This window comes from Globicephala melas, chromosome 2 (assembly GCF_963455315.2).
Source record: "Globicephala melas chromosome 2, mGloMel1.2, whole genome shotgun sequence".
Lineage (NCBI taxonomy): Eukaryota > Metazoa > Chordata > Mammalia > Artiodactyla > Delphinidae > Globicephala > Globicephala melas.
In genome coordinates this window covers 176,065,462-176,133,912 of record NC_083315.2, presented here as the reverse complement: position 1 = coordinate 176,133,912, position 68,451 = coordinate 176,065,462, and the positions used below count along the sequence as shown (strand labels likewise).

The 68,451-nt window shown below is 65.6% G+C and overlaps 1 protein-coding gene across 7 annotated transcripts; it reads right to left on the bottom strand.

The window, feature by feature from the left end:
• Positions 1-20,074: 20,074 nt before the first annotated feature.
• Positions 20,075-61,903, bottom strand: KIF26A (kinesin family member 26A). Of its 7 annotated transcripts, none has more exons than XM_060295347.1 (16): positions 61,747-61,903; positions 58,953-59,198; positions 46,386-46,820; positions 39,673-39,863; positions 33,659-33,848; positions 29,160-29,372; positions 28,518-28,611; positions 27,974-28,236; positions 27,677-27,860; positions 27,379-27,541; positions 26,891-27,053; positions 23,396-26,270; positions 22,153-22,358; positions 22,026-22,046; positions 21,508-21,658; positions 20,075-21,312 (listed from the first exon to the last, which is right to left on the bottom strand). In XM_060295347.1, the coding sequence occupies exons 1-16, from the start codon at positions 61,882-61,884 to the stop codon at positions 21,131-21,133; spliced, it is 5,715 nt and encodes a 1,904-aa protein (XP_060151330.1). In that variant the 5' UTR covers positions 61,885-61,903; the 3' UTR covers positions 20,075-21,130. The 7 variants fall into 7 exon arrangements, with proteins under 7 accessions (XP_060151330.1, XP_030739068.1, XP_060151331.1 ...); XM_030883208.2 differs by lacking the exon at positions 61,747-61,903 and adding an exon at positions 59,552-59,722; XM_060295348.1 differs by lacking the exon at positions 61,747-61,903 and adding an exon at positions 59,340-59,458.
• Between the last annotated feature and the right edge of the window lie 6,548 nt (positions 61,904-68,451).

Genomic DNA, 68,451 nt, shown 5'->3' with positions numbered 1-68,451 from the left:
CCACCCCTCGTCCTGACCCCCAGACCCTTGCTCCACAGGCCTGCTGCCTGGGGCCGTCCACCTCCACAAGGGATGGAGGTGGAGCTGGGAAGGAGGGGTTAGAGCATAAGGTGGGTGGGGTGGGGGTGTGCCACAGGCTCTCAGGGGCTGCTTCACCCAGTCTACCCCCAGCCCCCCACAATGGCTCGGGCTGAAACAATAAATACCTGCTGTTTAAGCCCCCCAGGCCGTGGTACGGTGCGCCGGGCAGCAGCTAAGCAAACTCCAAGGTCGGGGAAGGACGGGGAATGGTGGGAGAGCAGGCTGGGTGGCCGAAGTGGTAGGGAGCTACGGAAGGTGTGTGAGCAGCGCAGGCCACGATCAGAGCGGTGCCTCGGGGAGCTCATTCTGAAGGAGCAGAACAGACAGAGGGCTGGGGGATGGCCCCCCGCTCTGCCTGCCCCCCACATACCCACCGCGCAGGCCCGTGGGGTTCGGGTTCTGCTCAGATATGTAGCCCAAGGCCATCCCCTGGGAGCAAGTGGCCACTCCCCAGAAGGCCCTCCCCCTGCCCACAGCCAGAGGGGCAGGGCCAGCTGAGCCCCTCTGGGCGGCCTGGGAGGCAGGAAGCTTCCGAGCCCAGGTGGCCTTTGCACACCTAAAATGAACTCTTCCTCAAGTACCGGAATTTGTCCCCCACCCAACAGCAGACGGAGGCAGAGGGTGGGACCATTGGAGGGTTCCCCCCTCCCCAATCCCAGGCCATCGCTGGGCAGCCTGGGCCTTGTCCCCCTGCCACCTCCCTTCATGGGGGGAGACAGGACATTTTCGCCCTTAGGACAAGGCGGGCACATGCTGAACCCCAGCCCACGTGGGCTGCTGTTCGCTGAGTGATTCAATCAGTGGAGGAAAGCTGGAGTTGTGGAGCACACCCCTCCCTCCCCCTGGCAACAGATGCGCTCCAAATGCAAATGTTCCGGTTAGGTGCCAGGGCTTCGCTGCAGGGTTTCAAGTCTCTTGGTTGGAAATAAGGACTGTGTGTGCCCACCGTTCAGCTTAAACACAGCCAGGGACACACCTTTTGTGCAATGTCCTTGCAGTGACCTTCAGCATTCGGGGGCCTGGGATGCCCTGATGAGCGGATGTGCCAGGCTCCTGCCAGCTGCCCCCCCAACCCGGTCACCACACCTGCTCCTAGCAGCGCCCCTCCCCCACACCGTGTGCCCACCTGCTGCGTCAGGGGTTTGCCGGAACTGGGCTTAAACTGCGAGTCTGAGGGCTGAGCCTGTCCGGCTTCCTCTGCTCAGGCCCGGGATAAGTGAAAATGTTACTGGGTATGAGAAAGGAAACCTTATTCTTCAAGTCACATTTTTAGGTGCAATCCCTTCACTTTCTTACATTTTTTTCATCTGTTTCAAAACAGCTCAAGGTCATCGTAGAAAATCCGAACAACACAGAAAAGGCCAGATGCGCTGTCCCAGGATAAACCTGCAGGTCTAAACCAGCGTCATCCCCCCCAGCCGGCCCCCGCGGTCTTTGCTCCCCTGGGACTCAGAGTTTCGGGGCAGCCAGAGCCCCCCTCCTGGCACCTTGCTCCTGTCCCCTTCTGTCGCTGTTCTATGAACAACTCCTAAAGGGTACGTGCCAGGGCACCGTAAACACAGACAGGACACGAGTTCCCTACAGCCGCCGTGCAGGTGGAGGGCCGGGCCCGGCTCTGCCCCGGGCTGACTCCGCGGGGTGACCCTGCCCTGGGTCCGCACACCGCCAGCCCTGAAGCCAGAGGCCGCAGAGACCGCTCGCCCAGTGCTGAGGCTGGCGACACAGAGGGCAGCGGGGGACCCCTCCGTGTCCCCACCACGCCAGGCCACCAGACCAGGGCCTCACGCGGCGGTGGTGGTGGCAGAGGTGGAGGAAGGCCACGCCCATGCCCCGGCGCAGCACATCCCCAAAGCCCCCTGCACACCTCCCCTCGGGTCGGCGCCACTGGTGGCCAGCGTGTCCCCACCCGGAGCTGACTCTGCCCAGGAATGAAGCTGGTCCGAGCCACCGGCCTCTGCCGTGGGGCGCAGACAGCCAGGAGCCCACACTCCCCGCCTCGGGGCTCCACTCCAGCCCCCGCCCCGCGGTTGCTGATCTGGAAAAGCGTGGCTCTGTCGGGCCCAGTGTTTCTATACTTAGCGTTTCACACACTGTTCTCAGCCTGGGTGGCTTACGGTGTGCCGCTCACGGGACCCCCAGGACGCCCACCCGGCCCCCCGGCCCCACAGAGGACTGAGCTCCCCTCCCGCCCTCCAGGAGGAGTGGCCCCTTCCTCCAGCATCCAGCAGCTTCCACAGCCCGAGTGTCCCAGACCCCTGGCTTTCACCGTGAGTTCAGGGTCCAGCGTTCTCTGTGCCCCTGCGCTTGACGTGTCCCGGGCAAAGTTCAGAGACTGGAGAAGTGTGGGCGCTTCCTCTGCCCCAGGACCCCGTGGACCTTCCCCACAGTTCAGGCCGGCATCACTCACTCGCTCACCCATCCACTCACTCACCCCACAGCAGCAACAGGGACCCACCCCAAGGATGCCCCTCCCCATGAGGGTTCTGGGGGGCAGGGTGAGCCCTAGCCTCCCCTCGGCTCCGCCCACCGAGGGCCCACTCATCGGGCTCTCTCCAGCGAGGGCCCCCGCCTGTGGGGAGGGTGCAGAGGAGGGCTCCCCAGGAAAGCCCGCAGCCTAAGAGCCCTGCCAACTGCAGCTCATTATCGATTTGATGAGTGCTAACAGCTTTCCCGGGCAGCCTCTGCAGGGCCAGATCCAGCAGCAATTAACTGTAATTATCCCCGGTCCCCGCGCCCCCAGCCCGCCCCCAGGCCCATGAAGGAGAAGTCGAGGCTGGGCTGCGTGACGTCCCCCAGGCGGCAGCAGGGGCCTGGTCCGCAGCCTGGCTCCCTCGGCAGCCCAGCCGGTCTGTGGGGGGGACAGGGGAGAGGGAGCCGGCTTCCAGAAGGCTCAGGCTAGCTCCCCCTTCCGCCCTTCGCACACCCCCCTACCAGCTCCACCCAGACCCCACCCACGGACCACAGCGGTGCGGGCTCCTGACCCACGCCCACCAGCGCTTCCTGTGTCTCAGGGTCCTTCCACGCCCTCCCTGACCTCACACTACCTGGAGGGAGGGGACCTGTTCGCCTCTCAAGGAGAATCTGAGGTTGAGGGGCAGCTCCAGGGTGGGGTGGAGCTGGAAGCCGAGCCCTGGCCAAGGTGGCATCAGGCCCGGCCAGGGCTGACCTAGAGGTGGGTCTCTGACTCCCACCCTGCCCCGACCCAAAGCGAGAGCTTCTGCCGCCCTGGCTCCGCTCGGGGGCCATGGGGGTGGAGGGGGGTCAAGAAGAGAGGCGCCCGGTGACCCCGGCTTCCCGGCCTGGACCACGGGTAAACGGTGACCACTCCACTGGCAGCGGGATCCCAGGAAAGGGGGGGGCAGGCCGGGGGGAGCAATGGTCTTCTTTGGGGTGTGTCGAAACAGAGGGGTGTCCAGGGGACACAGGCAAAGGGCAGCTGGACACCTGACCTGGAGTTTAAACAGCAGGATCAGCTGGAGGTGGAGGTGTGGACGGAGGGCACGGCTGAGGCTGTCCTGGCCACGGCGGGCCACGGCGCTGTGTGGGGCCGTACAGGTGGGTGAGGGCAGCAGCAAGGACAGCCGAGGGGACAGTCCGGAGCTGGCCGTACGGGACTGCGGAAGCTGCTTCTCAGGAAGCCCAGGGCCCGCCCGCCTGTGCTGTCCGCAGAGTGCCCAGGGGTGTGCGGAGATGCCCCCACGTGTCCTGCTTCCCCTCAGACTGCGGGCCGAGGGCAGGGACGCAGGAGACACTGGGGTGGGGCACAGGCTGAGTGAGTGGTGGGGTGGGCAGCCAGGCCCCTGGGGACGGGGTGGGACCGTCCCCTCGGTCTCCTGTGCAGAAGCAGCTGACGAGGCTGGAGGCTGGGAGAAGCCAGCTGGACCCAGACACCAAGGCTGGTCAGAGGACCAAGCTGGCCACAAGGATACTGGCATGAGCTGAACTGTGTCCCCCAAGCTCCCATGCAAAGCCGACCCCCGGCACCTCAGAATGTGACGGCGTTTGGAGACAGGGCCTTGAAAGGGGGATTGGGTGAAAACGAGGCCCTTAGGGCAGGGCCTAAACCAGTCTGACTGGTTATAAGAGGAGATTTGGATGCACAGGGAAACGTCAGGGATTCGCAGGCGCACGGGACGTGAGGACAAAGCAGGAAGACAGCCATCTGCAAGCCACAGAGAGAGGCCTCGGGAGAAGCCAGCCCTGCCGACACCTTGATCTCACACTTCCAGCCTCCAGGACTGCGAGAGGATGAATGTCTGTTACCCAAGTCGCCCGGGCTGGGTACTTGGTTCCAGCGGCCCTGAGAAGGCGAACACAGATGTTTTATACTGAGACACAAAGCTGAGGCCGAGGCGGGGCAGAGGGCAGACAGGTGACCGCTCTCAGCCCCTCTCCAGGGCCACCAGGACCCCAGCCCCAGGCCCTGAGCCTGAATCGCCCCCTCCCTTCCCTCACCTCCTGAAAGCCACCCAGGTCCAGCCCTCCTCCTCAGAGTCTCCCCAAGGACCTCACTGTCACTGCTCTGTGTCCCGCCCACCCCACAGCCTCAGAGCCCCTCGGGGAGGAGAAGGTAACCCCTGGAGCCCCCAGCCCAGACCGGCCTCCACAAGCTGGGGACCAAATCCCCTCCGTTCCCTGACCCACCCCGAAGCAGACTTTTACCAAACACAGTCAATAAATTATTCAGTTTGCAAAACGCCATTATGTGCGAGTTTACTTAATTGAATAGAATAATTTATGGCAAAACCTGGGGAAAGAAAGATCAATGAGGAATGGCACGAAGAACGATTGAGTTTCAGGGAAGGCAATTTGATTTTTATCCCTCATTATAATAATGTTAAGGGTCAGAATCAATATTTGCCCGTGGCCGGACCATGAATTTTCACTGGAGGTGGCGAGGAGGTGGGCTGGTGCATCAGTAATTAACGCCTCCTCGTCTGCGCCACAAATAACGGCGGGCTTTGGGTCCAGACGCCCGCTGCCCGCAGACTCGCGGGTGCTCATAAAAGACAATTTAGGAGCCAGTCTGTTCGCGATACGTGTGTAACACCCCCCGACATGATTCAGGACGCAGCTCCTCGCCGGCTTCACAGCAAATCACCCAGAGATGGATGGCGTGAAGTTTCAGCGCTTTTCCTCGGTGCCCCGCCTCGGTCATCATGATGCCCTCAGCCAGGGCCAGGACGGGCTCAGCCTGCGTCTGGGCCACGACCGCCCGAGCGCCCTGCACCCCTGCACTAGGCCAACCCGTCCTGGAGGGCAGCTCAGGGGGACCCTCGTGCCGGCCACGAGAGGCACAGGCCAGAGGCTCCGCCACCTGCCCCCTGCGGGAACCCGAAGGGCGTCACCTCCGCTGGGAACCTAAGTGCCCTCTCCTGGAAAGCAGAAACGGGCATCCCTGGGTCTGCACAAATGATTGTTCCTGATGCTGCTTCCCCCCGCACTGAAAAGGGGTTCCTGATCTGACGTATTCAACCCAGACACCTGCCCCAGGCCTGTCCACAGGCGCGTGTGTCGACGCACACACGGCCCACGCCCTCTGCAGGAAACCTCTGGCTTCAGTCCTGAAGGTCCGGGGAGCAGCAGCGAGTTCCGAGGCCTGCAGGAGTGGTTCCCTCAGCCACAGACCCCAGGGCTTCCTGCCTCTTGGCTCTGGAGGCCCCCGAGCCCCCAGTGGCCCTTCTGTGGCACCCCCACCACACACACCCATGCGGTCAGCTCCAGGGAGCCCGGGCCGGTGCGCGCAGAGGTCCTGGATTGCTGTCCCCAGTTTATAGAGGAGAAAACTGAAGCTCAGGGGGGTCGAGGGACTTGCCAGGGGCTTGCCACACCCGGGTGGCAGAGCCCTCCCTCCTCAGACCATCTGACCACTTCTAGGGACTGGCCTCGCGCAGGGCTCTGCAGCGGGGACAGGGTGAGACAGACCCGGCACCACGGCCCAGCATGACGACATACATGCTTCACAAATGGCTCATGAAAGTCCTAAAAACTTAGCAGCTCTCGCTGGCCAAGAGGAGCCAGCTCCCAGCATGGTCCCTGCCTACATACCTGCCTGACATAAATGAATGAATTAATGAATGAACGGACGAATTCTGTGTCTCAGCCCAAAGCTTCCTTCTGGAGCTGCCTGTGGGTTCCCTGGACTGTCTAAAGCATTTCAGACTAAACAGGTTCCCAAAGCAATGTTGGCAACCCTGTAGTCCCGGGGCTCCCACCTCACCAGCCTCCTAAACCAGAAGGACCGCGGGTGAGGCCGTGGCCAGAGGCCCAGCACGCCAAACACCAGCAGCGTGCTGGGTCCAGCTCCCCATCCGCTGGTGGAGGGTCTACGGAGAGACCTGGAGCTGCAGGGCAGGGATGCTGCGAGGGCTGAACGAGGTCTCGGGTGCTCAGTGGACTGCAAGGGAGGTGGACAGCACTTTGCTTTCCTCCCGAGGCCCCATCTCAGCCTGGCCACCCCGGATGGGCCTCCCCTCCCCCGGCAGCCAAGACAGCAATGGACTGAACTGCCCGCCTCGCCATGCACATCCTCTGCAGTTACACCTAGCATCCTTTCTGCCAGGAGGACACTCACCCCTGCCTGTCTAGTCCTCTCTGCCTTCCAGGATCTAAGTGTCTCCTCTTCCAGGAAGCCTTCCCTGACTACCCCTGCCCCAGGACCTCCCTTCGTCTGAGCCCCCCCACATACGTTCTCTGACTTCTCTCCTGGCCTAGATCGCCTCCCAGACTGCAGGTCACTTGCTGGACCGTATGTCCTGCTTCTAGGACCTACGGGAGCTCAGCCTGAGCGCGGTGGGACAGGCACCTCTCCCCAAAGGCACAGCATCACTCCCATGTTGATTGGGTTTGTGGGGCGGAAGCTGGGTCTCTGTGGAAGGTGCCCCCACCACCCTAGCCTTAGCCCGACCTTGACCGCTCACCGTACAGGGTATGGCGTCCCCCTCGGCCGCAGAGCTCCCTGGGGCTGAGCTGAGCAACAGAGGACTCCATGCAAATATTTGTTTCGAGAAAGAGCAGGAGACCCTCAGGTGCGTCCATGAGGAGCACATCAGACGGATGGCGAAATCCACTGCGGGACTGTTCGGCTCGACCACGCCGGGAAGCAACTCGGCAAACAAAGCAATGAGCAAAAGCAGACTAGAAAGAGCGGCCCCGATTTCACGGGAGATACGTTGTCCTTGTGAGTGAGATGCTGAGTTGCGAGTACAGAGTACCCTCTGGCCTGTCACCGGGAGACCCCCCGCCCTTCCTCCCTCCCCAGGATGGAGACACCTGGGTCTCTCCCCGTCATGCCTGAGAGCCGAGGGTCAGGACTGGTGTGGCCATGGGGTTGGGTTGGAGGCCTCAGGGGGCAGTGGGGAGCCCAGGTCACCCCAGGTTCTGGGAGGAGGATGGAGTTCCCACAGTGGGGTGGAGGGCAGGGTGAGGGGTGGGTTTGAGGGAAGAGAAAGCACTGGTTTGGATCCCGCAGGTCTGGGGAGTCCAAGGGGCACAGGGCAGAGGCCAGGGGTGGGGGTAGCGGCGACAGAGTCACAGATCTGGGGACATGAAGCCACAGGGCGGAGCAAGGTTGTCCTGGGGGAGAGGGGAGAGGGAGGAGGGCCACCAAAAGGACAGAGCAAGGACACCCACAGGGTGGGGCAGCTGAGGAACATCCCGGGAGGAGGCAAAGCACGGAGGGGAGGGGCCCAGATGCCAGGAGTGACACCATGGGGCACCTTCCTCTGCAGCCTGTCTGGGACCTCGGTGTGGGGAAGGGGAGGCTGGCCGGCCCTGAGCAAGGGGCCCCAACCCCTCCTGCCTTGCCCTGGGGTGACACCCGCTAGCAGGGCTGGGTCTCACCCTAGGCCCCCGCTCCTGGGCTGTGGGTCCATTTGCAAGTCTAATTGCCCCGCTCCGCTCTGCCTTTCACACCCCATATATTGGCACCGGAGGCAGAGCCGAGATGCCTGCCTGGGTGAGCTGTGTCTCTAAGCTCACAAGTATGGCGGCCCCTCCTCACCCGGCTTACAGCACAGGAGCCAGGAGGGAGAGCCCCCAAGGGGCAGGCAGGAAGTTGTGGGGAGAGCGCCTAGGCCAGGCTGGGGCCCAGGGGCCTTCCTGGAGGAGGGGGCTGGGAACACGCAAGGACAGGGCTCTCTCCCCACTCTGCTTCCCCACCTCCTGCAGCTCACGTTGGGGCCAACCTCCACCCTGCCTCCCCCCTTCCCCGTCACGGCGCCCCCGCAGAGCGGGGAGCAGGTGGGGCCTCACTCCCCCAGGGCTAGGAATTGAGAACTTCAAGGTGGCCACAGCTGGACATGAGCACAGTGGGGACCCCGAGAGTGGCTCTGGGACTGCATAGGTCTCAGCCCTGCCCCCTCCCCTCCATCCTCCCCGCTCCATCCTGACTCCAGCCCTAGAAGCTTCCCGGCCCCTCCCTCACTGCCCCCTTCCGAGCCCCACACCTGCTGCCTCCATGGGGACCCCTGGCCCACCGCCTTTGGGGATGCCCTTGGGGTCTGGGCCAGTCTGCCCAGGACCCTAGACTGGGAGGCCAGGGGCCTCTGGAGGCCCACCTGCCCCTTGCATGGCCAGCTGGGGCCAACAGAAGCTTCAAACAGAAAATCCTTGTACCAAACTCCAGCTTCCTTCAAGGGAAACTCCAAAGCAGCCCAAAGACCTGAGCTAGACCCTCAGATCCCCAGACCCTCAGATTCCTAAATCGTCCCACCCTCAGATCACAGACCCTGAGACACCTAGAGCCTCATTGCCCCAGAGCCCCAGACCCTGAGGCCCCTAGGCCCCCAGGCCCCATACCTGCGGGCCCTGAGACCCTCAGACCCTCAGACCCTCAGGCCCCCAGACCCTCAGACCCTCAGGCCCCCAAGCCCCATACCTGCGGGCCCTGAGACCCTCAGACCCTCAGACCCTCAGACCCCAGACCCCCAGACCCTCAGGCCCCCAGGCCCCCAGGCCCCCATACCTGCGGGCCCTGAGACACTCATACCCTCAGACCCCAGACCCAAGACCCCCAGAACCCCAGGCCCCCAGGCCCCATACCTGCGGGCCCTGAGACCCTCAGACACTCAGACCCCCAGACCCCCAGACCCCCAGACCCCCAGACCCTCAGGCCCCCAGACCCCCAGACCCTCAGGCCCCCAAGCCCCATACCTGCAGGGCCTGAGACCCTGAGACCCTCAGGCCCCAGACCCCAGACCCCAGACCGTCACAGGCACAGAGTGCCCCCACGGCCAGAGGCAGGAAGGTCTCACTACCCCAGGCGCCACCGAGGAGCAGTTGGAACTGGAGTTGACGGTTTGAGCAGAGCTCACGGTGAAGGCCTGGAGTAGATGAAAACCTTCAGGAAGTTTCCATCAGCCACCCAAAGGGACGGCCCTCACCTGTGCCTCACTCAGATCTCACCTACACCTTCCTCCCTGCAAGGCAGGCTGTCCTGACCCCAGCACTGGGCGAGGGGACATAGGGCACCTGCCAGCTGGGGGGCAGGAGACACTGCCCTGCTGCCCGAGGCCCCATTTCAGGAGGGGTTGCTGATGGGGGCTGAGAGGGAGGCATGGAGGCCAGAGCCTCCCAGAGAGCATGGCCAGTGGAGGCTGGCTCTGAGGTGAGGGGGGGCAGCCTGAGCCAGCAGCCCCCAGACCCACCCCCTCCTCCCGCTGCCCCTGGTGCCTGGGGACAGAAAGGGGGCCTCCTGGGGAGAAGCCACCTTGTGATCTAAGTGCCAGGACCAGGCCTGGAAGCCAGACGCATGGGTCCTGGCTCACGGCACCCAGGGAGGGCCGGCCAGGGAGGACTGGGGCCGGTGACCATGGCTTGTGACGACACTAAACGGGCCAGGGACAGAGCCCACCATGAGGGACAGAGGGAGGGCAAGAGGAAGCCGACAAGGGCAGGGGGACAGACAGGACAGGAAAGGGAGCTGATGGAGACCTTCGGCCTGGGCCCAGTCCTGGCCCCTCTAACTGCCCGGGAGACCTTGGCATGAGCCCGCGCCCCTTGCCTCAGTTGCCCTCCCCTTGCTGAATGAGGCTGTCCAGACTCTGCCGTTCGGAGCTGACAGCTGGCCCCCCGCCTCCACCAGACCCCGGGAAAAGAGCAGGAACTACAGGAACTGGGGGGCAGCCCTCTCTGGAGCCAGGCCCCTCTCTGCCGTGGAGCCACAGGGGCTCTGGAGATGAACATTTCTGGAGAAACAAACCCAGAGAAAGGATGAGGAAGTAATCATTTTTTAAAGGTGCCCCGCAAACGGCATCCACCCGGCCCGCCAGGTGGCTGCCCTCACCCTGGACGGTCCCGGGGCCCAAGCACCACCACCCACACCCAACTCCTGCAGCCTCCCGGACCCCCGCTCCTCCCAGCCCCGCGGCCCCAGCCCCTGGGGGGCTCCAAAAGGGAGGGGTTCCCCTACAGAGCTTCATCACCTCAGCTTTGACTGCCAGGAGCCTGGACCCCCGCCTGCCCCCAGGGGAGACGGAGGGAGGGCTTCTCATCCCACCTGGCCCAGGACCAGCTCAGCTGCTGTCAGCCAGTGTGGCTAACTGGGTGGGGTTCTTAAATGACACTTAAAGACCCCTATGCAACCCAGCGGGGAGGCTGATGAGGGGGCAGCTGGTCCACTGGCCTCCACAGACCAAGGTGCCCACTGGGCCCTGCTCTCTCAACCCCAGCGTCAGCCAACAGCACCTGCCCAGCCCGGCTGCAGCACAGAGCCCCACCCTCCTCCCCGGCAGCAGCACAGAGCCCCACCCTCCTCCCGGCAGCAGCTCAGGGGCCCTCCTGCTGCCCTGTTGGTCCAGAATCTGGACTCTTCACCCCAACAGCCCCAGGCATCCAGCCTGCCCATCCTCTGCCCGAGTGTCACATGCTCACTGCTTGGAAGGTCACCACTCCTGCCACTGAGCCCCTGAGCCGGCCGGCTGGCCCTCCAGGACCGGGGCAGGTGGGGAAAGGGGCCGAGAGCAGGGCTCCCGGTGGGAAAGACGCCCCCAGCATCGGGATTCCAAGAACTTTGACGTGACACGCACAGAGCATTGGGGCCAAACTCCCACGCGTGTGCGCGCTCCTGCATGTGTGTGTGTGCGTGTATGTGTGCCCGTGGCGCCGAGTAATAACTCTGTCCTTCCGGGGGAGGCGTGCTTCCCACCAAGCTCACGCTCTTCCTCAGCTTATTAACAAATCGCATGGCCTGACACGTGCTTCCCCCGGGACTAAATCTCGCCGTCCGATCAGCATAACGTGAAATAAGTGAGCCCTGCGATGCTCCAGCCGCGCTCGGCCAGCGGCCGCCTCCCCGCCTGCCGCCCGCCCGCCCCAGCCCTGGGCCCTGCCCGGGGCTGGCTGAGTCTGGACCTTCCCCCGAGGGCTCAGAGCCGTGCCAGGTTCCCAGCCCTCACTGCCTGTCATGGCCCATGGAGGGGCCTGGGGTCCCCGGGACTGTGCCCAGGACCTCCTGGTTCCCCTCACACATCTGCCAGCCCTGGGAAACTTCCCCCCACCCCGACCCCTGTGTGAAGCTAACTGGGGGTCTTCAGGGCAGGCCCTCGGGGTCACCGTGGTGTTTATAGGGAAACAGTGAACTGTGGGTAGACGGCCCACCCTCGGCTCACACAGGGATGGAACGTGAGGCCAGCCTTGCCCTCCCAGGCCAGGCAGGGGCACCAGCCCGCTTGTCCCGCTGCCACTGCTTCCCGGATTCCCGATTCCCTTCTGGCTGATGGAGGAGAAGATGCTTTTCTCTCCAAGGAGAGAGAGAAGAGCACGGCAGGGGGCCAGCAGGGAGATGGGACCGTGAGATGCACCCCCCCCCCCGCCCCGGTGCTTGGGTCTTGGAGGAGGGGTCACCTGCCAGGCCGCCCAGCTCACAGCCATCTGCTTTGCTGCTCTGAGACAACCCCACCCCAGACCTGGGGACCAGGAGGAGTGATTTCGGGGCCTCTGTCAGGCTGGGGTTTCCAGGCCCAAAGGGCTCGAGAACGGGAGTCCCCAGCTGGAGCTCACCAGGCCCTGGGGGCATCTCAGCATCCCCCCCAGAGTGACACAGTCGAGAACAGTCCATCCTTGGGATATCCCAGGCCTCCCACTGCCCGGTGCACCCCTCTGAGTGGACCAGTGCAGGGTCCGGAGGCTTGAGAGACACGTGAACATCTAGGCTCACGTCCCTGAAAGGGTCGGTCCTGCTCGGCCTCCAGAAAAGCCGGGAAACCCCCAGAAGGCCCCAGAAACCCAAGCCCAGAAGCGGATGCGGGGAGAAGAGATGCCAGCCCACAGCTGCCTGAGTGTGGCCCTGAAGCCCAGGCCGGGCCGGGAGGTGCCTGACCTCGAAGGATAGGCCCTGGGTCACTGAATGCTCCCTCGGTCCCCCGCACTGCCACCCCGAGGGACGGTCTGCTTATCCTCTGCACTTTCCCAGTGGCGAGACTGAGGCTCAGAGAGGTGAGGTCACTCCCCGGCCCAGCATCACACAGCAGGAAGTGCAGGAACCAGGCCACAGACCTGGCTCTGTCCTGCTCCAGAAACGGAACTGGGGCAACACTGTGCTTCCTGGCTGTGGGAGGGCTGCCCGCCAGCATGTGCATAAGACCAGCCTCCTGTGACAGGCTCAGCAGATGAGTAGATGAGCCCGGATCCCCGCCGAGGAAAGTCAGCAGATGAGTGTGCTGGCTGAGCCTGGATCCCCGCCCAGGAAAGTCAGGCTCAGCCAGAGAGAGCCACCGGCAGACCATCCCTTACAGAGGCAAGAGCAGGGTCCCCCTGTCTGCAGGGCGGTTCAGGGACCAGGACCCCAGAAATGGGCCACACATGTAGGCAGCGGGTGGTCTTGAAGTCAGGAGTGGCCAGCAGGCCTGGGGGCACAGTGGGCCCCGGTCAGCGATCTTCCCTGCAGCCCATGCAGGCAACGGCCACCCAGGTACCCAGAGGGGCCGAGGTTCTTGTCGGGGTTGGAGGCTGGGGGCTTGGTGGGAGCTCAAGGAGGGGTGGGTGAGACAGGTGTGGAGACTCGGGGATTCCAAACGCGTCCTGCTAGGACAGTCACTGACGCGTGGTGACCGGCAGTGACCGGCAGGTGACGTTCACAGCTCAGCGGGCCCCCAGGCGGGTCAGTGTCCCATCCCAGGGCTGCCGCTGCACACTCCCTCGGGAGACCCGCAGGGCCCTCATCAGAGGCTGACCCTTACGCTGGACCCCCACCCTGCTTCTGGAGCGGCCCCCTCGCTCCATGGGCTGCCCCTCCCCCTCAGCTCCATTCATCCCGTAGGAGCCCCGGAGCTCGGCAGGTCACTTCTGGGCAAATGAAATCACCCGAAGATGAGTGGCGAGAAATGGAGCCGGGACCTTTACTCCTGGGAAGGAGGCAGCAGGCTCCCCGGGGGCTGGAGCGATGCGGGAACCCCCTGGGGGAGCCTGGCTTCCGGGGCGTGCTGCGCACCCTGGGTGGAGGGGGGCGGGACCGTGAGTCAGCCCTGCACCGATGTTAGAACAACAGAGACGGGCGCTTGCTGACACGGGCGAAGAATTGTGCACATGGAGCCCCCGTGACCCTCACTATGGCCTTGTTGCCCTGTTTGGGAGACGGTGAAGCCCCAGGTGCAGAGCTGGGATTCGCACCCAGGCTTGGCGCCTTGGGAAGCGCAGTGCAGGACGGCCTCCTCACGTCTCCCGGCTCCAGGCCACCACCCACAGGTCCCTCCTGCCTCCGCGCCCAGAAAGCCCCGGTTCCCTGCGGCAGGACCTGGGTCTCCACCTTCTGTCCCCCTTGGCTCGGCCCCGCCCAGGGCTGGGCGCACAGGGCTTGGGAAGTCCCCACAAGATTCCTCCCTGAAGCCAAACTGCGAGGACGTGGAGCGAGCACCAGCCTCTTCTCGACCTCAGTCTGGGGCCCAGACGGTGGCTGAGCCGGGCCCGGCTCAGGGGACACAGTGTGGCTGGTGGATGGGCGGGCGGGGCCGGCTCAGCTGCAGATCCTCCCCGTCCGGTCCCGAGTTCTCAGCGAGCTCATCCTGCCTCGTAAAGATGCCGGCGAGCCCTGGGCAGCACAGCTCAGCCCCGGGCACTGCATTTAGAGCATCACCCCTCTGCCAGGCAGATCAGCCCCCCCAGGTGGCCACCGAGGCTGCAAGAAATGCGGCCCCACGTCTCAGGTGCTGGAGAAACGGGAGAGACTTATTCCAAACCAACGAGGTCTGTGTCCGCTGTCTGGGCGTCTCAGACACAGCCCGGCAGTGGCTCCTTCCACTGGAGGGGAAATCAAGGCACAGGAGGGGGGGGCCTGCCCGGGACCCACAGTGCCACATCTGTCTCAGGCCCCATACCCAGGGGTCCATTCTGGGGGTGCTCGGGGCACCAGCTACCCCCAGGTTGGGAGTTTTCTCTCAGTGGAGCATCTAGGTCGTCTTCAGAGGACATTTGAAACCATTTATTAACCTGGACCATGTTTTCCCAAATAGCTGAGAAAAGCAGGAGCCAGTGGGGGAGAGGCTGCCTTTCTCCAGATTGGGGGTGTGGGCAAACGGCTGTCCCTGGAGATGGCTGGAGGCGGTGGGCAGACCAGATGACCAATGGCAGGAGGCCTGGCTGCCCAGGGGGTGGGCGGCACGTCCCAGCTGACCTCACATTCCCCAAGTGATGAGAGCGTGAAGTCGGGTATAGGGTGACCTCACCCTGGAGCCACCCTATGGGTTCTCAGGGACGTCACTGCCCCTTCTCCAGCCCCGGGGCCGGGCCGGGTGGCCAGGTCACACCAGCTGTTAGACCAGCATCGTCGGCACTGAGGCTGCAGCCCCAAGCCCTCCAGCCAGCAGGCCGCCTCCTGCGTCAGCCACTGAGTCCACTGTGAGGCCCAGAGCCTGGCATCTGGCCTTGGAGGAGACGGACCCCGCCTTGGGCAACCCCCAAGGATGCCATCACCACTCCCAGATCTCCAGGGTTGCTCAAAGGTGGGGCCTGGGTGCCTCCCCGGCACAGTCCCTGTCCCCTGGAGCTCCCCTCCGCTCAGGAAGCCCCAGGAGGGGACCTAGGCTGACTGCTCTCCCAACCTGGGCACTCAGAGACTGCAGCGCCCCCAGGGCCTCAGCCCTCACAGCTGTCATCTCAGGGGCTCGGGGCCTCCCAGTGCTGGAGAGCCAGGCCCACAGGCACAGAATGTCCAGTGGGAGGCTGGTGAGGATGCTGTGGCCACCGACACAGAGTCAGCAGAAAGGCCAGGCCGGCGGGCCGGGGCAGGGAGGGGGCCCCGAATTCGCCACGGGATGGCTGGTGGGCTGCCCATTCCAGACTGGGCCACCTGGGGAGGGCACAAGGGCCTCCATGCAACCATCGAGGACTTTAAAAATGACTCCGGCCAAATGCAAGGGCTCCCAGTGGATTTGAGTAACAAAATTAAGTAGTATTGGATTATAACCCAAAGTATAAAATAGATACCCGCAAGTCCACACCAGTAGACGCGAGTGATGGTGCAACAACAGCTCGCGTGTGTAGGATAATTCCAAGTCGTTTGCGTAGGTGCCACCGCCCTTTCACGGTGTTACCCTGGGTGGGACCCGGGACCAGAAAAAGGACATTAGGGCAAATCTGAACAAAGAATGGACTTCAGTTAATAATAATTATCATTATTACAAATGTACAACACCACACTAGCGTAAGATGTTAACATTACAGGAGCCTGGGTATGGGGCAGACGGGAACTCTCTGTACTATCTTCTGAGTTTTTCTATAAATCTAAGATAAAGTTTATTTTCGAAAGGTGATTCTGAAACAAATACAAGATAGCAGGAGGCTAAAGTTTGGTGCAGCTGGGTGGTGGGTGCGTAATGAAACTCTGTGCTTGTCTCTGTGGGGGTTGTTTCTCCAGGTAAAGGGGGGGAGGGGAGGGGGAGGGGAGGAGGAGGGGAGGGGAGGGCAGGGGAGGGGAGGGCAGGGGAGGGGAGGGCGGGGTGCGGAGGAAGACATACATTCATGAAGGCCTCCAGGCCTGGCTACCAGGCCCGCCTTTGTTTGGAAGGCTGAGCAGAGCATCGGTGGTTTTTAATCTGAGATGAAGTAACCTGGTCAGAGAAGTTTGAGAAGGACCCTCTGGCTGCCCAAGGCTGGAATGGGGCGCAGAGGCAGGTGGCCCCCGGGCAGGGCGGCAGGCACAGAGGGAGGGCCCACAGGGCAGGCTCCAGGTACAGCGCCTGCGGAGGCCCCGCCCCAGCTCCCACCCCCTCCCAGAAGACCCCTCCCCGAGACCTCCAACGTCCCTGTGAGCCCACCTGCCCCTGTGCCAGGCCACGCCGGACTCGGGAGGGGGAGACGCAATGCCCCTCGGCCCTTTGCCCGTCTGGTAGGGAGATAGGCCCTGGGCCTGGGCCTTCCTGTCCCCAGCCTCAAGGGGCTGGGGGGCACAGGCCTTCCAGGGTCCCCAGCCCTGAGTTCCGAGTGGGGAGGGGCCTCCCTGAGCTCTTGGCGGCTCCATCCCCACCCCCACCCCCCACTCTACAGACCTGACCACAGGAAGCCTGGCTTCTTGGCCAGCCCAGGGAATTCCTTCCCGGCCCCCTCCCAGCCTCCTGGGCTTCCTGTGTGGAAGCGGACCCTGGATCCCGCCTTGGTAAACACAATATCATCGGGGAGAAGTCACCCTCCGAGCTTCCTGTTTGCTGGGCGCAGACTCCAGGGCCAAGCCCCGGCCCCCGGGGGCTCCGGGCACCCTGCTGGGGCAAGTAGCGGGGTCTCCACCCGTGAGACAAACCCTCCCCCACCCAGGGCTGCAGGGAGATCCACTGGGGGCCTCGAACTCCCCCGGGACCATGGGGCCAGGGACCCCAAGACGGGTGGTGCATGCACCCGTGGATGGTACCGTGCACCAGGAGGCCGGCCAGGGCTTTGGGCACTGGGGGGAGACCCAGGGGTGGGACAGACGCCCAGCCGTGAGCACCCAAACGGTGGCATAAACAGAGGCGGGAACCGAGGCCGCTACCCTCCGCTGCCCCTGCCCTAGACCTCAGGAGAGCGCCAGGTGCCCCCCGAGGGGCAGGCGGGCGGCGGGTCACTGCTGTTTATTTAGGACGCGCCACTCCACCCCTGCCAGGCCACAGGGCTCAGGCCCAGTGGGAGCCCCATGGGGGCGGCTGACGTGACCTCACCCCCATTTCCCAGGGAGGACACGGGTCAGGAGGGGACAAGGCCGCACACCTGGCGTCACTGGGGCCGGAGCTCAGGAGACAGATGGCCTCACGGGCAGAGAAGGGCCCGAGGCAGGCAAGAAGCCTGCTGCAGCCCGGGCTCCAGAAGGCCTTGGGCAGTCTGCCAGGCTCCCACACCTCTGCTGCCACTGCTCTGATCCCTCGCGCCACCATCCCCACTGCTGTCACCCTCCCCAGGGCCACGGCTTGGGCGACCACAGGAGGAGGCTCAGAGGACTGAACGCTCGCTCTCGAAGATCCAGACTCTTCTCCTGGCACCTGAAGCCCTGGGCGGGGGTCAGCACGCCCCCTGGTCCAGATGAGGCCCAGGAAGGAGCGGGCAAATCTCCCCCGGGGGCCGCGGGCCAGGTGCTCAGTTCCCGCCCCGCCATTCCGCCCACCCTCCCTGGCTCAGGCCTGTTCCCAGCCACCGCTGGGCCTGGTAAGTCCCCCGCCCCTGGCCACCCAGCCCAGCCCGACACCCCCCCCCCAGCCCCACCTCCCCTCGTGGCCTCCTGGTGCCCAGGGCTGGGGCGGGGGGCGGGCGGAGCAGGCCTGAACTCTGAACTCACAGAGTGAGTCAGGCGGGCACCTCAGAGGCCGCAAAGGACCTCACCTGGGTGGGCTCACTCCCCTGTCCCGAGCGGCCCAGGCAGCCCCGCCCTCGCCCTCTGCTTCCACCCCAGACCCGGCTGATCCCGGGCCTCCACCGGGAGCGCCCCTCCTCCTCCCCTCCCAGGAGGAGGGACCTGCCCACTCTGGGTGTCGGCTTCCGCAGATGTCGAATGAGAAGGACGCCCACAGACCCCTGCCCGCAGCATGACAGGGGGCAGCCCGGGCTTTGCTCAAGGAGCTGGGTCCCACGCTGCTGCAGCTTTCCCATCCGTAAAATGGGCATTCTCGTCCTCACAGCTGCTCCCCTGCTGGCTTCCCAGCCTGTAATGACAGGGCCGAGGGCTTTGATGGTCCTGATGAAAGGCCGCCCAGGCTCCCAGGCTAGCCCCAGGACAGGGGCTCCCGTCCAACAGAGCAGGCGCTGCCCTCCCGAGCCTACCCTGGCCTGTGGGAAGAGGGCTCCGCTGGCCCCAAAGGTCAACTGCCCCAGGCTGGGCCCGCTCCACAGAGACCCCCCCACCCAGGACAGGTGCTGGGGCGGGGGCCCAGGAGGATCAAGGGCAGGAGGGGCCTCCTCGGTGAGAAGCAGGCTCTGGGCCCCTCAGTGACTGGGGGTCAGGTAGGGGAGCAGGGGTTTCTGCGCAGAAGAAAGGGACCCACCCAGCGTGCCCCACGCACCATCCCATCCCCCACACAGCCCAGGTGAGATGCTGCAGGGCATGCTGGGAGCAAGAGCACAGCCCTCAGAATGGATCCCGGGCTCACAGGCCAGCCCTGGTCCCTGAGCATGGAGCCCTGACCCACCCAGACCCCAGCCGCGCCCTGGTCCCTCAGGATGGAAGGGCCACCGGGCCAGCACCTCCACACAGGAAGGTCAGACCCTGGATCACCGGATCCACAGACCAGGGGGTCTTCTCAGCCCCTCCCTTCAGACAACAGGTCCTGAAAGGATGTATCTCCCCATCCCCCCCCAAGTCCCACCACACCTGTCCCAACCCCCCAGAACCCCCCTTGGGAGGCATCAGGCTGGCCTCAGAACAGAGAGGGAGAGCCTGCAGGGTGGGGTGGGGGGTCCAGGGTCCCGGTGCCTCTCGGCCGACGTGCAACCCCGATCCCAGGGGCCCCAAATGCCATCGACAGCAGCGAGCAAGGAGGCGACCCCGGGGCGGGGCTCGGGGGCCACACGGCCACACAAAGCACCGGCCCGGGGAGGGTTCAGGGAAGCAGCTTGCAAGCTGTTAAGTGCTCTCGGTCTTGGCGCTGCTCTATCCCAGAGGGACACTCCTTGAGGCGAGGCCTCGTTCACTTGTTTGCTCGTTCATTCATCCAGCATGTGCCGCCGGGGCCCCACTGGGGTTCAGCCCTGTGCCCAACGAGGGGGTGCAGCCATGACTCAGACCCCACCACGCCCCCAAGGGGCCCCATCGAGGCCAGGAGACTGGTGTGACGTGCCGGGTGGATGCAGCCCCGGGCAGCCAGGCCACCAAGCAGGGGCCCCGACACTCGCCGCCCGGAGGAGAAGTTCCAGGCGTACGTAGGGGTTTGCGAGAGGCCCGGCTGGCTGGGAGGGGCCTCGAGGTGCCCGCGTGGCTGCCTGCGGTGGGGACACCCAGATGGGGCGGGGGCGGCAGTCAGGGAGCAGCCAGGGCCATCGGGTAGGGCGGCCTGAGCACAGCAGAGAGGGGCGGTGGGGAGGGTGGCTGTGCTGGGTGGGGACCCCCTCCAGCTCAGGGGGTCCTGAACCTTGACGTGCCCGTGGAGTGTCTGCTCGTCTACCTCCTGGAAAGGCAGGTGGGGTCTCCCGCGGGGTCACCATGGCCGCTGCCAGGATTTCCCCAGCTAACATAAGCTCTGGGAAAGGGGCCAGGAGCCCACCAGAAAATGCTGCTTCCCATCAGCCCAGCCCCTGCCCCTGGCTCCCTGCCTCAGGACCCCGAGAGCCGGGCAACTCGAGACGGAGTGGCTGGGGAGGGGGACAGAGAGGAGATGGGGGCTTGCATCCCAGCCTGCAGGAGGACCTCCTCCCGGCCAGTGCCTTCTCGCCTACAATGCTGGTCCCTGCATGGGGATGCTGTAGGGTTTGTGGGCAGAGGGAGGGTCCCCTGCTGACCCCCGAAGCCCTCTGACCCCGTGGACGCATCCCTCCAACGTTCCGCAGCGCCCTCGCCCCAGGACCCTCAGAGGACTGCACGCCCAGTGAACTCAGGAGCCGCGTGAACAGTGGCTGCATCTTTTATTCACAAATAAAAGCTGTAGCAAGATATTATCTCCACATTTGTACAAACGTTTGGGCAACCCTAGAAAACACGACGACCAGAAAACAGAACCCGCAGTGACGGGAGCGCCCCGCTCGCCGGCGGGCTCACCCCTGGTCTACATTTGGCAAGAAGTGGCTCTGAGGACCCCCGCCCTGCTTGGGGACCCCCAGAAAGAGCCCGGCCGGAGTGACACCTTCCATAGAAAACCATAAAAACATAGACCATTTGTCTTCAAATTCCAACTGCAAATACCTCAGTTATAGGCAAAACGATATAAAAATACGAACCTAACAGAACCTTTACAAAACCCTCCCCCTCCCCCTCCCATTTTTGTGTGTGTTGGTTTGTTTTTTGCTTGTGGTTTTGGTAAGAATTCCTGCCGTGGAAGAAGGCGCCAGGTGCCTTCAGCTCAACCCTTGGGCGCCGCCCTCCCGGTGACCTCAGAACAGAGCAGGTCCTGGGGAGAGGAGGGTCGGCCATCCCCGCCTGGAAGACCCCACCGGCTCGATCTGCGCAGAGAACACACGCAGGCCGAGGTCTGGAGACCACCAAGGCGGGCTCTGCTGAGAGGAAACAGCTAGGAAAGAAAAGCAACCCTGAATCCTAACCCGGAGCCCGGCGAGCCTGGGGCTGTCTTGCTACATGGAACTGCCTGGCTGTAAAGAAGGCGCGATCAGATCAGTCGGGCCGGCGGCCCCAGCGCACCGTCTGCTGGTGTCTCAAGTCCTTAGCACCAAACGCGAAAAGGAGAGAAATCCAGTCCAAGGTTAAAGGCACTTGCGTTGCTGTCTGGGGGCGATAGTCTTCCCGTGTCCTGCTCACTCGCTCCTCCGTCCACGTGCTCGGCCGGCCCCTCCCCTGCCTCACGCTCCATCGCCTCCAAGACCCGCGGGTCCCCACTGGACCCTCCGCATCCTCGTCCCTCCAACCCCCGCCACATCCTCGCTCCGTCCCACGTCCCGTCCTCGAGCCCCCGACACCCCCACCCCCTCCCCCGTGTCCCAGTGCCCAGCCTCAGACGTCCACCTCCTGCGGCCCCGGGGCAGCGGTGGCGGCGGCGACGCTGATGTCGAAGCAGGTGACCATCATGACGCGGGCCTTGCACAGGTTCACGCACTGCTCCAGGGCGGCCGTGGCGCGCTCCAGGGCCGCCAGGTACTCGGCCGACTCGGGCTCCAGCTCCGGGTCCACCTCGACTAGGGATGGACGGCAGACCGCTGGTCAGGCCGGGGTCCCCGCAAGGCCCAGGAAGTGCTTCTCTCCCTCCCAGCCTCTGGGTCCCCACCTGGGATGGGGTGAAGTGGCTGGACTGGGGGTGCAGGTGGGGTGCAGAGCCTGGGGTCCTGCACCTGCGCCTCCCAGGGTGTGGGGGGATGAGCGGGGAGACTCACACTGCTCCAGCCAGCGGCCGGGCTCCACCATCAGCCGGCCCTGGGTCTCAGCCAGCTCCTCGCGGAGCGCCTCACGCTTGGCCCACACCTCCTGCAGCCGCTGCTGCCGACGCTCGGCCAGCCGCAACTTCGCACTGACGCACACCGGGCCCTGGGCGGCGGGGACGGCGGTGGGTGGGCTCAGGCACGGAGGACGGCCTGCTCCCAGGGGTTCCGTGAGCCTCGCTCCACCCCCCGGGCCCGAGCAGGCAAACAGCAGGGCCTCAAAGGCAGGCAGGGGGTAGGACCTGGGCCCCTCCTGCCCGAGGGAGCTCACGCCACGTGCTCCCAAAGCAGCCCGTGCCTGTCTGGAACCCAGGCCCAGGACGAGCGGGCACGGCGGTGGGAAGCACGCCCACACCCCGGCGTAACTCCAGGGCATGAGAGCGGTGGCCTCAGGACCCCTCCAGCCCCCCACTCGGCCCACAAGGGCCATCGGGAGATGCCAGGGGTTCAGGGGCGAGCGGGGCCTTTCCTACCTTCTCTGCATTCTGGGAGGGCTGTGGACAAGAGGGCAAGATGAGGTCAGTGAGCTGCCCTGCCACACCCCAGGGGCCCACCCCGCCCTCCCAGGACCGCCTGCCCCCGGACTGCCCCAGCCCCGACCTCGGCCGGGTCCTCCCTCGGGGGCAGGCAGTGCCGCTGCAGGCGCTCCACGTCATCAATCTCGTACACCTTGATCTCAAAGGGTTCCTTCAGCGAGCCAGCCAGGGGCAGTGGCAGGTCCACCCACTGGCCGGGGAGGCTGGGCTTGCGGCCCAGGGCAGCAGCATCGGGCAGCGGGGCCGGGATCAGCCGTCGCCGCTGCAGACCTGCAACAGAGAGCCGGGCGCTGGGTGAGCAGAGGCCGGACCCCAGCCCTCAGCCCAAGACCGAGAGGGGCGCCTGGCTGCGGTTCTGACAGGCAGAGCCCACGGGGGCCCTCCCAGTCCTGAAATGCTCAGCCTACGCCGGCCGGAAACCCGGCTGCCCCTGCCTGCCCGGTGGGAGAGATGGGCTCCTGTCCCCCAGCCCCTCCCCAGCCGGCCTGGGACGGCCACACACCCCCTGCTGGACAGCAGCCTCAGGGTCACACCCGCCTGGCTGCCCCTGCCTGCCCAGTGGAAGAGATGGGCTCCTGTCCCCCAGCCCCTCCCCCAGCCAGCCTGGGACGGCCACACCCTCCCTGCTGGACAGCAGCCTCAGGGTCACACCCGCCAGCCCTGGAGGCAGCCCTCCGACAGCCTAAGGGGCCATGCTGCTTCCTAATCGCAACCGTCTCTACCGCACCGCCTCCGGACAGGCTCCCAAGCCAGGCCCATGCTTGTGGCACCAGCCACATCTCCCAGCACACCCCTCCCTGCTCCCCACGCCGGCCTCCTGCTTTCCCAGCCCACCTTCAGCCAGGGCGTGCCTCCCCCGCCCTCCCGGAGGACAGCAGCCAGTGGCCAAACCCCCCAGCCACACCCAGCATGAGAAACAGGCCCACACTACCCAGGTCCCCAGAGACAGAAGGGCCAGGGGCTGGAGGCAGGAACAGCACAGCAGGGGGCTCCCAGGCAGCTGGGCACCAGCCCCGGGGGGGAACACCAGGCTTGGAGCCCCAGACCCAAGTCCTCTCCCGGCTCCCCCCGCCTCAGCAGGGTGCCCCGTGTGGCCCACCCCTGCCAGCCCGCTCTGAGGGCATGGGGACCAGCCTCAGAGGCAGCGTAGGGACCGGAGAAGGGCACACGCTGGGTGCGTCTACAAACGGTAGTGGCTGCACACACCTACAGCCTGAACAGCCCCAGGCACGTCTGTGAAACCGTTGAGGGCCGCCTACACTGGGATCCGCGAAGGTGGGGCCCTGCAGGGGCTGGGCCACACCCACCTGTGGCCCTCTTCTTGGGGGACTTGAGGCTGCGGGAGCGGGCGCCCGGGGATGCGGCCCCACTGTCGCTCATTGAGTCAGGGGCCGAGGAGGCGCTGCCGGTGGCCTCGCTGTCGCGCATCATGCTCTCGTAGCCGCTGCTGCCGCCGCTGTGGTAGAAGAGGGCCGTGCGGCCCATGGCGGGCGGCAGCTCCCCGCTCAGCACGCTGCTGTTGTCGCTGCCGTGGCCGCTGCTGTAGCGCTGCGGCCGCCGCGGGGCCGTCACCTTGCTGTACGGGGAGGGCAGCACCGGGCCCGCGGGCGGCCGCTCCTCGGACACGTTCACACCGCTGTCGTTGCCGCTGTCCGAGTCGGCCGAGCCCCACAAGGGGCCACTTCGGCCGTGGCCTCCGCCGGTCGCCAGCTCGTTGACACGGCTGTGGGCGGCCCGGAGCGCCTGCTTGGTGCCCATGATGGTGCCCCGGCTGGCCTTGGCCCCAACGCAAGGCACCGCTCGCGGGGCGACCCTGGGGCCCGTCACTGGGCCCCCAGGGGTCCTGCCCGCCACAGGGGCCAGCGGCTTCACCGAAGAACCCAGAGCCCTGGACCCGCCTGCCGCCGGGCTGCGGCCCTTGCCCCCGCTGGTGGGGGGCTTGGGGGCCCCCACGCCCTTGGCCGGGCTGCTCCTACAGGCAGGAGCGGGCCCAGGCGTGGGGCTGGCAGGCGGCACACCCAACCTGGGCATGGCCCGGGCCGGCCTCCCGGGGCCTTCCCTGGCCTTGCTGCTGCCGTGAGCCAGGCCCTCCTCGCACCGCTCCAGAGACCCGTGAGTGGCAGGACGGCACCCTGCCTCTGCCTTGCCAGCCCGGGCCTTCAGGCTGGATGTGGCCCTGGGGATGGAGTGGTCGGCCCGGCCGCCAGGCCTGGCCTCCCCCTCCCCTCGGAGGCAGGTGGCAGCCCCGGCCCAAGCCAGGCTCCCGGCCTGGGGAGGGGCCGGCGCCGGGCTGTTCTTGTGCTCCAGGCTGGACTTGCGCACCGGCGGGGCCGGGGGGGCCGCCCCCCCGCCAGGCCGCGGGCAGAGGTCCCCTTTGGAGGCCACACTCTTCTTGCTGCTGGAAGTGGCCTTTGGGCTGCCCAGGCAGGCCGCTGCCTCGGCCAAGGCGTCCCCGAACGATGTGGAGGGCGTGGTCACACCCAGCGTGGTGGCTCCCCTCCGCAGCAGTGGGATCTGAGCCACGGCCTCTGGCCTGTGGGCTGCCCTGCCCACCTCACAGCCGTCCACCACCCTCCGGGCACAAGCCAGCATCGGGGCCAGGCCGGGGGCCCTGCTGGCAGAGGCCAGGGGCAGCAGGCCACATTCGTCCGCCCGGAGAAGCCAAGGGTCCTCGAAGAGGCCTCCGGGGCCAGGCGGGCCCGGGGCCAGGCGGGGGCAGCCCACACGACCGGCCGCTGAGGTAGTCCTCGGTCTGCGGGGAAGGCTGGAGTGGATGGTTGGTGCTGGGGCGGCCCGCCGTGGGGACGCGGCGTGGGGCTCCCGGCCAGGTCGGCTGGCAGCTGCCGTGGCCTCCTCCGTGGGACGAGGACTCTGGGCGGGGCCGGGACTGTCCGGTCTGTCCTGCTCTGAGAACTGAAAGCTGCTGCCCTCCAAGGAGCCATCCAGGATCGGGGAGCCCAGAGGCTCAGGCCCCGCTGGCGAGCCGGGGCTCAAGGGGTCTGGGCTGGCCCGTGAGGGAGGCCGCGGGGCGGGGCCGAGGCTGTCGGCCGTGCACACGCTGACCTCGCTGAGCCACGAGCTGACGGAGGAGCCGTGGCTGCCGCCAGCCTCGGCCGCCCCGTCCGGAGCCCCACCGGGCGCCTGCGAGGTGTACGCGTCGAACTCGTCGTTAATGCTGCTGATGATGCTGACGGGCCTCGAACCCGAGGCCAGGGCCTGCAGGGAGCAGTCGCTGCTGAGGCTGGCCAGGCTGGAGGGGCGCCCGGGGCCGGCCAGCCCCCCCAGGGACAGCTCCTCCACCAGTGTGAACACCAGCTCGTCCTCGCCGTTGAGCTCCACGGGCTGCTGCAAGGTCACCGTGGTGGTCAGCAGGCCCCGCTCCAGACACTGGCCGCGTGCGGAGGGGCGGGGGCAGCCCTCCTGCCCGCTCATGCCCACGGGGGGTGTCCGTACCACACCCACACCGTCGGCTCCCCCAGGCTCCTCTGGGGCCCCGCCAGCTTCCAGCTGCCGAGGCAGTGGGGGGGCCGGGCTGGGCAGCGGCCTCCTGCCTCTGCCCCCCGTGGCCTTATCCGGCACAGGCAGCTCGGGTCTGGCACTGCCGTCCTCTCTCTGGTCACCACCAGCCTTGGAGGGCTCTGGGGCACCCCGGTGGGTATCTGGGCCGGGGCTGCCGCGAGGCGTGCTGGCGGCCAGTGGGGAGCCCACGGCTTTCCTGGGGGCCGCGGCCTCGGGCAGCGAGGGCTTCCTGCCCCCGCGGGCCGGGCTAGCCTGGGCTCCGCTGGTGCCACCCAGGCCTCCTGGGGGGCCCTCGCTGCCGTGGATGCACTCCAGCCGCTCCTGCAGCTCCGCGAAGGTGCTGCAGCGGAAGTGGTCAGCGTCACGCGGGCCCCGGAAGGGCTGGCGGCGGCTCAGTGCGGGGATGATGGGCACAAAGTCGGGGGGGCCCTCGCTGTCCGTGAGCTCGCGGTCCGACAGCGCCGCCCCCCCCGGCCCCACGTAGATGACGGTGTCGCAGGACTGCTCGCTGCTGGATGAGTAGTCGGGGTCGCCGGGCGAGCTGGGGGCCAGGCGGTCGGGGTCTGGGGCTGCAGAGCGCGGGTGGAAGGGTCGCAGGTGCGGGGGGCGGCGGGCACGGCCTTCCTCGCAGGAGCTGTCCCCACCCGAGGAGCTGGACGCGTACTGGGAACAGAGCAGGCCCACCTGAGCGGCCTCCCCGCCTGCCCCCCCTTCCCCCACACCCGAGCCGCACACACCACGCTCCAGTGAAGGAAGTGACAGCGCAGCCACCAACCGTGTCCCATCAAGCACTGGACCGGCACGAGAGGTCTCAGGCCGCGAACATAACCGGACCTCCTCAGCCACTTCCAAGGAAGCGCTCAGCCGAGTCACAGGGGGGTGAGAACACGTGCCCTCAGCACATGGCGCGTAAGTGCAAACCCCGGAGTCAGACCCAGCGCACCCCGGGGCGCCCCTAACTCCACCCTCCGGCCCGACGGAGGGCTGCCTGGGGCGTGCCCTGCTGGACCAGGCCTGGGAGGGGTACAGGCAACGGCCATCCCACCAGGCTGCCCTGAGCACACACCTACCCCTGAGCCAGGCAGATAGAGGCCAGACAACCACAGCCCCCGGCGCGAGCAGGTCCGGTTCTGCTTGGGGCGACCTCGAGCCTGGGCCCCGCCGCCTCTGGGCAAGGCCGTGTGGGCACAGCCCTGTGACCCCAGGACGCGGGGCCCCGGCACCCCCACCATGCAGGCAGGGGCCCTGGGGAGAGGGAGGGGCAGGCGGGAGGCGGAGCCAACCTTGACTTTCTTCCTGCGCAGGCGGTGGAGGTGGGCGGCCAGCTGCACGGTGCTGAGCGTCTCGGCGTGGCGGGCGGGCGCATCGGAGACGTGGGCGATCATGGTGGTGCGGCAGCTGGCGGTGGCCAGGGTCTCCCGCAGCAGCATGGTGAGCCTGTGCTCCCTGGGGGCCGGGGAGGGGCGGGGGGCAGGAGCTGAGGGCCCAGGAGGGATGCCGGGTGGGAGGCTGGGCGCGTGGGCTGCCGCAGGGCCTCTCGCTGGACCAGGGCCAGGCCTGGAGCCTCGGGGTCAGGGCTGACCCCCACCTCTGTTCCCCACGCCCTGGGCGCCAGGACCACCCCCCCCCCAGCCCTCGGGCAGCAAGGCCCGTCAGGTGATGGAGGAGCAAAGAACTGAGGGGCTCAGGGACCACAGACAAGCTGGACACGCCTGACGTGGGCTGGGCTGGGTTGGGTCCCCAGGGCCCCGGCCAGGAGCCCACCACTCACCTGTAGGGCACGTGCTTGGCTCCACTGACCAGGGCCAAGATGACGCTGCCCAAAGCCGACAAGGACAGATGTGGCGGGCCCCCGGGGGCCTCCCCACCCCTGCCAGGTGCCCCCTCACAGCTGCCGAAGTCGATGAGGTGCAGGCGGCTGCGGCCTCCAGACACTGAAACCACAGGGCAGGAGGGTGAAGGCTCGGCCGCAGGGCACCCAGACCCTGCCCCGCAGCCCACACCCGGGACAGTCCTGCCGAGAGGGAGGGCGGCCGGACCCACACCACGCAGGCGCCACGGCCACCTACTTCCGCCCCTGCCGCACTTCTCCACACGGTACTGGTACACGTGCAGCGTGAAGAGCATGTGCGAGCCGCCCAGGGCGTCCTCGCCACCGCCGGCCTGGCTGGCACTGCGCGCAGCCAGTGCCGCGTCCAGGTAGAAGGCCGCCTTCTCAGCCGTGGGCGCCCGCAGCTCGCTCTGGTTCTGGAGCTGCAGACAGACGGACAGCGGGGAGGGCGCCTGAGTGGCTCGGGGCCGAGCCGCCACCCCCACGCGGCCCCCAAGCCCGCGGCCCTGCTCCCCGCGCGGCGGCCTCGGCGTACCTGCGTCCCGCAGACGGGGTCCTCCCGCAGGTACACCCCCGGGGACTGGGCGTCCTGCAGGCTGCTGGAGGCCACCTCGGCCAGCAGGTCCCGCAGGCTCTGGTCCCGGCCGCACACCTCCACGGCCGAGACGCGGACGGAGAAGCGGGCGCCCACCCTCTCCTTGCGCTCGTCAATGAGCCTGAAGAGCCAGGAGATGGCGCAGGGCGCGATGCCCAGGCTCTGGGGCGAGCTGTCCTTCCCGATCATGGTGTACGACTTGCCTGGGGCCAGCGTGACAAGCCCTCAGAGCCCAGCAGACCCGGCAGCTGCTTCCCTGGCCCCGCCCGGGGCCCTCAGGCCAACCTGGGGCCGCTGAGACCCCGGGGGCCTCTTCCGACCCACTCCGCGGCTCTACCTTCTAGGGCTACAGGGTTTCAGCTTCCTCTCCACAGCCCCCCGCCCCAGGTGCCCACCTGCTGCCCACATGGGATATGCCCACCCCCCACCCCACCCAGAAATGGCGCCCAGCGACTGCAGAGAGGGGATGGTAAGGGGCATTTACCAAGGCTCACGTGGCCAAAGGAGAAAATGCAGCCATCGGCCCCACTGACCACCGACTGAAGCACGTCGGCCACTGTCCCCGAGCAGACCTCGGCCTGGGGGAGAGGCACAGAGTCAGGCAGCCACCGGCCTCCCGCCACTTCTGTCTCATCACGTACAGACAGTGAGTCCACGAGGTGGCCGGGAGGGCGCCCAAGACCAAGGACACAAAAATCTCCAGGTGGACACAAGACACACACGGACCGGACATGGACACACACACACTCACAGCATGAACCAGCCAGACACAGCTGACAGGCACACGCAGTGTGCACACACACACACAGAAGTCACAGTGCCCTTGCGGCCACGCTGGGCACACACCATGCTGCACGCACGCACGGCACACGCGGGACACGTGGAGGAGCATCTCTGGGAAACAAAGCACCACTCGGAAAGCTTCCATGCGGCATGGGCTCTGAAAAACTTGGCCTGAGAACCAGGCCAGGAGCTGGGTGGACACACCACGAGGGCTGGGAGGCCAGCGAGGAAGGGGAAACACAGCCGGCCTCCCCCCCACCCCCACCCCCGCCCACCCCCGCCCAGCCCCGGCTCTGCACGAGAAGGCCCCGCCCCCACCCGAGGCCGCCACTGTCACCCTCACCTGCTCCGAGTCCTGGGGGAAGACGGCATCGAAGGCAAACATCTTGGGAACGGCAGCCGTGGTGGCGTGTCGGGGGCCCGCACAGCCTGGGGGCCCCGTGGCCGGGTCATAGAGGGTCACCTGCTTCTTTCTCGGGTCCACCTTCAGGAAGGACGAGGACTCGGCCAAGCGCTGGGCCCCCTGCGCAGGCCAGATCCGCAGCATGACCTTCACCTGGGGAGGTGGGCAGGGCGGGCATCTGAGCAGCTGCTAAGGACACGGCAGGAGGGGCTTCACGCGAGTCAGGACAGTGGGCCAGGCCCCGGCGTGGGGTCCCCGCCGCAGGAACGCGGCGCCGGCACCCCAGCTCCAGGCCAGAGCGCCTCCCACATGAGGTCAGCCATGCAGGGAGAAAACGAGGGCCAGCGAGAGGAGAGGCTGGCCGGGAACAGAGCGCGTCAGCACAGCGCGGGGGGCACAGGGCGGAGGGAGGGCAGGACGGAGGGAGCAGACTCCAGCTGCCCCAGCGAGCAGAGAGACAGAAGGACGAGGACGGGACCCAGAGCGCACCGCACCTCGATCTGGGGCTCCTCCGCACCCTCTCGCTGACTCCGAGGCAGAGCCAGCACCAAGGGAGCTGAACCCAAAGACAGGCCTCTGAGAGCAGGGTCACCCCACACAGGCCCACCCCAGGCCCGCCAGCTCCCCGCTGGACCAGCCGCCATGGCGACCCACCCCCGGGCCCGCACAGGCTTCAGAACGGGGAGGGAACACACTCAGGTCGACTGTCTCACCCGTGTCACACAGCCTGCCAGGGGGTCTCCTGAAATCCCAAACCCCAAATCTGAGGGCGGAGAGAGAGGGGCAAGCAGATCGGGGCGGCAAGACCCGGCCCAACCAGACAGGAAGGCACAGGCCCCGGCCCCGCCCACAGGGTCCCCTCAGAGCCCCACGCACGCTCCTCCGAAGGCGCGTCCTCCACCCCTGATGCGGAGGACAGGGGCTGCCTCACAGCCGGGGCCTCCCCCACCCCCCAGCTCCCGACCTCAGGCTCCACGCACAGCAAGGGGCAGCCCCGAGGAAAGACAGCCGTGCGCCGCGGCCAGGCAGGCGAGGGGCGCGCGGGCCGCACGAGCAGCTGCCTCCCTGCTGAGGGGAGGGACAAGTGCCCCGCACCCCGGCCCCCCACGTGTCTGTCCAGCCTCACCTCCTCCAGGGAGCCCTTTCCGCCAGCTCCCAGCCCCAAGCCAGAGGCCTTCAGAGCCCTGGGCACATCCTCCCGTGTCTGCACCTCAGGCGGTGGGTGGGCAGGAGTGTGTGGAGTGAAGGAAGGACAAACACGCGGAGGGGGACGGGCCTGACGCCTGCGGCGCCCTCGGGGAGAAACGGGATCTGGTGCTTCTGACCCCAGAGCCGCTCGGAACCCCAAGGACACCTGGGGAGGCTCAAACCCCTTGGACACCTGTGGCAGGACTCCGTGTCAGCAGGACGCCAGAGGCAATCCCACTGGCACAGAACCCGGAAGGAAGAGGGCGGGATGATCCCAGAGGAGACGGGAATCCTGAATCCCCAGGCCAGGGGAGATGGTGGAGAGACAAAGGCTGGGGTGGGGGCCCGGGTTGGGGACAGAGCAGAGCTGGACAGGGCTCGGCTCAGCTCAGGGCCCAACAGGCCACCAGGCAGCCTCTGCCACTGTGAGTCCCCCGAACACAAAAGCAGATACAAGGCTTGCCCGTGCTCCCTACCCACGTTCATGCCAGCTCCTGGGGCTGGACTACCAGCCCCAAGGCCCTCAAGGGAACAGAAAGCTCAGAGGGGAGGGAAGCCAGGAACCAAGATGCAGGAGCCCAGAACAAGTGACACTGCAAACACCCCCAAACCCGCGTGGAGAACAATCACCCTGGGCTGCGCATCTTGGGTGTGGCCAAGGGGGCCCGAGTGCTGACAGGGCAAGCCACCCTGGGGGGGGCCCTCCCAGGAGAAGGCACCAGACTCCGGTTTCCGCTGGAGGACACCGCCCTCCGCTCTCCGGTGAAATCTCCGATTTCTCCAGTACAGTGTAAATCAAATTACCAGCCTCATCTCAGAGCCAATATTTTTCACGGGTTTAATTGTAACTGACAGATACATAACTCCGGCGAAATTGGTTTACCGTGGGTAGTTCGCACGAGGCACCATCTCCGTCCCTTCGGCATGTGGCAAATTGACATGCAAACTCGCGCCGCCGTAAGGAGAGGGGGTCCTCCGGGGAGACGCGGAAAGACATACTTTTCTATTGAGCTCCTCCGAACCTGGGCTCCATTAGCCGAGAATCGATTCTCTTATTCCCCGACGACATGAACAAAACTATTTCATTTCCAAACGCCACTGCCAAGCAGATGAAAACGTGCATTTCCCAGTAATTTTGGGCCATTTTTTTTCAGCGTGAACTCCTGGCCGCTTCAGGAGCCAAATGGGTTCTGCGGATTGGAGAGCGTTCCCGGCGGGGAGGGGACATCGCATGCGCCAGCCCCACGCCACGCGCCACCGTCCCAGCTAAATGCCTGGGTCACTGTCTGCGAGAATCCTTTCATTACCGCGGGGAGATGACAGGGTCTTTGCGCCACACAAGCACGCCTCCCCCCTGAATGTTCAGATATTGCAAAGCCCCGCCGAATAGCAGCTAGGTAGGGAAAAAATACATTTTGCATAAAAAGGGGCTTCCACTCCTAAGAGACGGCCCAGGCAGCCCTGGGGGGAGGGGCTGTCTTCTTTAATACCGCAGGATGATGAATTACCTTAAGTGGTACATTAATGTCAGGAATCGAGTGTAATCTAACTTTCTTTCCTCTGACAATATTAAATGTCTTTCAGAAGGCATTTCTAACTATGTGCTCTTCATGCAAATAACATCCAGGGAGCTGGGGAGGGGGCTCTGGGGGGCACGGTGAGAGGACCAGGACGGGCGGCCACGGGCTCCCTGCCGCAGGGGACCAGGGCACAGCGGTGGTCTGCCGGAGAGAGGGGAGGAGCCCCCGCCCTGGAATACTTGGGTGGGGGGCCTGGCCCCAGGGGGACGGGGAGGCCTGCTGGAGCCCCAAGTAACACGGCGGCGGTAAGAAAGCAGGGTCCGCACCACGAGCCTCCCCAACCCTCCAGCCACCCAGCCCCCACCCCAGACGGGCCGAGTGACCAGGCCCAGAGCTGCTTAGAGCCCCCTCCCCACGGCCAGCTCACGGTGTCCTTCCTCTGGCCCCGGCACTCCCACCGCCCAAGCAGGGCCCAGATTCCCCACTTCAGCAAGCTCCCGGGGGGACACGTCTACCTCCGTCTCAGGGCGTGGTGGTGATGGGGTGAGGGAAGGCTTCCTGGACGTCTGGACACGGGGACTGACCTCCGGGAGGCCGAGCACAGAGGCTACAGCAGGAGGGCCAGGGGGAGGGTGGGGTGGGGGCCTGGGGATCAGCTCGGGCCCGGGCAGGGTGACCCCTGCAGATGCATCAGACCCCTCTGCAGAGCCGTCACTAGGAGCAGAAGCCCCCTGGGGCGTGTCCTAGGCGGCAGGACAGACTGAGTCCAGGGGTGCGTGGAACCCGCCTCCCCAGCTCTGCAGGGGTTGGGCCTCTGGGCACTGGAAAGGCCGGACCCAGTGCCCGGTGGGCAGCCGCCACTCTCGGGGAGGGGCAGAGCGGGCAGAAGGCCAGGGAAACGCGATGGGGTGCACGCTCAGGGTTGGGGTCCTGTGCTCACCCCAGAGCCGTGTGGCCCTGGTGACAGGCCCCACCCTGCTGTGCCTCCAGAGGCACAGAATCCCCCACTAATGTACGCACGCAGAGCCGCACAGGCAGCCCCGACCCAGACCTGGGGGGCCGTCACGGGCAACCCAGATGGGACCGGGACAGAAACCGTCCCAGCCAAAGGCCACAGGAGCCAGGAGGCAGCCAGCCTGTGCCCGGGGGGGGCCTTCTCCACTCGGGGCCTGCGTCCCCACCTGAAGCCAAAGGCCACAGGAGCCAGGAGCAGCCAGCCTGTGCCTGGGCGAGGCCTTCTCCACTCGGGGCCTGCGTCCCCACCTGAAGCTGGGAGCATCCTGACTCAACCGCTCCCCCACTTCTCAGGTCAGGCTGCGGCTGGGCTTTGCCGGGACTCTGGATAGCTGAGGGGTCCCACCCCTGCCCCCTGGACCCCCTGAGGGCAGCACACCAACAAAGACGAGGCAAGGGGGCTCTTGGGGCCAGACCCCACCCCTGAGTCCCGGGAAGCCCTGGCCGTCCCGCCCCACGCTGAGACCAGCCCGTGCCCCTGGGACCCTCCCACCCACTCCCTGTAGGCCCACCACAGTCTGCCAGGCTCCCTGCCACCACCTGGAGCCGTCACGGTGGGCCTGGGCCTCCGTCGCCCCATCTGTACACTCACCAGCCTGGTCCAGCCCAGGAGAAGGAAGCATCCCCTCCACCTCCCGCACCCCATCCCGCAGCTGCCCAGACACCCCAGCCTCGTGCCACCCCCCAGGGTCACCCCCAAGTCAGGGCAGGGCCTACCTTTCCGACACTGCTGGGGTTGTGCTTGGCCTTGGAGGCGGCCCTGAGCAGGCAGGGGGGCACGGGCGGCGGCCACAGCTGCAGGGCCCCACTGAAGTCCGTGGGGTAGGTGGCGGCTCCTCGGGCGGCGGGGGCCGGCGGCGGGCGGGGCTTCTTGCGCTTGGAGGCCAGGCTGAGCTTCTGGGCAGCCCTGGGGAGGGGAGGGGCGGAGAGGGCAGGGGCGGGAGGCGTGGGGAGGGGAGGGGAAGGGAGGAGAGGCGGTGCGGGTCCTCAGAGCTGTCCTGCCACCCGCCCCACCCTAAATGCGGCTACACGGCCACAGGTCATTCCCCCCCAGCCAAGCAGGGGCCCCCGGGGCTGGGGCCACCATGTCCAGCCACTGGCAGCTCTGCCAGTACAGGCCAGGCGACAGAGGCCCCAGGCAGACACGGGACCCCAGCCCCCCTCCACACCCCGCACTGAGGGCATCCCCTTCCCCCACCCTCTGCCGCCCCAAGTCCCCAACTCAGCAGCTGGGGCGGGACGGCACATGCTGGGGTCCGCCACTCACAGGCTGTGTGACCCACACGTGGTGACTTAGCCTCTCTGTGCCTCGATTTCCCCATCTCTAACATGGGATGACATGACCACCAGACGCCCTCGTGTATAGCCCTGAGGAGCGAACGCATTCAAGGCACCCAGCACAGGTGACACAGACGGGCCTGGGTCCAGGCGGCCCTGGTTCCAGATGGCCCAGGCCTCCGTCAGCCCCCCCACCCCGCCCGCCTTCCCGGTGAAAGGGGCTGGAGGTCAGAGCAGGGCCAACTCAGGGCTGAAAGAAGCTGCCCACCAGGCCTGCAGGCAGCCCCCCGCCGCCCCGCCCAGCTGCCCCTCTCCCAGTCCTGCTGCGCCCGCCCTCCTTCTCCCAAAGACCCCAGGCCCCTGAGTCTCACCTGTGCCCCTCAAAGGGGCCCGACAGGAGGGCCTGCACCCTCTGGGCACACGGCCCCCAGCCCGCCTCCCACTCGGAGCAGCTACCGGCGTTTTGCTTAACTCCTCTCATCTTTCACAGGAGCTGTCTTTTAAGAGACCCCAGGGACGGCTTTCTTCCTAGCGAGGTGTCATCAAGGAAAATAAAAGTAATCTACGGTGCGGGGCGGACCCTTCCTAACTCAGTGGGGCGGCCGGTGCACGCCTGGCGGGGGCGGGGGCCTGTGAGCGGAACCCACGAGCTGCCCGGACAACTCGGGCCGGGGCCCTCAGCCGGAGACGCGGCCCCGATTCCTGCCTGAGCGCATGTGCCCTAAACCCAAAACCGCCTGAACAGAAGTCCCCAAGACGTGGGGGAAGGGCAGCACAGGGACTGCCCGGCACCGGCCTGTCCTGGGAGGCACCGGCTGGGCCCTCGAGGAGACTGGACAGGTCAGCAGACCACCACGGCCGAGGTGTGTCCCCCGCTCCCGTCACAGCTGGCTCCCTGCTCCTCCCTAGGTCGGGCAGGGCCACCCAGGGTCCCCGAGGCTGGGGTGGGGCCACCCTGAACCCCCCAAGGCTCAAGGGGACGTGAAGGCCAGGAGGACGGGTAAGGCGCTGGGGGAGACAGGACATCGGGCTGCAGAGGCCACACCAGAAGGCAGTGCTCTGCCTGCTGCTCAAGGCCACAGACGGCTCTGCACCCTCTGTGACCCTCTCAGGAACCAGGGTGTCCGGCACAGACCTCAGCCCCCTCCGTCACCCTCAGGTCCCAGCAGCAGAGCACAGGGAGGTGTCCTTCCCCGCTGGACACGCCCAGGTCTCGCCTGGACAGAGGCTGGGCCCGGAGCCATCTGAAGTCCCGCCAGCCCCACGAGGCTGGAACGGTACTGGCTGGGCGTCTCTGCCCCATGGTCTGACCTAACTCGGGGCACCCCCTCCTCCCTCCCTGGCCCTGGGTCAGCCCCCGCAGGGCTGGGAGCTGAGAAGCTGTGCCCAGCCTGCCCAGCCCTCCAGGTCTCTGTTCTTACAGGCTTGCCTCACCGGGCATGACTCAGAGGCCTCGGGACAGCACTGTCTCCTGTGATGAAATCCAGCTCCCTTCAAAACCGGGACAAGCCCGTCAGCCACTGAGCAATTGCACCTCAGCTCACACGGCCTGGGGGTGGTCGCGGGAGGGTCCCAGCCTCTGGGTGCACAGACCTGGTTTCCAGGCAGTGAGGGTGGGGGAGGAAGTGATGCCAGGCTTCACAGAGGCTAAGAGAACACACAGGCACCACACTCAGGACCCCGAACACCCACTGCATTGTTGGGGAGCAGGGTTGGGGTGCGGGGGGCTCAAGGCAGAACCTGCAGGGGGCGGGTGGGCACGTCTGAGTGGTCTGGCTCTAGAGAGGAGACTTGGAAAAGCAGGAACTTCACCTGCACGCACAGCTCTCCTCGTCCTCAGAGGACACCTCCCCCGGGAAGCCTGCCCTGATGCCCCCACACTGGGCTTCCCCAAACCCTGTGCCTGCTGCTACCACGGGAACCATTCCACGCCCTGAGCCACAGGTTCACACGGCTGTGTCCCATCAGGTGGGGGCTCTGGAGGGCAGGGGTTTGCCAAGCCCAGGCCTAGAACACAGGGAAGCTCAGGATGGGGCCCGGAGGGAGGGAAGGAGGGAGGGAGTGAACTAATGAATGAGGGAGGGACCGAGCTCCTCCAACCTCCCTCTGAGCCCCCAGCCCTCTCACCTAATCCCAGAGGCCTTTCCCCAGGCTCACTGGCCCGGGTCATTAATTCACATAAACAGAAAAGAAAATATTTGCCTTTTTACAAAGAAAAATTGCCTCTTCCGAACAAGAAGGTAATTTCACAGGCAGTTGGCCTTGACGGTGAGGTCCTTAATCACCCTGAGGAGACACACGGGCCTGTCTGGATGTGTGTGGGGGTCAGTTACGGCCAACCCAGGGCTTCCTGCCTGGGCCGCCTGGAGGCCGGCAGACCAAGCCACATGCCACATGCCACGCCCCACGCCTGCATCCCCCCTCAGAGCTGCCTGCTAAGGGGGCCTACGCCTCCGAGGCCGAGGCCCAAGGTCCTAGCAGCCCTGACCTGGACCGCTGCTCCCTGCCATGGCCTGCTTGCCTTTTGCACGTCACCTGGGAACTTCACGCTGAGGCTACGAAGCTGCCTCACGCACCCTGCCGGTGACGGACACCTCTCCGTGGGGCCCTCCTGCCCATGCACCTCTGGGCAGCACCCGCTCTGGTTCTGGGCCTCTGCCAGGTGCCACACCTGATGTTCCGTGGCCTGGGCACCTGGGCTGACATTCCGTGGCCTGGGCACCCGGGCTGACGGGAAGGGGGCTCCGCTGAGACTGCAATGGGGCGGCGGGGGTGCCTACGAGTGCAGGGGGCTCCTGTCGCCGAAGGAACCCACCACTCGCCCTGCCCTGCACCTGCCCAGAAGACCCCCAGCAGTTCTTCCCACGCCATCTAGATTCAGGGGTCCAGGAGGTGAGCCCCGGAGAGGCCCAGAAGCGCGGGTAGGAGAGAGCGCTAACGGACGCATCTCGGGGGAGGAAAGGCTGCAGAGACAGGAAGGACGGGGACATCACACAGCGTCCCGAGGACTCGGGAAGGGGGAGTCAAGGTCACCAGAGCCTCCGGAGAAAATGTAATTACTGGCGGCCCGGCCTTTTCAGGACTCTGGTGGGGGCTGGCACGCTGAGCTCTCGGTCACAGCTGTGGCTGCAATGCCCGAGCGACCCACCCAGCCCAGCTGAGGCGTGCAGGGCGCCGGGCCTCACCCCTGTGCCCTACGCCCTGTAACAAGACCCTGGGCACCAAGCCACCCACAGAATCACCCCCACCTTGGCTTGCCCACAGCAGGGTGAGGGGCTCGGAGGTGGTCGGGAAGGCCCGCGGCGGCTAGCATGCCCGCAGGGAGTGCTCAGGGCCGGTGGAGAACCCAGATCCTGACCCCACCCTATCCCGTCTCCACTTGGCAAACACCGGACTCCTACTCAACCCTCAAAGCCTGTGTCCTGCGACACTGCTCGGCTCCTTCAAAGGCTCCGTGCTGCTGTCAAAGGCTGACAGACCCCACCCCGACTACCAGAAACTTCCGAGGGGCAGGGCATGGGCTGGGTGTCAGCTTTGCCCCCCAGATGCCCAGTGAGGGATGCAGGTGGGAGCACGGAACACGCGCTCAGCTCGTGCCCGAGGCCCCCCGGGGTCCAGCAGCTCCTGGTCTTTGGGGACTCTGGACAAGCCCCTTTCCCCTCTGAGCCACAGCCCCACAAAGCAAAGAAGGGCACATACAGCTGAGAGCACCCCCCTCACCCCAACAGTGAAGGGTGCCACAGCCCCAAAGGGCAGAGGGTCTCGGGCCCAAATCAGGCACGAGCTGGAGACGGTGTTCCCATCAGGAACACCCACCCCACAACGTGGCCCAGGACCCTCCGGAAGCCGCTGTGACTGGGGGGATCCAACAGGCTGGAAGTAATGGCAGCCGGCAGTGTCCCCCCCACCCCACCCCCGCCCCATGCCTTGTAAACCAGCCCCCAGTGCTTGTTTCTATGGTAACTTCCCAAGGTCAGTGGAGGCAGCCTAGCTCAGCTGGAGACAAAAGGCGCACCCCTCCTGCGGGCCCTAGGCTGCTAAGGAGCCAGTGCGGCGCCCAGACCCCCGGAGCTGGTCTTCGTCCTCAGAGGGTCTCAGGCTTGAAATCCCCCAGCAAGCATGGCCTGATGGAGCGCGGCCGCTGCCCAAAGCCCAGGGGCAGAGCCTACCCGGGCCAGGACACCTCCCGAGGCCCGCTTTGCCCCTCTCGTCCCCTCCACAGGGCTCCCGGGCCCTCCAGGCAGGCCCCACCTGCCCCGTAGCCAGAGTCCCAGCCGGGCTCTCTGCACCTAGCTGGGGTGGTGAGCCCGCACAGGGCCACGATGCTGTGCTCACCAGCCTGGCGCCCCCCAACACCCCACCGTGTGCCCGCCACTGGGCCAAGCTGACGCGGCGCAGGCTCCTGGGATCAGGGGACCAGATTAGCGCCCGCAGGGGCTGCTAATGGGACAGTGACCCGTGCCGGGCCAGCCATCACCGCTCATTACCACCGGCACATCCTGCGTTCCCCACGCCACAGGGGGAAGCTCGGAACCCAAGGGCATCGCCGGGGGGCGCGCAAGTGGGAGAAGGGACCCCCTGCTCCCACACACCACTCCCACGCACCCTGCACCTTGCTGACGCAGCGCCCCGGCCTGCCAGGCCTCGTCCACGCTAACCGACGGCCCAGGACCTGGTGTCTGCGGGGCCACGCAAGGCATCCCGGGGACGCGGACGGCCCGGTCGGCCCTGCGCACTGGAGCTCGGTGCTGGGGCGGGGACCCACCTGGTTCCTGCTGCCAGTGGAGCCAGATCTGACAGCAGAGCCGTGAGGGGGTGTGCCAGCAGCCCCCCAGGAGGGGGAGCCCGGTAGGTGGGGTGTGGGTACAGCCGGCCCCCAGGACAGCCTCCTCGGTCACCCAGGGATGCTCCCCCGGGCCCGTTCCACCCCTGTGCTCCCCGACTGCTGGGACAGCTGCCCTGAGACCTGCCTCATCTGCCTCCCCTCCACGGCCACCCTCCCCCTCCCGCCGGCCCTGGCTCAGGGCCGCCCGAGGACATCCACCACCCACAGCTGAGCGTCCTCCCGCTGGGCCAGCGTCCTCTCAGGGCCTCACAGACATCAGCTCGCTGCACCTCTGAGGAAACTGAGGCACAGAGAGGTTACGTGACCTGCCCAGGGTTGCACAGCTCGGAGCGGCAGAGTTCGAACCCTGTCCTTGGCTGTACCCCACCCCCAGGGCGAGAGGCCTCCACTCACACTGCCGTCGATGTGGCGCCCTGAGAGGCCGGACGGACGGAAGGACGGCTGCGAGCTCCCCTTCTGCTCGACTGCCAGCAGCGCAAGGCCACAGATCTCCCCGGGAAGGCCCGCAGGCTGCCAGGCCAGAGGCTGAGGTCCCCAGGCCCCCTCACACTGTCCGCGCCCAAGCTGCCCCCAAGCCAGGCCCCGGGCCTGCCCCAGGAGAACGTACCTGAGGAAGAAGGAGGCTGCGGCTGATGGGCCCGTGGAGGCTCCCGCTGGGATGCCTGGGGCTGGGGTGACCAGGGCCGTGGTGCAGGCCCCGCCGCGGCTCCACATCTTCGACGCGCCATCAGGGCCCACGGACGGAGGGCCGTCCCGGACCGTGTCTGCCACCGCCACCGCGGCCACCGCTGCTTCAGCCTGGAGGGAAGCAGGGAGCCCGCATGAGGGACAGGCACCCGTCCCTCACCGGGGAGCTGGGGAAGCAGGCCCGTGCACCCCGGAGCCCAGCAAGCTCCCTGGGCCCTGCACGCACGGGACCAGCCGGCTTGGGGAGTGGCTGGAGCAGAGGCGGGCACAGACGCCCGCCCAGGGACTGGACTTTCCAGCCCCTCCCCCTTCCAGTTCCACAAACACAGTGACCACAGTGGTCAGGACCGATGGACAGGGACCACCCCCTCACCCCTGGGCCATCTGTCTGGGAGCACCCAGAGGCACGACTGAGAAGGAACCACAATAAAGATTTGTCACGAGCGCTAATTGCCCCATGTGTGATAATGCATTGTCTTCCCATCACCTGAAATACTACTCTGGCATTTCCAACTCATTAGCTAAAATAAATTCCGGAAAGGGAGACAGGCTCGTAGCGAAGCACAAAGGTAATTAAGCGCGCCCAGGACGGCGCTGGCAGACTTGAGATCCGCCCGCTGTATATTACATTTACGCGCACGTGTCGGGCCCTGGACCCCCAGGCCAGACCTGGCCCTGGAGGAGGATGGACGTCGGCCACCCCAGCCCCATCCCCTTCCCCAAGGCTCCCCAGGCACCACAGCCCGGTCCCTGGGGCTTCTGGCTTCACTTGGCCCTGAGCCCTGTCCAGGGAGTCCTCTGTACCTGGATGAAAGGACAGGGGCCTGTCTGGTGAGCCTGCCTGTGAGGAAGCCAGGGGGCAGCCACACTCCAGGGGGCCTAGCGTCCTCGGGGTCTCCCAAGTGACACGGCCACAAGCCACGTCAGGTGGCACTTCAGCAGAATAAGCCATCATGGGCCCCAGGAGGAACGTTCTGGCAGGAGGTCCCGCCACCTCACAGCAGCATCCCTCCTCACCACGGCAGAGGGTCTCACCCCACCCAGCCCGTGGTCAGCACCAGCTCCCAAAACCCCCCTAGGGACACAGCAAAAACATGTCTGCAAAGGAAGTTCAAAGGGAGCCCCAAACCTTAAGCTGGATGGACGCCAAGCACCCCCACCTGGCCCCCCTGCAGCACCCCCAAGGCTGCAAGGACAGGTCAGTGGCAGAGAAGGGCCAACCTGGAATAGTCCAGGCCCTCGCCAGGCACTGTGCTAGCGCACCACACCCTGCCACCTGCCTCGCATCTGCCTATAGGGCAGGAACTCCTATGCATCCCTCAGAACCCAGTCCGGCCAGCCCTCTCCTTCTCCAGGCCACTCCCTGTGCCTCCCCTGGCCTCCCCCAGCCCTCAGACCTCCCCCAGCTTCCCCCAGTCTACGTAGTGCTGCCAAGTCACAGAGAAACAAGGCCAGGCTCAACTGCCCAGCACCCTATTCTCCGATCCCCCAAGCTTGCATGAGCACCTAGTGCATGCCAGGAATCAGGAGGCCCCGGAGGGAGCCTCTACACTTGCCCGGTCTCCTCCACATCCATGGCACCTTGCCTGGCACGTAGCAGGTGTTCAATAAATCTGTCCTCCAGGAGCACAAAGCGTGGCAGGGACACGCGGAGCTCACGGCCAGGAGGTGGGCCCTGTGCCCCAGGGCAAGGGGGGCGCTGCAGGAGCAGAGAGGCACCCGCTCACAGGGAACATTCCACAAGGTGGGGGGGTCAGCCAGGCCTGGACCTGGATAACGGGAACCGGACGCTGCTTCTCCTCCAGGCAGCTGTGGAGCTCAAGGCAAATGTGAGTGACGCGGGGCAGCCAAGGTCCCCGACAGCCTGGACGCTGCCCACTTCCCCTGCGGCCTTACACGCACGTGACATGCGATGCTCCCTCACCTCAAACGTCAGTCCCTTTTCTGTCACTTCACATCCGTGCTCCCCGTGAGAGATCTAAACTCGTTTGTCGAGCAGAGCGGTGGAGGACAGGACTGATGTTAAAAGCTGCGTCACCCACAGGGCCTGGCCTGGGTCTGGCTGAGCAACCCCCTGCGAGCAGCGCACGGCCGGGGGCTCCTGGGGGCCGGGGCAGGGCTCACCCCCGCAACACCCCGGGTGCCCACTGCCCCAACCGGCCCGAGGCGGGGCCCACGCCCAGCAGCCCAGGCTGGCCCGGCTACGCTGGCCAGCAAGGCCGCCTGGATGGCAGGGGACAGGGCTGTGAGGTCACGGCCCCACACGGCCCTCCACCCACTCCCGCGGGGCCCAAGCACCCCACCTCCCATGCCGGCATCTCTGCCTTCAGCCAGGACGTCCGGCCCCACCAGCAACGGTGCAGGCCACCCAGCCTGCCTACGGCCGGCCGAGCCCCACACTGACCTGTCGGGGGTCCCGCACGCGCCTCGGCTCCGCCAGCCCACTGGGAGGCCGCTGCCGACTCCTGCCGGAAGCAGAGCCCAGACGCACCCAAAGAAGCCGAGGGGGCGGGGGAGGGAAGACACGACACGACACAACACGGGGACAGCAGATGGGGGGGGGGCGGCCAAACGGAAAACGTGATGGAGGTGCCACAGCAGCAAGGAAAGAAAAGCATGAGGAGAGGAGCGTAAGGAGGGCCCGCCGTCCCGGGAGGCCCCCGCGGCAGCCTCCAGGCCTCTCTGCAGGGCGCCCACGACGGGGCGCCGGGGTGCCAAGGAGCACGGCCTGGGAAACACCAAGCTAACCCATTCCTTAGGAGCCCTCTGCGCCTGCATTCCACATCTGCAAGATTGTGGCCCGTGAAGGACAGCGCTCCCCAGCTCCTCAGGACAAATACCTCTCCGGGGGCCACTTCGTGCCCAGAGGAAAGGTGGGGAGGCAGAGGAGGAGGTGGCTAAGGGGCGGCCAGAGCTGAATCTTGCCCTGCGGGGGGCACGGGTGGCATCGTCCACTGGGCATGTGCCAGGCCCCCTCAAAGCTCTGCCCGGTCACCCAGAGGGCCCTGGGCTGGGACGGTCCTAGCCTCTGCAGGTGCCTTGTCCCGCCCCCGTGTCACAGAAGCACCTCACATGGAAGTGGGGGCCCATCTGTCCAACTTCCACTCCACGGGTGGGTAAACTGAGGCCCAGAGGGGGTACCAGCAACGGGTTAGCCAGGTCAGAGGGACAAAGCTCCCTCCATCCCACGCCGTTTCGGCCTTGTCCCCGAGGACAGGTGAGCACCCACCAGGGACCCCCGCCAGGGTTCACAGGAAGTGGGGGGAGGCAAGCAGGCTGGCACACAGGCAGCAGGAGTCAGGTCCCCAAGCTGGGGCCACCCAGCCTCCATGGACAGAGGGAAATCCTGGCTCCACCAAAAATGACCTCACCTCCCAACTCAAAGCAGCGTGCAGCACCTCCTCCAGGAAGCCCTCCATCCTCCCTGTCCAGGCCGAGCCTCGGCTGTCCCAGCCCCTGCGGCAGGCTGGGAACCCTCTGCTCCAGGTCCTCCTCCACGAACTGTGGGGCCCTGGGTAGGGCCCAGCCTGTGTCTACAAGACTAGGGAAGGTTCGCACAGGCTCTGCTAGCCTGGACCCAAGGTAGATGCACCCTTCACCCAGTTACTCAGTCCCACCCTCAGCCGCCCCAGGCGGTGCTACCTTTAGCCTACCGTGGGGTCAGGAGGCCAAAGCCTCAATCTCTTGGCATCGGCTGTAAAATGAGTGCAGATGTCCTGTGAACATCTGACGGGGCCCTGCCAACGTGGGGGAGACATCACGGTTCACAGCCGTGTCCCCGTGGAGCAGGCCAGGGCAGAGCACCTGGGGCGGCCCACGGGCACCTCCATCCCCCACAGTGGCAGAAGTGCCTCTGCCTGACACAGTCTGGAAAGCAACTGCCCGACTGTCCCGCTGGGCGGCTCCCACTGCCGGGAATCGTCACTGGACACTCGGGAGGTGAATGACCCGGAAAGGGCCGAGCTCTGTGCTCTGGACGGGGAAGCGGGCTGCAGTCTCGACAACAGCGTGGCTGGCTGAGGGCTGCTCCTTCCGGACAGTAGACAGCCATGCGCACAGAAAGACCCCCGGCAGCCCACGGGGCAGGCTCCCAGCCACGGCGCCTAGAACACACCAGGCCTTCCACCCACCTCGCCCGCCCAGATCCAAGTCTGCCTAGAGACTGTGGCGCGCAGGGCCGCTGATGGGCTGTGGTGGAGGTTCACAGCACGTCTCTCCAGAGGTATTTAATTCTAGAGCCCAACATGCAGTACTTTAACATTCCAGGGCTGCCTCTAACGATCAATGCCCCGGTTCAGGGGAAATTACCTCATCTGAGTCCAAAAGTTCTATTTATGGTTCTAATAATCTCTCTGTTGATCGCCAGGACTGCTGTCTAATTATAAATCCACCCCCACCCACCCTGAATGCAATCAATGCACACATAAAACCAACAGGGAGCCTTGAATGTTCACGTTTTACGGTGTGCAGGCCACCGGCGGGGCTGCCCAGCTAGAGGCCAGTGACCCCACCACAGCGCAGGGAGGCTGCACCGGGGCGCTGTGCCATCCCGCCCTCTCCCACCTCCGCTCACCCCACCCCTCCGCCTCCTGGAGCCCTCAGAGCCGCGGCCAAGCCGTCTATCCACCTGCAAGACTGCGCTCAGCTCCCTCCCAGGTAAGGAGCCCCCTGGCTATTCCCAGCAGCCTCCTCTGCCCCCATATACTTCTCGCTGGGCCCACCATCTCTGACACTTCCCTCCAGGCCCAGCTCAATGCCACCTCCTCCAGGAAGCCGCCCGGCTCTCTCGAGCCCCTCGGCACATTCCTCCCGGGCAGCCCAGCTCTCGGGCCAGGAGGCACCATGGGACTGGCACGGCAGAGGCTCGCCTCCCTCTTCTTGACCTCACTCAGGACTTAACAAATGCAGGAGTCGGAAACAGTGAGGCCACACCCAGGGGGCGTTGTCACACCAACTGGAGGCTAGTTCAGACCCAGAAGTTCTTCCTGGGAGCCCCCTGTGCACCCCAGGCTACTGAGGGCCAGGGAGGCCCCAAGGACAGGGCAGCCTCAGGCGGACCAGCTCCAGCAGCGAGTCACAGGGGTCCAGCTCCCAGCAAGGGCAGGGTCTCGCCAAGGGCCACCCTGGAGGCAGCAACGTCCAGCCAGCACATCTCGGTGCCGTCGGAGGGGCCAGCAAGCCCAGAGGCGGGGGCAGGGCGGGGGTCAGTCCCGCCCAGGGGCTGTACGGACTTTGCCCCAAGAGCTGGGGGCCCTCCTCGTGCCTCCATGTCCCACAGCCCCAGGGGGCACGGAGACCCCAGGAGACATCTGCCTCGTGCTCTATCTCAGAGACACTTGCTGGGCGGGTTGGTGCGGCTGGCGCTGTGGTGACTGGAAAGGCTTTCACAGCCACGCCCCCGTCTCCCTGCCCCTGGGGATCCCCGGGGGGCGGACGATACAGCCACACTTGTGCCGCACCGCCGCCTGCTCACCCCCGGCCGCGACCCCACCCCCAGCTCTGGCTCCCAGTAAGGCCTCCCCACCTCCGTGCACACAGACCAGTCCCTCTGCTTAGAGGGTCCCTTCTACTTTGTCGCCTGGTGAGCCCCTATTCCGGGCACGGCTGGGCCCCCAGGAGAAGGCACCCCACCCCCCCCATGTCGTGCAGGGCTTGGCCTCCTGGGGAAAGGCCCTCCCGGCGCCCAGCACACCTAGTCCCATGTACCACCAAACCCAAAGCAACTCCCTCCAGCGTCCCAGGAGACCCCTGATCCAATAACCCACCCTCTCCCGACCCCCCCCCACCCTGGTATGCCTTCTCTTAGAAGGAAGACTGGGGGGACACAGAAGCCACTTGGGAGAAACTCCCACCAGAGAAGCCCTGTGACCAAGGCGGGGCCGGGCCCCCAGCTCCACCCTCCGGAGCTGGGGTCATCTCAGGCCGCGGGGCCCTCCCTGGGCACACCCAGCCCAGGTCTGGGGCACCCCCGGCACCCCTGGTGCCCAGAGCTGGTTCCACGGAAGCTATGCCACTGCTGTGGGTGACAATCTGGTGGGCCTGAGGAGGGGAGCCCCGGAGCGGGGAGGGGGGTATCCCGCAGTCACCCAAAAAGAGGCAGCTCCTGAGAGGCCAGACCCCGTGTAAGTGGGAACGGGGTCCCTACCACCTGCAGGCCCCCCGCTACCCTCCAGGCTCTGTCACCTGTCCAGGGGGCAGGGCTGTGTCACCCAGGGCTGCTGCGCATCAGGCAGGAGAGCCTGGACAGGGAGTCACCAGGAGGAGATGTTGGATGACGTTCTGATCTTGCCCCAGCAGCCCACAGGGCCCTTCCATCAGCCCACGGCGCCACGCATGCTCTCAGAGTGGCCAAACCGTCCCCAACCACAGGCCTGTGCCAGGTGGAAGCGATGTTCCACGGTACACAAGAGGACCCTGCCCCCCAGTGACCTCGTAGGCTGACTTGACGAGGGCCTTGGGAATGTCTGGGGCCTCCTCCAAAAGGCACAGCCCCCCTGCTCTAGGGGGAGCCGTGCTGCAGGGCACCCACTGAGCTGGGCGCTCAGCCCCGGAGAGCGCCCAGCCCTGACCGGCTGTAAGCGTCCTGCCTGGTGTCCCAGGGGGCCCACGGCCCACTGCGCCCCGGGCACTCACCAGGCACGTCGGTGGCAGGAAGCTGTTGACCCTCGAGACGCTCCACATGCCCTCTAGGCACTGCTGGGCCTGGATGGTGACCGTGCTCAGTGCCCCGCCCAGGCCGGCGGGTGCCACTGACACCTGGACGCTGGGCCCGGACGGCCAGCCCAGCCCCTTCCTCCTGCCCGGCCCCACTCGGCCCAGCTGCCGCCCCACCGGGCCCACCGGCGCCGGTCCATCCCTCGGGCCGGTGGCGGCACCGGGGCTGGGGGGCATGAGTCCGGGGCCTCCATGGGGGGCGTCAGGGTCCTCGCGGCTGGCGGGCGCCTGAAGCAGCCGCAGAGCCTCCCGTGTGAGCTGGGTCAGGTGCGTGGTACAGACGTCACAGCGGCGCTCAGCCTCCGGGCGACACGCAGGCAGCTCGTCAAGAAGCAGAGCGGAGAGGCACGGGTCCTGGGGGAACAGAGGACAAAGGGACAAAGGGATCAGCACCTCACCACCTGGCCCTCACGTCCACGGCGCCAGGCCAGCGTGCGTGGTGGCCGCCGCACCATCCGTAGCTGACTAATAAGCCCCGAACTGTGTCGTCAGCACACACCCAGCAGGAAATAATCATCGGGGCTTGAGGGTGAGGCTTGCGGCGCCCTTGACGACTGCCCAGCTCCTCCTGCCGTCACCACCACGCTCGCTCACAGCTAAGGAGGCGTTTGCACGCTCCCCGACGTGCAGCCAAGGCCGCGGCCGCCCGGCCGAGGAGCAGCCAGGGGGCCGGCAGAACAAGGCATCCACGGCGGGCTGGGGGCAGCCAGCACCAGGGCCCCAGCTGGAAGCAACGTCTATTCCAGAGCCAGTGGAGGTGGGGCCGGGGGGCTGGAGACCCTCCCCCTGCCTTTGCGGCATCTCTAGCCCTGCTCCACAGGGCCGAGCTGGTGATTCCAAGTCCACGGGAAAACAGAGGCCAAGCGCGGCCAGCACAGACAGGAGGCAAGGCTCGATGGCCTCCACGCTCCATCCCGGGCATGGACTTGGTCCCTGCAGCCCACCCCCTGGCCTGCACTGAGGGGGACACACGGGTCTAACTGCAAGCCTGGTAACCAGAGAGGGCTAAGAACAGGAGCCAGGGGAGCCCAGAAGAGGTCCTCGCCTAGCCTGGAGGTCAGGGAGGGCTTCCTGGAGGAGGTGACATCTCTGGAAGAAAGAAGAGGAGGGAGCCAATCCTCAGAAGGAAACTCACTGGAGGGAAGCTGTTAAGAGTCCCATTCCCAGGGCCCAGCCCCTGCACCTCGACCCCCCACCAGGCTCTGCCTCTGCCTCTCCCCGGGGCAGCCCCGCAGGGCTCTGGGTCTATGCTGGGACCAGCCCCTCAGCATCCTTGCCCCTTCCCCGAGGGGCAAGCCCCAACCACAGGTGCCTGGCTGGGACACCCCCTGAGCAGAGCATGAGCCCAGCCCAGCCGTGGCTGTGACCACCCAGGACTTCCCCAGTGTCACCTGACAGAGCAAACCCCAAATGCGGGCCTGGGTCTCCAATTCGGCCAGCTGGGGGACTCAGCCGGCCCCATCCCTCCCCATCACCACAGCCTGGACCCGCCGCAAATCTGCAGAGCCGGGGCCCTCCCCCCTCCCTGGCCACACTTCTCCCAAAAGGTTCTAGGCAAGGGTGGCTCCAGTCCAGCGGCCCTCTTGGCCAAAAAAGGACTACGACCTCCCCAAACCCTCAGATGCAGAAGCCGTAAGCATCGTGCAGGAGGGGGTGCCTCATTCATCCCGGCAGGGTTCCCCAAGCCTGAGCTGTGGCCAGCCTGACCAGCATCCACAGACGCCTGAGAGGGCTCCAGAGGGTGACAGCTGGGACAGGGTGGCTTGCCGTGAAAGTCCACTCTGCCGGTCCAGCATCAGAGGGCATCGCTCTGCTTCTGTGTCCCCAAGACAGGCAGACCTCGGAGATATTTCAGTTTCGGTCCAGATCACCGCAATAAAGGGACTATTGAAATAAAGCTAGTCACGTGAGGTTTTGGTTTCCCAATTATAAGAGCTATGTTTACACCTCACTGTAATCTTCAGCGTGCAGTAGCACTGTGTCTAAAAAAAACAATTTAATGCTAAAAAAGAGCACGGATTAAAAAACGACGCTGTCAGAAAAACGGCGCTGACAGACTCGCTGGACACGGGGTTGCCACGAGGCCTCGGCTCGCAGAAAACAGCGCACCTGTGAAGCGCAGCAAAGCAAAGCGCGTCCAACCGGGTGTGCCCGCGCCGCCCCGCGCTCCCGGCAGCCTCGGCCATAGAGCTGCCCCCTCACGTGCCCCCGGGCAGGCCCGGTCGAACGACAGCGTGACCCCAGCCAGGCCAGGCCTTGCCAGCTACCTGATTTACGGGCCGCTCCGGAAGGCCTGGCTTTTCTCCAGCAGGGGCTGGCGGGCCCCAGAGCCTCGGAAGCGCCCAGCGTGTCGGGTCCCAATCAGCGACACCACCCCCGCCTGCTGCTCCCCCGTGGGGCCCCGGGGAGGCCCGGAAACGCCGCGGGGACCCCACTCGTGTTGCCCGTGGGCCACAGATGGAATCCAGACGGCAGCCCAGCCACGCCTGGCTCCCACGGGCCGGCTGTCACTCCATCCCCCACCCCCAACCCCGCCAGTTTTCCAGGCCCAGCCCTGATGACTCTGGTTTTTCCACTCAGCGGGAGGCAGCTAATGGTGGGCTGGTGAGAGGGCGAGGGAGGGCGGCCGCTAGAGCCATTAACCAACTTGAAAGGCGGCCCAGACCCCGCCCGGCCCAGGCCCAGCTGCCCATTGTTCTAGGGCCTCTGCTTCTGGGGAGCCCTGGCATCCCCTCCATGGCCTGCACAAGAGGAGGCGGAAGTCAAGTGGGAAGCGCAGGGCATGGGGGGCTGCTAACAGCCCTGGGCCCCCACCAAATCCCCACCGCGCGGCCACGGCAGCCCCCCGCCCAAGCCCCACCCCCAGCCGGTCCCGAGGAATCCAGGTGGGGCGCCAGGGAGGCCCCAGCGGCCCCAGGCCTCAGGCTCTGAGCATCAAAGCCCTACGTGGGAACCACAGGGGTCTGCTCCGGGGGGAGAGGGCCCCCCTAGCTCAAGCACACCCCGCACAGGGAGACAAGCCCAGGGCTGCCCGGTCACCTGCTCGGTGAGCCAACTGAGGGGGTTTCTGCGCTCGTGGCCCCCCAGGTCTCCCGAGTCCTGCCTCACAAGTTCCCAGGAAGGCCAGGCCCACCCCACGGCCAAAGGCCCCTTGAGGGGCCAAGTACCCCCTTGCAGCAATGGCAGCCGAGCCCACCCCTTGGGGGACCCTCCCATCATCACTGCCGAAGGCTGGCTGATCCCCCGGGCCTCGAGGGGCTCCCGGCGTGGGGCAGGCCCGTCTCTCCAACCCGTCTCCTGTCACACACGTGAGATGGCAAAGGCCAACAGGGGGAGGGACCCGCCTGGGGTGACCGCACGGAGAGCCCAGCGGACCCTGAGCCCCTCAGACAGGCCAGGCAGCAGTGGCTGGGCCACCACAGGGGCCAAAGCGGCGCTCGGGCAGCAGCTGGGCCACTGAGCAGCCTGGGACAGTCACTGCACGCTGGTCACTCAGAAGCACAGCCCTCGCTGGAGGGACCAGCCGGGGGACCGCAAGCTTTGGGCAGGACAGGCCTAGAGCCAGGATCCCCGCCCCCAGCTGCTGGCCCAGCACTCGGGGCTCCAGGGAGGGGGCTTCTCCTGGGAGCTGGCACGGGCCACTCCCAGGAAGGGCCCCAGAAGGTGAGGGGTGACGGCACCTTCCACACCACTGCCGACCCCTGGGCAGCCCTCAGGGAGACAAAGGCCCCTCCCCACTTCTCAGCCACCCCTTCCCCCCAGTGCAGCCCACAGTCCTCAGACCCCAGCACAGGGCGGGGAGCTGGGGGACGCCTGGGAGGAGCAGCCCTCCCTCCCCCGGGCCTGGTCTCCTCTCCCAGCCCTGGAGCAGCTCCTGGCAGCTCCAGGGTCCACAGGCCCAAGTTCCAGAATTTTAACCCCTGAAAGCCCCGGCCACCGTGCAGCCTGGCACCCACCCCTCCCCTCCAGAGCCCAGCACCTTCAGAAAGACAGTAGTTTTCCTGCTGCAAAATATTACTTTTAGTTTCCTCTTTGTGGTCTAATCAGACATTTCACTTGCATTTGGAAACTGCTTTTCTTAATTTGATTCAACTTAGCGTCGCGTACCACCTACCCTGCACGCTGCCTGGCTTTCAGGGAGCCTCCCCGCACTTAAAAATGATGACTTCTCACTCTTCGCTTTGTTTCTGGGTCTCCAAGTTGCTTTAAGTAATCCTTCCATTTGCTCCTGTGAGGGAGCCCTGGAGGGGGCCGCACTGCCCCACCATCACCACCAGGAGAGGCCTCCCCAGCCCGGCTGGCCAGGCCCCCCAGCAGGGCAGGAGGGGAGCTGACCAGAAGCCCCCCACCCCACCGCCACGGATGCCCCCCGGGAGGGGGTGGGAAGGGGTTCTATTCCCCAATTCAGAAAAGCCCCCAGGCCGCAGGGCTATGAGGCAACCCTCTCTGAGCCCCCATCACCCCGTCTTTTAAAAGGTGGCCTGGGCACCCACTGGCAGGGCGGCTAGGAGAGCACATGGGCCCAGAGGCCAGCCACACGGTCAGGCTCGACAAGCAGGCACTGAGCAAGGTCCCACCAGCCACAGCTCCCTCCGCCCCATCCTCCCTTCTCTCCACAAACAAAGCAGCTGGGCCGTGACCCCGCGCGGCCCCCTTTTCCGGAGTTGACAACAGGTCCAGGAAGGGACCCCTGGCTGCCGGGCCGGGCGCTGCCGTCCCGGGCTCTGCTGTCGAGGACATTCCCAGGTCGCGTGCAGCGGGCTCGGTTTCCAGCCACACCGCAGCCATCCCAGGCCCTCCCTCCCTCCCTCCCACCCAGCCAGGGCCTCACCAGGGGCCCGGCCCCCAGCCCCAGGCCCCACCACCTGCTGGGTCCAGTGGGATGCCTGGAGACCCAAACCCAACCCTCCCTCTGCCAGCCAGGCCGCCAGAGACCACCCCGGCCTGCAGGCCTGCAGCTCTGAGGCCCCAAGCTGACACGGGGGGAGGGGAGGGGGGCCGCAGCCTGGCCCACCCAGCGCTGCCCAGCACCTATCCCCAAGACCCTGTGCCAGGCACCGGCCAGCTGGGCAGCTCGGGGCACACACTAGCTCATTGAGACCTCCTCCCCTCAACGGCCTCTCTATCCTCCACACGAGGCCACACAGGGTGGCGGGGGCCCGGGGGGCTAAAGGCCAGACAGGCAGGACGGCCTCAGCGGGTGAGGGTGGTGGAGAAGCAGCTCTACCAGGACACCCGCCGCAGGGTGGGTCCGGCGCCCAGCCGGACACAGCCTTCAGTCTGACTGTCCACCTCTGGAGGCGAGCACAGCCTGTGGACCTCAGTTTCCTCTTCCGGACAACGGGCCGTGGCAGATCGCACCCCGCAAGCCCAGCCACGGCCAGGGCCCCCAATGCCACTTGGGAGGCTCTGAGTCCCGGCAAAAGGGGCAGGTGCAGAAGCTGAATGGGGCCCCTGCCCCCAGGTGGCCCCAGATACCGTGTCCTCCTGCACACAGGGCCACCCCCGCCCACCAGCCCCTCCGACAAGGCTGCCAGAAGAGCCCGGAACTACGGCTCTTTATCGGAGGGCTTCCCAGGACCCCCCAGGCCCCACTTCTACTCCAGGGCTGGAGCGCAACTGCACTCCACCCCACCTCCCTACCTTCGACCTCATCCTGCTTTCCCCTTGTCACCCTACAGGGCACCCAAGACACAGTCTCCGCATGTGCTCCGGGCAACCCCATCCTCGAGCTCTTGATGCTCCACCCCTGGAGACCCTCACCCCACCTCTGGGCTAATTCCAGCCCAGATCAAATACCACCTCCTCCAGGAGGTCCTCCTGGGTGCCCCTTTCCAGAGCCCTCCCTCCCAGGGCCCTTTGGTTAAGAGCACAGACTTCAGAGGTGGAGAAGCCAGGGTGCGTGGCCTCGGGCAAGTCACTCACACCCGTGTGTCCGCTACTTCCTCCCCTGGCACGTGGGGTGGTGGAGCTAAGCACATAATTCCCAGAGGCCTGCTCACTGGTGACGAGTTTTGAACAGGCCAAGTATGTGGGGCTGGCGGGGATTCCAGGAAGCAAAACTGGGCTGTGGCCTCGCACCAAGGCTGTGTGGGGGAGGATGGCGACGGGGAGCCTAGGACGGGGCAATTCGGAAGGAGCCGACTCTGCAGCCCACACCCCCGAGCAGGGCACGGGGCAGGGCCAGCACCCGGCACGCTCCACCCGGAAACGGAGGCAGTTGCGCAGGCCAGCATCCATCACACGGGATCAGAGGTGAACGCACACGGCGGTGTAAGGACATCCACCCAAGGCGGACACAGCAGCCTGTCGCTGGGCCGTGTAGGACCGTAAATCCACCAGCCCCAGGCACCCAGCTGAGTCCAACCACCCCTGCCCCAGCCCAGCGCCCACAGCCGAAGCCTGGGATGCTGCCCGGGGGGGCAGGGACCAGACCAGATGAGTCCGGGGAGCCCTCCCAGGAGCCCTGCGGTCCACATTGGTCCCTCGGCCACAAAACGTAGCACCAGAAGCAAAAGCGCCCCTTCACCCAGAGGGGGCCAGAGTGTCTACTCAGCCCAAGGACGCTGTTCCCAGACAGGGCAGCTGAGGTCCTGCCAAGAAGCGACCACACCAGAGGAGCTGGGGCCACGGGAGCTGGGGCCACAGGAACTGGGGCCACGGGAGCTAGGGCCACGGGGACTGGGGGCCACAGAAGCTGGGGGGAGAGGCTTGTCCGCCACGCGTCCACCCAGTGGGAATGAAGATCACGGGGCTCAGAGGTCAGGGCTCAGGGGTGCATGACCAGAGAGCAGCTCCCAGAGGGTCCCAGACAGCCCAGACTGGCTGCTTCCAGAAACCTGACAGGGGACAGCCTGGCCCTGAATGCCACCCCCCACCGCACGGGTTCCCCGTCCCCAGGAAGCAAACGAGTGGACGGAGGCCAGACGCACTGAGGGACACTCGATCCACTTCCATCCTGTTTATTTATTCATACCCCGCACCTTCTTGCACAAAAACTGCGGTGGCTTCCAGGAATTACTCGGCATAAATTGGAAGTGAAACCACGTGGCTAGAGACAGTCATGTTAGAGCAGCTAGGAACGATCAGCTCCCACAGATGTGTGAGAAAGGGCCCATGCGGTTGGCGGAAGCTGAAGACTGCATTTGCTGTGAGCTTCCTGGCAGGCAAAGGAAAAAGGAAACTAGACTTTCCTTGCCATTCAAGACCACAACCAGCTCTTCCAACTGCCAAGTAAAAGATCCCTTCAGGACACTCGAGGGACCCTTGAGAAGGCCCCAGACCCCCTCCCTTAAACCATGCCAGACCAAGACAAGCCCCCGGAAAGGCACTGAGCAGCCCGAGGTACAGGGGTGACACCCTGACCCTCCCCCTTTCAGCAGAGAGGCAGTGAGGAAAGTCACCACAACTCACTCCCCTGCTCAGCCCCAGTGCTGACTGCAACTGGACTCCCCTCAAGAAGCTCCCTACCCCAGACCCCAGCCGGCCCCCAAAGCCCCATCTCCGCCTCTGGCTGACGTTCAGAGGACAGGTGTTTAGGACCCGAAGCTCAGCCCCGCCCCCACTGCCCACCCTCACTCCCCGAAGCCCCAGACCAGCAAGGACCCAAGACGGGCACACGGATGGGACCAGAGGAAGTTCTCAGGGACAGCAGGGGACACCAGCTAGACCACCGCCCACCTAGGGAGAAGGGGGCCAGGGCAGGGTGTGGAGGGGCCGGCCGAGGTCTCGCAGAGGCCAGGTGGCAAGGCCAGGCCTGACCGGCCTCCTCCCTCCTCCCGCCCAGGCTTCGTCCCCGCGGCCTGATCCCTCCCCGGCTGAGTCATCAGTCCCCTACCAGCTGGGACAGTGCCCAGCAGCCAGCCCCAGGGAGCACCGGCCCCTCTCACACCTCCCAGCTGCCTCTGGGGCTTGCCAACACCCGGCTCAGCTGGAGAATGCTGTTGACACCAGGCGCCCCGCCCCGGGGAGCCCCCCCAGAAGCTGGTGGAGCTCAGGCCAGGCTCCAAACAGCATGCGGGACACGGGCCCAGGGACTGTGACCCCAGGTGGCAAATGTCCAGCACCAGCTGGGCCAAGCCCCTGCCGCCCCGGGACCCCACCGTGGCATACCAGTGCGGTCAGAGCTGGGGGCGGTGGGGACAGACCACCACTCCTGAGCCAGGCCCCAGAGAGAGATGGGAGGGTCTCCAGGCCTCTAGCCTTAGAAGCCTGGTCACTCACCCCGAGCTGTGCCCAGGGTGAGCCCACGGCCTCCCGGCAGCCTTCAGACTCGCTGTCCAGCTTGGCGAAAAACACGAACCAGTGCTGGGGCTGCATGGGTGGGCAGTGGTTCTGGAATTCGCAGGGTGAGGGAGGACGAGACCCCCCTGTTCGGGTGAGCGAGAGATTCCCAAGATCGAAAGGAGAACTGATCTCTTCCCCCATCTGAGCACTAATCAATTCAGTGCCGTGTTGACACGTGGACGTCACGGGTTCCAGAAGAGTCACCACCTCCACGCGACGCGTCTGGGCGGCAGCTGGAGCAGATCCCCAAGCAGGATCCCTGCCCCCCACAGCTGCAAGGGGCTGGGGACCGCCATCCTCCACAAGGGCCTCATATGGGGCGGCGGGGAGAGCCAAGATCCAGTCCAGCAGCCCTCGGGGTGAACACAGCAGGGTGTGCGAGGCAAGATCTGGTCACTCAGTCGTTCAACAAACGTTTCTGGGTGACCCAGACCCCATGCCTGCCCTGACAGAGCTCCTGGCCTGGGGGTAGCACACTGGCCACAGAGACCACACAGTGGCCGTGGAGTGTGGGAAGGGCTCAGAAAAGGCGGGGCCAGGTGGCAGCAGGGGTAGCCTCTGGGAGGACGGTGGAGATGTGGGGGAGGGAAAGCTCGGGGGAGGGGAGGGGAGGAGAGGTTCACTGCACATGGAGGGCCACCAGGCTCTGTGCCAGGAGCTCAAAGTGAGGCCACTCAGTGAAGAAGGGGCCCTGTGCCCAGGGGCTGTGCCTTTCGGGGGGCCTCGGTCTGGGCTCAGTCTGGTAGGGCCCAGGTGGACAGCAGGACCCAGAACTGGCCAGGGACCCTCCTGAGGGCTCCACAGTTCAGAGAGTCCCCTCTGGCTGCCCTGAGGGTGGGCAGCTGTGGGTGGGCTGGGCCGGGGGACAATGACAGGGGCCTGCAGGAACTTGGTGACCAGTTTGCCAGGGAAGGCTGGGGCCTCAGGTTCTGACTCGGGGGATAGAGTGGCCAGTACTAAGCTGGAGGGCACTCAGTCGTGGAGGAGAGGAAGGCCTGGCTTTGGTCCCTGGGTGGGGGGTTCTGGGAGTTCCCAGCAGAGGCCTCTCAGAGGCAGGGGCAGGGAGAGCAGAGCAGGGAACTGGCAGGACCACCTGGGGAGGCTGGGGCAGGGGGAGGGGGTCTGGGGAGAAGCAGGGCATCTGAAGCGGGGCCCACGGGAGGAGCGGCCCGTGGAGGCCACAGGACAGTCCGAAGGGCGTGCTCCAGGCCACGCAGAGGTCCGAAGGGGTAACTCAGAGACAAGGCCTTGGGCCCTGGTGAGAGCAGAGGTGGCTCCGTGGAGGCCCAGAGGCCCCAGCCTGGCATCCCCTCCACAACCAGGCCCACCGCCCCTCCCAGTTCAGGCAGGACGGTCTCTGGGCTCCAAGCTGGGCAGGCAGAGCATGTTCCCTCCCCCACGGCCCCCAGGGACACTGGGGCTCCAAAGCAGGGGGCACAGTCCTATCTGTTCCGCATGGATGAGGTCCCTGGGCGGGAACCACGGTCATCCTCACTGCCCAGGTGCGGAAACTGAGGCAGGCGCAGGGAGAAGGGAGCAGAGGCAGTAAGGGGGAGGCGGGCCCTCCACCCAGGCCGCCCGCCCACCTCCCATGGGCACCAAAGACCTGGGCACAGCATGACCCCCGAGCCTACATCCCAGCAAAAGCAACAAGGGCTGAGGCGTATGGGCCAGCCCGTGCCAGACGTGGCCCAACACACCTGTGAAAGGGGTGCGAAGGTGGCCCCAGGTACAGAGAGGGAAACCGAGGCCACGAGCTCTCAGCGAACCTGCCCAAGGCCCCAGCCTGGAGCTGGCAGCTGGCAGGAGGGTGGGCAAGAAGCCAGCGGGCAGTCGAGCCCCGGCAGGGATGCCTCAGGCAGAGGGTGGGGTGGCCGTCCCTCGACCCTTGCGAGGCTCCCTCCCACCTGAGACCAGGCAGGGACCGCAGGGGCAAGGGCCTCTCAGCCAGCCTGGGGTCCCAGCTCCACCCTCATCCCAGGCCAGGGGAGCCCAGCAAGCCACCTCCGGACCGGGGCCTCCCCAGATGCCCCAAGCATGGGACTAAGTGAGATGACAGCCAGCAAAGTTCTCTGTAAACTGAAGCACTGTTCTCACAAAGCTCATCTCCTCACGATGAGAAACAAGAAAGGGCCCTAGGGAAAATTCTAGACCACAAACTACATTCCAGTGCCTTGTCAGTCTCAGAGCAGAGCCCAGTGCCCCTGGACCATCGGGCCAGACTCCTGGGAGGCCCCCCTGGGGCTCACCCAGAGCCGGGCACACGCGGGTCCCCCCGGCTGCCCCAGCCTCCTTCGCAAACCAAAAGCAGAAGCAGCTGCACAAGCCCATCCCGGGCACCGTCTCCCCAGCCTGCCTGCAGGAAGCTCTGGGGCAGGCCGGGTGAGGCTGCAGGCTGTGCGCGCATCAGCCTGGGTCACACAGGACAATGACACCCGCCAAGGCCCCAGCCACCTTGTCCCATGTCCCACGGCCCGGGTGGCTCAGCCCAAGGGCCTGAAGCCCCCTTGGGCCCATTCCCACCCTCTCTGGAGAAACAGTGGATGACGGGGCCCTCCCTTCCTCAGGCACAGCACCCTACAGGTTGGACAGCACCCCAGAAGGACCGCTGGAGGCTACCCCCATCTGACAAAGGAGGAAATGCAGCGGGGGAAGGGCCCAAAGAGATCAACAAAGCCAGAGACCCTGGTGTGCGGCGTGAACAGGCCGCTGGGTGCCAGGGACAGCTGGGGAAGGGGGTGAGCCCTCACCTGGCACTGAGGGGTGCCCAGTGTCAAACGCCAAACTCGGGGAGCCCAGGGGAGGTGGAAGGTGAGCACTATGGGTGGTCCAGGGCCTTCCCTGATGAGCTGTCTGCAGGAAACGACCACTGAGACATCCAGATGAGGGACCCCGAATCCACCGGCGACTGGTGTGACCTGCAGCTCTCTCCACCAGGATCCCCTGCCCACCTGCGACCCACCGGCCACATGTCCAGCACCACCAGGCAAAGTCCAGTTCAGTCACTAAAGCCTCTCCTCTCTCTGGCCTCAATTTCCCCTAACAGGGTAGTAAGATGGCCCTGTGGCCCCGTCAGGCCCCCAGGAGTCTAGCCCAGAACACCCTCTCCTGGGGCCGTGAAGGTCTTCTCACGTCTTTTCAACCAGATTCAGGCCATGTGGGGCACAGAGCGTGGCAAGGCTGCACCCTGCTCAGGGCAGCAGATGCGGGAGCGTGCAGCCCCACCCCAGGACGGGCCACAGGCCCCCTCCCCTGACCGCAGAGCGAGGGTGCCCAGGACACAAACCAGACTCACATCCCCACTCCCAATGCCGCGGGGAACACCGCTGGACCCCAGGAGGCCGGGGTCTCGCCCAGACAACAGGGCCTCCTCGGAGAACTATATTTAGATTCAATGGGGATTATGCAGGCTTACTTCCCAGGACAGCTTTCAGAAAGGCTGCAGGTCGGGCGGGAAGGGCTTCCTCTGGAGAACCCCCCCCACCCAGCCCCCAGCTTCCCAGGCTGTGCAAACTTCCAGAGCGCATTGTTCCTGGAACAATGGTCCCTGCTCCTTCCAAGACCAGGGCAAGCCCGTTGGCTACAGAAGTCGGCAGAGCGCCCTCCCCTGGCCAACACCTTGGCAGCTGGGTCTGGAGCCTGGGGGGCCAGATGGGTGGCCACTGCCTAAAGTGGCAGAGCCCCAGGCTGTGGGCCACATGCAACTCTTAGCTATGGCCCTGGGAGGGGACAGGGAGGGGGGCCCCCCTCACAGCAGCTGGCCCACCCTCTGGCCCTCCAAGCCCTCCTGCCCCAGGTGTGCAGTTTCCAGACACCTGGCTGGGGGCCCAGGTGCTCCAAGGGCAACAACGCACCAAATAACCTCTTGCCGCTGGCAAGGCAGGAGCTGTCCCGCCCGGGGTGGAGGCCCCGCCGTCTCCCCCTCTTCTCCCTCTCCCAAACACACACTCGGCTTCCAGCTGTGGGACATCTGCAGCAGAAACGCCCACCCAGCCCCTCCCATCAGACAGTGGGACCCTCTTAGGATGAAATGCCTCAACTCACACACAAGGTGTTAACAGACGGGAAACCGAGGCCCAGAGAAGGGAAGGGACTGGCCCCAAATCCACGGTGGAACCTCGCCTCCCTCCGGGCCCCGAAGACTCCCAAGTGTCAGCATAGAACCCGTCCCAGGGGGCGGCCTGAGGAAGGGTCACTTACCCGGAGGGGTGTCCCGGGCCCGCCGACCAGCTTCCACGCCTGTCGCTTGAGCTCGGCGAGCTTCGTGTGGCAGTGGCGGCACCAGCCGCCTCCACCAGCCGAGTGGCCCTGCTCCGCGCCCGCCCCGGCGCCCTCGGGCGCAGGGCGGCTGCCGCATGGATCCTGCTCGGGCCCGGCGGTCAGCCTCTTGCGGGGGGGCACCTCCAGCAGCTGCAACGTCTCGCGGGCCGGGCCGCCCTCTGTCACCTGGTGGGGGGGGCAGAAGGGGACAGTGAGCTTGGGCCGCTGGGCGGCGCCACCCCGGTACCCAGCACCGGAGACTCCCGACCTCAGAGCGACCCAGGCCGAGTGACTCACTCGACAAAGTTGTGAGCGCTGGGCACGAACCTGCAGCGCAACGTGTTCTTCCATCCCGGGAGGGCTTCATTGCCCGCCACCCCCCCCCAGCAGGAGGCCCGTCGCCACCCGCGCTCCGCTCCAGGCCCGGCCCCCAGGGGCCGCCGCGCACCCTGCCAGTGTCCTCTGCGTCCCGGGCTCGGTCCCGGGCCGTCCGCCGGCCCCCCGTCGCCCGCCTCCCTCTCGTGCCCCGCTGCGCGTACCGCGGGCTGCGCCGCACACAGGGGGGCGCCGCGGCTGCCCATGGCCGGGACGCAGGAAGGGCTGGGCCGTCGCTTCGGGGCCACGAGGGCTCTCCGGGGTCGCCGCGGCTACGTGATCCGGCCTGAGGACGCCCCCATGGCGAGGCCGGCCGCTCCGAAGTTCGCGGAGCAGGCAAGTGGCGGAGAGCGCGATGGCTGTGGCGGCGAGCGCGCTCGGAAACGAGGGCGGGGCCGGGGACTCCGGGGGCGGGGAGGGGCGGGGCTCCGGGAGAGCTGTCCCGCCCCGCCCAAGCCCTCGCTCTGCAGTGTGTGGGGGAGGGGGTCCCGCAGCGCCGCGCGGCCGCACCCACTCCGAGGCCCCCAACCTGTTAGGCGAGTCCCAGCCCGAGGGAGGGGCGCTGGGGGCCGCGGTGAGACACCCCGTACACGCGCGCGTATGCGCCTTCCTGCTCCTCTCCTGGGACACTGGGGTCTCCTGGGAGGCCCCAACCCACTCGTCACTTTACAGGCGAGAAAACTGAGGCCGCGGAGGGGAAGGTCTTGCCCAAGGTCACACAACAAAGTGGAAGGGAACCCCGGCCCCCAGGCTCCCGATCGCTTTTTCCTGAAAATCCAGCGCACTCCGCGTGTCGGTGGCCACACTTTGGGTCTAACTGTCACGCATGGGTGAGCATCGCCGGGCTCTGCGCCTCGGAACGTGCAGCGCCCATGCCAGTCTATCTGTGCCTAGGCGTGTCTGCAAACGGCACGCGAGTCTTTGCAGCCGCGCGTGTGCAAGAAGGCCGGTGTGCGCGCCGTGCGCCCGGGAAGAGGGCGGAGGTGGCCCTGGGGGTGTGCGCGGGACCTGTTGTCAGCCGGCCGGGCAGATGGGAACTTAGCTCCGGAATTAATTGCCTGTTAGTCTCCGGCTGGGAGGTCGCCCCCCTTCTCCGGCGACCAGTTGCTCCCGCTCCAGCTCAGCCCTAAGTGTCTTCGCTATCCGAGGCGGCAGGCGGATCCGGGTCCGGCTCTGGGTCAGCCAGAAATCCAGGGTCGGGCTCCGCGGGCGCGGCCACCCGGTTTCTCGCGACGCGAGCGCTCCCTGCTGGCCGCCGCGCACCCGCCGCCGCGAGGCTCGGAAGAGGCCTCGCGCCACACGTCCGGGGCGAAGAGGTACGCCGGGGGAGGGGGGCTAGAAGGAGCGGAGCCAGAGCAGAGGGCGGCTGGAAAACCGCGGCCCAGGCGGAGACCCCAACCGCAGCTCCCCGGCACGCAGTGCGACCCTCACACAGATTCGAGCCGCTCCCCGCCTCTCCTGAGCCCCTCAAAGCGACTCCTTCTTTATGTTTTGCCCACCCTGCCTTTCACTAGAAAGGTCCTCTCCACCTACGCACTCACTCCCCAGAAAAGAGTGGAGCGGGGTGATCTGCCCCTCCTGGCTCTCCCAGTTGTTCTTGGCCTGCAAAGCGGCGAGGGGAGCATAAAGTGGGCAAAGGGTCCCCACTCTCACTCCACGGTCCCACGTCGTCCAGCCCCTTTCCACTCGGCCTGGACGCCGAAGCTCTTCTCCTTTTCTAGCTCCTCGAAGGAAAGGGGCGTCACCCCCGTCCGGATCTGGGTACAGCGGGACATCGCAGCCCCCGCCCCTCAACTGCTCCGGGACACAGACACACACATACGCAGGCCCGGGAAGCGCGACTCTATAGCACGCCGACGCACACACTCCTCACCTGCACCTCCGGAAACACATCGGCCCCAGGAGCCCTTGTCCTATGCCCCGGGGCCGGCCACACCCGCAACTTCGTTTGTCCGCACGGCTGCGGCGCTTCCAGAAGCACACGCTCACACCCTACACCCGGGTTCCCGGGGACGGCCAGACACGGTCCCGCGGAACCTGGACCACCTCGGGACTCGGGATCAGCCGCGAGACCCGCGGCCCCCAGCCTTTCCCTCCCCAGCAAGGCGCGCGGTGGGACTCGGAGTCCCTGCGCTGCGCTCTCCTCCCTCGCCGACAGTCCCCCGCTCAGGACGCCTCGCTGAGGGGAGAGAGAGAGATAGGACAGCACTAAGGGGGAAAAGTGCGGCCCGGCCTGCGCGACGCTGCTCGGGACCTGCCGCCTCTTTCCCGGCGCCGCACCCTGGGCCGCGGGAGCCGCGCCGCAAAGTAGCGGGACGGCGCCTCTGCCGCCAGCCGGGTCCCGCCGCCCGGCCCTCACCTTGGCTCGCCGCCGCAGGAGGTGGCTGGTGAACCCCAGGATGATCTCCGAGTCCAGGCAGAGCGCCCCCATCTCCAGCAGGCTGGGCGCCTTGCGGGGCGCGCCGCGGGGCGGCTCGGGCGGCCCCGGCAGCGCCATGGAAGAGCGGAGCGCGGGGAGCAGCGGCGCCGCCGCCGCCGCCGCCGCCGCCGCCGCCGCCTCCCCGCCCGCGCGCTCACTGGCCGCGCGCCCGCCTCCGCCGCGCTCCGCACGGCGCAGGGCAGCCCGCCAGGTCCCCAGTCCTCCGCGGCCCGCGTCGGCGGCCCCTGCGCTGGCTCCGCGCCGCGCGCCCCCGCGCTCCGGCCCCGCCCGCCCGCGCCGACAGCGCCCCCTCCGCCAGAGCGGCGAGCCAGACTCCTGGCCACGCACACCCGAGGAGGAGGGGCGGGGGGCGAGTACCCTGCTGGCCCTGGGGCGGAGGATGGGGGCCCGGACCCGGCCTGGGTCCGCACCCCCTTGCTTCGCGCGCCTCCTACCGGGTGCTGTGGCCGGGAAGCACAGGGTCCGGGCGGCAGCGCCTAGCGGGATTCCGCAAAACCCCGGCGGACAGGGGGCGTGTCGTGACCCCTCCCACTCCAATCCGCCCTGGGGACTCCGCGCCTTGGGGGTCCCAGTCCCTAGACATGTGTAGGGAGCCCAGTGACCTTGCGCTCCCCCCTCTCCCCATGCTCCACAGCGCTCCTGTCTGGGGCCCCTCCTCAGAAGCTCCCCATCCCACACCCCAGCCTCGGTCAACGGACTCCTAAGGCCCGTCCCACCAGGACCTCAGAGCGCCTCCACTCCAGCACCCCGATTCCGCAGCCACCTGCAGCCTTCTCTGCCCTTGACCTGAACCTCCGGCCGTTCCTGGAACTCCTGCGGGCTGGAGGATCCCTGCTATTCGCCAGGCGCGACCAAATTTCGGAGTCCGTGGCGGGACGCTCGGGGATCAGGGGCTGGGTTCTACCGGGATACAAACTCAGGCCCGAATCCCGCGCTCCTTCAGTGCGCAGCCCCCCAGCCTCGCAAGCTGACGGGCGCCCTCTGTGGGCGCAGGCCAGGAGGCGGGACGCCTGCCTGGGGAGGGTGGAGCCCCGGGACAGGGTTTCCTAAACAACCTAGGCCCACGGCGAGGTCTTTGGGAGTTAGCGGGGTGGGTATTAGGCAACACTGCCGGGGGAGATGGACCTGAACAGGATGCGGAAGATAAGCAGGCATGGAGAGAAGACCAGAGAAGCGAGGGCCTGGACGTCACAGCGCTGGGCCCTTTCAGAGGCGCAGGTGCGCAGATGGCCTGAAATGACAGCTGGGCTGGGCCAGCCCCGCAGCCCCCTCTGCCCCCTGGAAAGGACCATGGACTCTCCCTACTCACCCCTCTTCCGCCGCCGGGAGACCCTCCTGCTTCACGGCGTTCCTCCCCTGACACTCCAGTGGCAACTGGAGGACATTGTCTCCACCTGACTGCACCCGAAGGACTCATCATAAACACCTTATCTGCCCGGCGCAGGGCTGGCCATTACCACTGCTCTGCCCCACTGGGGCCTCGCGTCAGGAGAGACACCCCGGGAGGAGCTGCCCGCCTCCCCATCCCCGTGGCCACTCCTGGCCTGGGGCAGAGATCAGGGCAAAAGCCACAAGGAGGCCCGGAGTCGCCCACTCCCCCTCCTCAGCCCCTCCTGTCGGCCACTGGAGGCCACCCTGGGGACCTCCCACCCTCCTCCCTCCCCACCTCTCCAAGACCCTGATCCTGGGGCGCTTCCTCCGGTGGACCCCGCTCTTCTGGGAGGGGGCTGCCACCTTCTCAGTGGATTGATTAAAGCCATCGTGGGGATTTTTTTTAACATTTAATTTACCAAGCACGCCACGGCCAGTCAGAGCTGTCCCCGGGGAAATCTAGGCCAAGGGAGCAAAGGAGAAAAACCCCTGCAGTTGAGTGGAGCTCTGACAGGATTAATTGCTGGACTCGGCTTCCAATCAGACCCCACATGGCAGTATTTCAGGACAGCGGGAGGACACCAGGATGCAGTGGTCAGAGTCCTGGACCGGGCATGGGGAGCCTGAGCCATACCCCCACCTCACCACGACCTGCTGGGAACATTGGGAAACGCCCCCAGCTCCACATGCAACCCAAGTTCCCGTGGGTGGTCTCCAGCCCACCCCCAGCCAGCCTTTCTAAGAGGGGCCAAGCCCTTCCAGCCAGCAATCTGAGAGCTGGGCCGGCATCCTGACATGCGTCCACGTTGCACTTTGGAAGATGAATGCCTGGCAGCAGCCTCTATGATGGTGGCAAAGGGGACCAGTAGGGAAACGGCCAACAGATCCTAATACTCGATCCTCGCTGACAGTAGACACAGGTCAAAAACCAGGGGATCCTGGAAAGAAGCCCAGACACCGTGTGCAGCAGGGTCAGGTTTGCGTTTCTAGAGAACATTTATGCCCATAAAGGCCTGGACCTTTCCTGGGAGAGACGCAAGGGACAGGTAGGAGTTGTTGCTTCTGCGGAGAGGAGAGGGTGGGCCGGGGAGAGGCTTCTCTCCACTTTCTCCCCGCCCCCCCCCCCCGTGTGGTTTTAACTCTTGCAGGGCATTTAAACCATGAGTGTGGGTGTTTAATAAAGAGTTCAAGAAGGATTGCAGGGCTTCCCTGGTGGCGCAGTGGTTGAGAGTCCGTCTGCCGATGCAGGAGACACGGGTTTGTGCCCGGTCCGGGAAGATCCCACATGCCACGGAGCGACTGGGCCCGTGAGCCATGGCCGCTAAGCCTGCGCGTCTGGAGCCTGTGCTCCGCAACGGGAGAGGTCACAGCAGTGAGAGGCCCGCATACCGCCAAAAAAAAAAGGATTGCAGTGCCTAAGCTGCCAGAGATAAGATGATCTGAGGTCCTCGAACTAGGACCCCACTCAGCATGGAGCAGCCCCTCCCTCCCCTCCATGGGCAGGGTGGGGGAGGGAAAGAAACCTTCCCCCTTATCTCAAGGGGGGCTTGGGACCCTCCCAGCTTCTCCAAGTCTGGTCAGCTCGCCAGGCGCCCCCTCAGCACCCCTCCAAGAGGCTGGGCTCATGTCTGGGGTGGGTGAGGGGCGCCTCAGGAGGGCGGCCCGTGATGACAGCCCCACCGTGTCCGCAAGGGAAGCCCACCTCGGCTCAGGGCAGGGTCTCCGGGGGGGTTGGGGGGGCAGGCTTCAGGTCAGGAGAAGATCAGCCATGTTCCCAGTTCTCCTTCAGGGGTGGCTGAGTGCTGGGGGCCACTCATTTAATTTTCACAACAACTCTAGCAGGGGGTGTTACTGCGACTCCCAGCACACAGATGAGGAAACAGGCAGAGTGGGGAACTAAGTTGCCAGAATGCCTCCCAGGCCGTCTGGATCCGGCGTCTGTGCAGGAGCCCCTTCACCCCCAGGGCCTGGCCTCAGTAGGGCAGCTGTGGAGGGCAGGACATGGCCTTGACCTGGGGGCTCTCAGCCGGGGGTCAGAAGCAGGAGGCGAGGATGATCACATCCCCACCCCCACCCCTGCCGCAGTGGGCTGCAGGATAAGGGTGTGTCAAGTAGAGAGAGAGAGAGAGACCAGCAGAGTCAGGCCAGCGCCCTGTGGAACAGGGACCCTCACTGGTCACTGGGCCAGCCCCCCCCTGCCCTCTGCCCGCACCCCTGCCCAGCACCCCACGCCAGGAGGAGCCCCAGGTCCAGAAAGATGGGACCACCTCCAGCACCGTGGTTTCAGCACCTCGGCCAGCGCCGTGGCGCAAGGGCCCACCCCTTGGCCCTTTCTTCAAGTCACGTGGGGATGGGCTCAGATAAGGGCAGTGGAGGAGGGGCCTCCTGGGTGCTGGGTTTTCCATCATTCACTCGCTCATTCGTTCACTCAGTTCAATCACCCTGGAGTCATCCTTGACTCCTGCTTGCTCTCGGCGCCCTTGGGTCCTATCCATCAGGATTTCCTGTTCCCGCGCCCTTGACACAATGACCAGAGTCAGACTGCTTTGCACAGCCTGCGCTGCCCATGCCCTGTCCCGGCCACCGTCATGTTCACTGCAGGGGCCCCTAACTGGAGGCTCTGCGACCACTGCCAGCTCCTTGGGTCTGCTCTCAACACAGCAGCCGGGGTGCCTTCGAGCCGGTGGGTGACGCCACACCACCTCTCTGCTCAGGACTTTTGCTTCCCTTCTCATGCCCTGGGAGCCCCAGCGCCCCACAGCCTCACAGACTCCTTGCTGTTGCTGAGCACGGCCCCCTCAGGGGCTCATTCCTGTTCCCTCTGCAGGGGACGCTGTTCCCCAGACATCCACTCTGCTCTCTCTCTCTTTTCTGGAAGGTCACCTTCCTGGCAAAGCCCTCCCTACCCACCTTACCTAAAACCCCAAACCCTCCCAATATTCCCCAGCACTGCAATGCTTTAGTTTTCCTCCTCAGCACCTACCCTGTGTCACTATGAATGTTTCTTATTTGTCTTGTTTACTGTGCATCATCCCATTAGAAAATCGGCTGTTCCTCTCATACCCGACACAGGGTGGACCCCCACTGATGGTTGTTGAAGAAATAAAGGCATGCGTGATTCCCAGGCATCCTTTCTGTTGCTAATTCCTGTGTGAAGTCCCATTGCAGAGGGGCCCCTGCCCTCCATCCCCTTCCTGGGTGCAGCCCTTCTGGCCCCCCACCTGGATGTCTGCTCTGGCCTCCTCACACTGGCCCTCCTTCCCACCCGATCCAGAGCAAGGCTGCAGGGTCAGACCCCGACCCTGGGATGACTTGCCCAGACCCGCCCAGCCCAGCCCTAGGTCAGCGGGTTTGACCCGCCTGAGGACACTTCCTGGCCCAGATGGAAGCATTCCTGATCTGTCTGCACCTCCCTAGCTCCCGAGAGGAAATGTACGTGGCACCGAGTGGTCCCCAAACCCTGTAATCAGCGGCCACACCATGACAGCAGCACTCTGGCCCTCCAGCCCAGCCTGCAAGGCTCCCAGCCCCAGTAGAAATTCTGAGGTGCCCCACAGAAAGTGGTGGTCCCTCAGCCAGCCCGCAAGGCACCCAGCCTGGACCTCCTCCTCTTTGGGCTCCGCTCCTTCAACTTCTTTTGTCCTCTTTGCCTGGACTTCCCCCTCATAGCTGACAAACTCCAACTTCAGGGTGCACTCAGATGCCACCTCTTCCAGGAAGGCTTCCAGCCCTAGGCAGAACTAGTCCCCCAGTCCTGGTACTCCTGCCGCACCTGGCATGTTCCTGTGCCCCTCCAGGGCACAGTTGTCACTGATTCCCAGGTGTCAGTGAATGTTTAAGGAAGACAGGAAACCAGTCAGGAAGGTCACCAAGGAGCAGGAGCAGACCCCTCCTCCCCGACTCCCTGGTTGATGGGGTCAGAGGGCAGGAACCAGGACTCTGGGAAGCCAATCCCCTGTGTCCACACAGCCACAGCTGCAATGGGGACACTGCCACTTGTGGCCGGCAGATGGCGCCCCTTGGCCACAGTCTCTGGTGAAAAAGAATGCATCAATATTTAAGAGAGAAACTGTCTGGTTTCCCTCTTATGCAGATAGGAAAACTGAGGCCCTGAGAGGGGCAGGGGCTTGCTTAGACCCCTGAGAGTGAGAGGTGCCAGCCCTGAGACCTCTTCAGCATCCCCTCCACATGCCTCCCTGTGTCCCCCCCACCCCCACAGGCCTCAGCCCACCCCGACTCCTTCCTCCTCCCTCACCCCCGTTTTTGCTCCGTCTCCCCCTACCCCTCAAAGACCTGGGCTCAACCTCTAGCTCGAGGACAGGCAATGACCAGGGTAGAGGGACACATGGGGGCAGGGGGTGCAAGCTGGAAAGCCCTGGGGAACCCCTAGTGCAGCTGCATCGCTGCCCCGACAACGTGCCAGAAACCTTGCTGCTTCCTGAGGAGCCCGTCTGGGTGACTGTCCCATACAAACAGCTCCCTTCACCTCTCCAGGGCAGGGGCAGAGTCCAGCTCAGCTCTGGATCTGCAGGAACCAGGGCTGGACATGAAGCTGCCCTTCTGAACACAGGTTGGGTGTGTGTGTGTGTGTGTGTGCATAATACAGCTTACACAAGAGTGTACAGCATGATGGACCACACACAATGAGCATGCAAACAGCATGAGCTGGTGTGCTGGATGAATAAAGATGGGGGTGCTGAGGGACCCCAGGGTCCAGGCACACCACTGACCATGTCGAGGACATCTGCATGCCTCATGAACCACCATCCCTCACTCATCCTGGGCATGACCATGGGGGTTCCTCAAAGAAAGAAGAGAAGACGTTGAGTTCCATGAGCTTAAGTACAGATGCAATTCAGAGAACAATAAGAGAAGCACTTGGAAAATAAAACTGTGATAACAGAAATAAAATTCGAAAGGTTGAAAAATAAAATCAAGGAAATACCCCAGAAAGTAGAAGAAAAAGAAAGAGAAAAATAAGGGGAGGAGAAAGAAAAGAAAATTACAGGATTAGAGTAAGAAGTTCAATATCTGAATAATAGTAGTTGCAGAAAGAAAGAGCAGAAAAAATATGGGTAAGGAAATAATGAAAAAAAAAATCCCAGAACTAAGGACTGAGGATTTAATGGTTTCCACAATTAAAAAAGAAAGAAAGAAAGACCAACATCTTTGTGAAATCTCAAAACAACACCAGGAACAAACAGAAGATACTAAAAGCTTGTGATGGGGGGAGGAATCCACATGTCAAGCAAG

What these genes read in the sequence shown, in the direction of transcription:
- KIF26A (XM_060295347.1), bottom strand. Translation starts at nt 61,884, where the DNA reads ATGGCGCTGCCGGGGCCGCCCGAGCCGCCCCGCGGCGCGCCCCGCAAG. An exon ending in TGCGCAGGAAGAAAGTCAAG is followed by an intron (nt 26,271 to 26,890) that starts GTTGGCTCCGCC and finishes CTCTGTTCCCAG; the next exon opens with TACGCGTCCAGCTCCTCGGG. An exon ending in CCTCCCAGAATGCAGAGAAG is followed by an intron (nt 21,659 to 22,025) that starts GTAGGAAAGGCC and finishes CCCGCCGCCCAG; the next exon opens with GGCCCGGTGTGCGTCAGTGC.